Source organism: Schistocerca nitens, chromosome 8 (assembly GCF_023898315.1).
Source record: "Schistocerca nitens isolate TAMUIC-IGC-003100 chromosome 8, iqSchNite1.1, whole genome shotgun sequence".
NCBI classification, from domain to species: domain Eukaryota; kingdom Metazoa; phylum Arthropoda; class Insecta; order Orthoptera; family Acrididae; genus Schistocerca; species Schistocerca nitens.
This window is the reverse complement of record NC_064621.1, coordinates 461,202,971-461,275,059: the sequence shown is the minus strand read 5'-3', so window position 1 is coordinate 461,275,059 and position 72,089 is coordinate 461,202,971.

Below are 72,089 nucleotides of genomic sequence, written 5' to 3'. Positions count from 1 at the left end.
CGCGTGCTCTGCCACGGCCGATTTCTCCACCTGCCCCAACCTGCAACGTCGGTTATGTTCTGTGATTCTGGTGCTGATTGATCGTCAGGTCGTTCCTATATAACTTTTCCACATACTCATGGTATGCGGTATATTCCTGACACTGCAGGTGGGCCCCTTTCCTCCTTTGCTGATCTCAGATACTCTTTGATCTTCTTTGTCGGTTTTTAAATAGTCTTTACGCCGTGTTTGCGCAATATACGGCAGATTCTGTCCATCACTCTGGCAATGTATGGCATTTCTTTTTCCGCTGTGTCACTTCGCTGCGTGTTTGACTGTTACACTTCTGATATAACTGGTCGAGTACCCATTGCTCCTCAGAACACTTTCCACGTGTCGCATTTCGCGTCTCAGATGCTGCGGCTCACATGCTTGTCTTGCTAGCGTTACGAGTGTACTAATCATGCCTAGAAATGGTAATTGTTTGTCCTTTTCTGCTTACAAGGTAAATATTACAGTATTTTGGTATGGAGGCTGTCAAAGTGTCACAAGCTGTTGCTCACCATGGCTCCACACAACGAAGGTATCATCGACGTATCTATACCACACATTACGTTTATGAGGTGCCACGTCCAGAGCCTGCGCTTCGAAGTGTTCCATGAAGAAGTTGGCCACACTGGACTAAGATGACTGCCCATGACGATGCCTTCCAGCTGTTCGTAGAAATTGCCATTCCACATGATATAGTTCGTGGACAGACATGCGTGAAAGAGCTTGATCATGTCTTGCGGGGAAATGGAACCGATGTGCTGCAGAAAGTCACAGAATGGCACTTTAGTAAGCAAAGAAGCCGGCCGGGGTGGCCGAGCGGTTCTAGGCGCTACAGTCTGGGACCGCGCGACCGCTACGGTCGCAGGTTCGAATCCTGCCTCGGGCATGGATGCGTGTGATGTCCTTAGGTTAGTTAGGTTTAAGTAGTTTCAAGTTCTAGGGGACTGATGACCTCAGAAATTAAGTCCCATACTGCTCAGAGCCATTTGAACCATTTTAAGCAAAGAAACAACATGAAAGCTGACCAAGATGTCGTTTGGTACAAGTATCAGTTTCTTCAGCTTCTCAATGAAATGTCACGAGTCTTTTATGCATGTGTCAGTCATCCCCACATGCGGCTGTAGCAGAAAGGACAAGTCTTTTGGCAGTTTATACGTCGGTGAGCCAGGAGTGCTAACAAGCGGTCTTAGTGGAACTTTATTCTTATGAATGTTTGCTAATCCATACAGCCAAGGTGTCAGAAAGTCTTTTCTGAAAGTATTTGTATGGAGTGTAGCCATGCGTGGAAGTAAAACATGGACGATAAACAGTTTAGAAAAGAAGAGTATAGAGGATTTTTAAATGTGATGCTACAGAAGAACGCTGAAGATGAAGTGGGAAGATCACATAACTAATGAGAACGTAAGGAACAGAATTGGCGAGAAAAGAAATTTGTGGTACAATCTAACTAGAAGAAGGAATTGCTTGACTGGATACATTTTGTGACATCAAAGGATCACCAATTTAGTACTGGAGGTTCAAAATGGTTCAAATGGCTCTGAGCACTATTGGACTTAACATCTATGGTCATCAGTCCCCTAGAACTTAGAACTACTTAAACCTAACTAACCTAAGGACATCACACAACACCCAGCCATCACGCGTACTGGAGGGAAGTGATGGGAATAAAAATTGTAGGGGGAGACCAAGAGATGAAAACAGTAAGCATATTCAGAAGGATGTAGACTGCTTTAGTTATTTGGTGATGAACAGGCTTGCACAGAATAGAGTAGCATGGAGAGCTGCATCAAACCAGTCTTCAGACTGAAGAATACAGCAAAAGTGACAACAAAAACAACAACAATACTCCTTCCCGTTGTACGGATGTGAGATCTGGACCATAAGAAAGGCTGAACGGATTAGAATAAACTCCTTTGAATTATGGTGTTGGAGCAAAATCCATAGAGTTCCATGGATCGCAAAGAGAACGAACAGGTCAGTATTAAAGCAAGTAAAACTAGACTTTTCCCTTGAAGGGTCTGATACTGAAACAAAAGTTAGCGTATGAGAGAGACGTTAGAAGACATGGTTCGCTAGAAAAGATTTTAATGCTGGGAAAGATCGAAGGCGTAAGGAGAAGAAGGCGGCAGTAGGATGAGATGGATCGGTGGCATTACAGAATTAATAGATTTCAACCAAGAAAGCCTTGGGAAGGTAGTGCAGGGCAGAAGAAATTGGCGTGATTTAGTTGATGGTCATGGAAAACGGAATCAACTAAACGATCAGAGGGAGAGAGATCTTTTCAAAAATTCTAAAAAGCGACTGGCTGTATAATATACCGAAATAAATCGACGATTTAAATCACAATTGCGGTTCGCAGCCCTCAACCGATACGTATAGTGCATTTCCAGTTGTTTGTTCCATTTAAGGCGAGACGTAGGCGAAAATACATCCAGCCATTTAAACATCGGTATCTCCTACAATACTACTATCAAAGTGTTAAAACCTGAGATTGTTATGCCGGCCGCTGGTGGCCGAGCGGTTCTGGCGCTACAGTCTGGAACCGCGCGACCGCTACGGTCGCAGGTTCGAATCCTGCCTCGGGCATGGATGTGTGTGTTGTCCTTAGGTTAGTTAGGTTTAAGTAGTTCTAAGTTCTAGGGGACTTATGACCTCAGCAGTTGAGTCCCATAGTGTTCAGAGCCATTTGAACCATTTGAACCATTTGAGATTGTTATGTAGAACAGAGTGCATGATATTCTGTACAGTTTTTGTTTGACAATCTTAATGGACTTCTATTTAATAAGGATTTGATTTTTTTAATTACCAGTGTTCATGTAATGCACCTCTTCTCATAAACTAATTTAGCATTAATACTGAAACTTCATAGCTTACATTGCGTAAAAGGCTGGTAAAATGTATGCAGCAGATTTTTGTTTAAGCTAATAGTTGTTTTCAAATTAGGTTTTCAGTTTTATGTTATGCGAGACTGCTCTAATTTTCTCATACAGTGAAGGAGAACTTTCCTTAGACAGAAGATAGAGAAAAGATGCTGCACTGGATTGTTCAGTAAGTGATTTTTATGAATCGTGCCACATTTCAGGGTGTTTGCTGTTACAGCTCCTGAGGAAAGGTACATTATATATATAAAAAAAATCTTCGGCAAACCTAATTTAAAGTTTTTATTTCAATTTTTAGCAATATTTCCACACCTCTAGTCACAAATGCTGTCAATATCCATAATCTTTAAGCTCTTCCTTGCTCTTAGGAGTATTCTCTTCCCCTGACACCTTTGCCAAGCATACTTTTGCGTATTTTCGTCTCCTGCCTGCGATTTGTCAGGTCGTTGCTTCTGGGTGTCTTCAGTGAGAATGCGCCTACATGGAAGCCTAATCTCTGCAGCCACGTACTTAACATTTCTACTATTAAACGCTACATGCAGTTATCTTCACATTTGGGGACACATATACTGTATTTCGACAACGCATCCATGTAAAGTGATTGTAGCTCTCATTCATTTTTTTCCCCCTGTACACACTTTTTAGCAGTTCAAGATTAGCTAGGTATCTGCAGGTCGGTTTTATAACATTTACAACAGCAAGCGGTAAGCCATGCCTGAAGATTTTTTAAAACATATATGTGGGCAGGTTTCGATTATGAAACTTTGAGATGACTTTGTTAAAGGACCAGTTTAATAAATTAAACAATGAAAAGTCTATTTTTTTCCCTACTTTGCCCTACATCTGCCTTAAAGATGCTTTTGGAGGCCTCCTATGAGCAGGTGGTGGAAGTGGTGCAGATAAGCCTTACTGCTCAGTTTTTCTCGGAACGTATTGGAAAGCGTGTGCAGCAATGAACCACGTGTATTGAAATGGTGAGTGATTATGTTGAAGAAACACATCATTGTAATTTTCCTTAGTATTGTTAGAAAAAGGTTGTGCAGGTCCTTTTTACTTAGCCTCATAAAAACGTCTGACCTCGAATAAGGATTGCTTTAGCCACATCCCCTACTTGTATACAGCTTGGGGATAGCAGTCAGCAAATGTTAAATGCATTATGGTCTCCATTTTAAGGTTCACGGTCTACAGTTGCGTGATCTCCTTCCAGCCGCCACGGCAGCATTATACGTCGTTCAGTATCCAGCACGCCGCGGCAAGACATGCGGCGCCAAGTTCTGAGCTGCAAATCCGCCGCCAACTCCTCCGCTGCTGCGGTGCGCGCTTGCTTACCACATTCGATCCCTGCTACAATAGTTCCCGCAGAGTGCTCATGATGCCCGACAAAGCGTGAAGCCAAGTGCTCCAGCGGCTTCTCGGGAGGCGGGAAGCACAAAAGAAAATCGACTGAAGGAAATGCCGCGCATTCTGCACAATCCCCTGCCTATTCTCTTCGCTATAGTTCTCCGAAGAAGCGCCACGAGACGCAACGGTTTCTGTTTCCCCCGTTCCTCGCAGAGCAGCGCGCATAGCGCCAGAGTTAGCTGCAGTTGCCGATAGATGGCGGGCAGAGTCACAGCGGGTGCTACGAATCTCGTCTCTTGCTAGCTTGGAGGAGGAAGGCAAATGTTTCTCAATCCATCGTGCTGCCAAGTTTGTCCCATTTGTTGTCGTGACTCTGCCATATGGCCGGATCTTTCTACGTGGAAAAAATTTATCTGCAGTGGTGAGAGACGACAGTGAAATTCTATTCTGTGCAGTCTTGTCAGCTTCACTCTCAGCATTTTTCTCGACCAAGCGCCCTGAAGTCGTCTGTTCTGTTAGTTCAGTTCTTTCATCACACGAAAAACATTTACTAAAAAGAAGGAGGGCACTTACATTCAATTGCTCCAGATGTATGTGAAACGAGTGTAAATAATTATTACGAAGCCTTCGGTGCACCAATGAACTATACTGGTAAAATACACTATTCAAAAGAATTAGGGAAACACGTGCATCAATGTCCGGAATGTTAAATCTATTTTGATACAGGCGCTACCTTTGGTCTTATTGGATGGCTTGAGATCTTCGCTTTCAATGTCGGCAACAATTAAAATCATTCGTTGTCTATTGGCTGTGTTATGCATTACACTATCAGGTTGACCCCTCAGAAGGAAGTGATTACTATTGTCGCCATGTTTTCTAATGAGATATACAGATGGCAGTTGTCATTTTTGGACGTTGTATTCAACCAGGCACATGCAGTGCACCATCGCCCAAGTTGCAACAGCAGTCCGATCCAAAAAGGATGGACTTCGGTCTTGTTACAGCGGATGCCAATACCTCTACATGTCATCCAGAGCTTGAGGACAGGTTACAGTCAGACAGATCAGTTCACAAGGCGTTTTGAACAAGGTCGTCGAAACATTACAATCCTATGTGAAGACTGATATCTCGCCCTCTCTGCATTGCGGCGTCATCCGGATACCGCCAGAGCACTGAAAGACGGTCTCAGGAAGACCACTGCATCTGCTGTGTTCGACCACACTAGTGAATAGATTACGAGAAAGGACGTTACAACCTCGACATCCAGTTTGAGTACCCCGAGTAACACGACAATATCTTGCAGCTCGCCTTCATGTCTGCCGTTCCCATGTCAACCGACAACTTTGTCACTGGTGAAGTCCAGAGATAGACGAGTCCAGATGTCCTCTGATTCAAGGTGATGGCCATGATCGTGTGCGGAGACCCGTGGCATAATAAACAATAGGAAATGGGGTTCTGCCTATATCTACGAAATGATATGTGGATTAAATATTACAATGAGATTTATTATACATCAGAACATAAATGCACATGATTGTCGACACACACAGTAAGTTAAAGGGTAGGGTATACTGAAATATTATGAGAATAAGAGTTGGCTCGAGAACAAGGGGCTCCTACTCTCTGTGATGCAATAGATTGACGATAATGACTGGAGGTCCTAATGAATCAAATATTAATCTCCCGACTGTATAGCAGTATCGCAATTAGTAGTGAGAGCTCAAATGGGATCACGTGGAGAAACAAGCAAGATGGACTTGCAGCAAAGTGAGCACGCATGCTGCTAAGGGATTCAGTATTAAACTGATAAGGTCTTACAATACCGGAGCTGCAAAATACTGTAACAGTACTGGAATCTGCAGCATGTCGTCAGTAGGCAACGCCCTGATGATGTAGGCGCCGACTTCTGCCGTGCAGCAACTCTGTGTCAACTCCTGGCTGCGAAGGCTGTCCGAGAATTCTAAGTTTTTCCGAAAACGAGCGACCAAGTCGCAAGACCGTCCAACTCCGGGGAAGATCAGATCCTGAATTCCACGTCCACGCAACGCAAGAGCGAAGCCAACATTGATCTACTCCCAACTCTCCTCGAAAATCTGCGAATCAGCATTCAGTGCTGATTCCAAAATTCCCCCACACTGTCTCAGAACATCATTCGCGCCAATAGCGACCGTTCCCTCCAATTTAGAGCAGGGTTTTATGACGTCAACTAGCCTCAGTTTAAGTTGACCAATCATGCCTCTGCTATTCAGCTGAGGGCACTGAACTTGCCGTTTGACTGGCTACGAAAACAACCTGCCTAGACCACTGGCCATCCGGCGCCAGACAGTCGCACCCAGCAGGGCACAGTCCACAAGTATTCTCAGAATCATGAGGACAATGCAGTCAGTGGGTGCCAGGAATCTTCGTTCCGGACGCACCTGAACGGTAAACACATAAACTGCGGCGACACTCAGATGTCTCGCAGGTCGTTTCACCCTGCACACAATAGGCGAAACTCGACCCACGCCAGTCGTTCCGCCAGGCGCTTAAGCCCATTGTACGAACCCTCAGAATTCGGGAAAGTGCAGCCCCCAACCAGAAAGGCAGTGTGCCGCGTCCTCCGATGCTCGCCTCGCACAGGCCACACAGGGAAGTACCCCAACATGTTTAGGAATCAAGTGAAAAGTATTTTTTGAGCTCTCAGTACAAATACTCTCATTACAATAACCTTATTTGGTCTGTTACTACCGCGCAATGACATAGAACATTAATAAAATTGATGCGAATGAGAGGCGACATGCAAAAGATGGCATGGAACCTCTCAACCTTACTGCTAGGCAGTACATCCAACAGATAGATCCTTTTGGACTACGTGGTGGCTGCTGCATACGGTGGTTGCCCTGAATTCCTTCTATTGCCAGGGCATATGGGCAGGTGTCAGCTGGGATGTCTTGCGAAGCGTGGATGTTGAAGTTAAGGAAAGGCCGACTGTGAGTCCTGACCTGAACCCCACTGTGCATGAATGGGGCATACTTGACAGACATGTTTGTGGTCGTCCTGTCTCCACTACAGAGTCTCTGAGAACTCTTATGGCCTCTCATTCAAGAATGGTACGGATGCAATAGGGTGACCTCTGCAGGCATATTTAGAACATGCCATATAAGGTGTCAGGCAACGATGAAAGCTCGAGAGGTTATATTACCGAAATTCTCAAAGTCTACTGGAAAGAACCCAGGACGTCGGGATGAACGACTGTTACCACTTCGTTTTAGACACTTGTCGGACATTTCAGTTCTTCTTGTGTAAGTTATCGAGGAAGTAATGATGTTTTGTTGCATGTTTCATTGATTAAAGGTTGTTGTTGTTGTGGTCTTCAGTCCTGAGACTGGTTTGATGCAGCTCTCCATGCTACTCTATCCTGTGCAAGCTTCTTCATCTCCCAGTACCTACTGCAACCTACATCCTTCTGAATCTGCTTAGTGTATTCATCTCTTGGTCTCCTTCTACGATTTTTACCCCCCACGGTGCCCTCCAATGCTAAATTTGTGACCCCTTGATGCCTCAAAACATATCCTACCAACCGATCCCTTCTTCTAGTCAAGTTGTGCCACAAACTTCTCTTCTCCCCAATCCTATTCAATACCTCCTCATTAGTTACGTGATGTACCCACCTTATCTTCAGCATTCTTCTGTAGCACCACATTTCGAAAGCTTCTATTCTCTTCTTGTCCAAACTAGTTATCGTCCATGTTTCACTTCCATACATGGCTACACTCCATACAAATACTTTCAGAAACGACTTCCTGACACTTAAATCTATACTCGATGTTAACAAATTTCTCTTCTTGAGAAACGCTTTCCTTGCCATTGCCAGTCTACATTTTATATTCTCTCTACTTCGACCATCATCAGTTATTTTCCTAAATAGCAGAACTCCTTTACTACTTTAAGTGTCTCATTTCCTAATCTAATTCCCTCAGCATCACCCGACTTTATTTGACTACATTCCACTATCCTCGTTTTGCTTTTGTTGATGTTCATCTTATATCCTCCTTTCAAGACACTGTCCATTCCGTTCAACTGCTCTTCCAAGTCCTTTGCTGTCTCTGACAGAATTACAATGTCATCGGCGAACCTCAAAGTTTTTACTTCTTCTCCATGAATTTTAATACCTGCTCCGAATTTTTCTTTTGTTTCCTTTACTGCTTGCTCAATATACAGATTGAATAACATCGGGGAGAGGCTACAACCCTGTCTCACTCCTTTCCCAACCACTGCTTCCCTTTCATGCCCCTCGACTCTTATAACTGCCTTCTGGTTTCTGTACAAATTGTAAATAGCGTTTCGCTCCCTGTATTTTACCCCTGCCACCTTCAGAATTTGAAAGAGAGTATTCCAGTTAACATTGTCAAAAGCTTTCTCTAAGTCTACAATTGCTAGAAACGTAGGTTTGCCTTTTCTTAATCATTCTTCTAAGATAAGTCGTAAGGTTAGTATTGCCTCACGTGTTCCAACATTTCTACGGAAAGGTAAAGGTTATAATTTGGTAACATATCTAGTCCTCAGTTATTGCTTAATGGAGTAGGGCAGATGCCTAACGTCATGTTCCCCAGATTCTTTTGAACAGTGTACATATATAAATTTCCTTTGCTATTAGCCACACAAACAACATTCTGCTGATTTCAAAGCTTAAATAATGCTCTTTGGGAAGTAACAGGAAATGAAATGATTTATACTATATTTCAGGAGATCTCTCAGTATTTATTTTATGTCTGCAACCTGTTGTGGCTGTTAATTTACCAGGTGAACGATTTATGACTATAGTAAAATTTGGGAAATCCAAGACCATAGGACGCGAGGGTCTGTTCAAGTTGTACATGGGAAATGAGTGTTGTGGACTGGTGCAGGAATCCCACATTGCCTTCATGAGCAAGTTTCTCTTGGTCATGGATTCCTGTTGCCGTCTCCAACCTATTATCAAGTGCAAAATATGTATCTGTGCAGAGACGGCGTAGCCTCTGTCACCGTCAAGGCTAGATGTGGTGTTACACGGTATTAGCTTCATTTTCCCTAGGGGTGAATAATTTTTGTGCAATTTGGTGTAAGGTGGCAAGATTTTGCCACCATACCTTTAATATTATGTAATTCTTTTCGATTTGTATTTATATTAGAACACTGTTCACAATGCACGATCGTTTTATTAATCATTTCATTGGCAGATACTGGCCAGTACCATGCACTAACAATTTCAGTAATATTGCACGTCTGAGAGTTAATTAGAGCTGAGCGGTGGCAGAAAGGGTAATGTGGGCAAAACATTCCTCAGAAGCCACTATTGGCTAAAGTGCGGCTGGGGAGAGAGTCGTAACGTTCTGCAGGGCGGATATTTGCTACTCTGAGAGAGAGCAGATTGAGTAGTCGATGGTTTACAGCGCTGGAGGCCAGAAGCGAGGACAGTGTGGATGGGGGTTTGCTCTCTGATGGTCTGAAAAAAATTCCAGAATAGCATACCTGACAGCGGAGCATTGGAGAAGGAGAAAGGAGATAATGCATCCTTTCAATGCAAGGGAATGCAGGGGCAAGGGCACCCATACGATAGATTGTAGGAGGCTGGATCTGGGGTATGGCATACTTTTAATATTTTGGAAGATTAAAGACTTTCAGCTCAGCACTCGTCAAAAATCTGTGGAATATTGTCGTTTAAATCGTTTTCTTGAAATAAAAACACATGCGAGCGGGTCCTAGACCTCCCTTGTCCATAAATATGGGCGCCCTTGTGCATGGGGTCGAAAATGATGATTGTGAGTTGACATTTGAGGAATCTTCTCATGGGAAGCGTCGGAGCACGTTTCCCACCGAAAAGCAGAGATGCACGTTTGATTGGCCGGGTGTTAAGGATGTAGGAGAGGAAGTGAAAACTTCCAGAAAATCTTCTAAAAGGAGTATGAGCTCCAGGCAGTTGACTGCCAGATTCATGACCTATGTAGTGGAAGGTAGTAATATATATATATATATATATATATATATATATATATATATATATATATATGTGGTGTTTTGGTCACGGTGGGTGGAAGTGGGTGGTTGTGGGTGGCAAAAATTGTAATTAAGAGTCGGTGAAGCCAACAAATTCTGCGTTGTGTAGTCTCTGTCTAGTTTCCAGTCAGTGATATAACGAGATCTTTGGCGCGTGGTAAACTTTTAACACAATGCAAAATGTTTATATGGGAATGAACAATCACCCATAAGAAACGTCTTGAAGCACTCGACACAATATTGCAGGATCTTCGGAAAAACAGCAGATCAATGGGAGGAGTTTTGTTGCTACTATCAGAAGACTTTTGATAATCATTAGCGGTAATTCCAAAATCAGTACTGGCAGTTGAAATAAACGCAAGTTTAAACAGATTAATATTTTTGGATAAGATTGAAAAGTTATCTTTGAGATAAAATATGCGTGCAATAACGATAGGAGATCCAAAGCTCACATACTTGCCGAAAATTTATTAAAATGGGAAATGACACTTGCCCTCTTGATCTGTATTCTGGTAAGCTTATTTTAACTTAAGAATTATGCAACGTGGTAGAAGCCAAGAAACAACTTATTGATGAAGTGCATCTTTCGACAGAAATGAACTACCTAAAGAAAGACTGATTGTGCGAGCGAAAAATTTTAACACCAAGGAATGACCTAGTGCAACAAATAAATCAGCAATACAGAAGATGATTTCAGGAGCAGAAACAATATACAATTCGATAAACACAATAATGGGTCAAGAAGAAAGTGTGAACTTTCCAACCGAATTTTTAAACTCATTAAATCCGTTCAGTATACCTCTGCAAGCATTGAAACTGAAAGCTGGATTGCCAGTAATTGTATTATGAAATATTAACTCACGCAAATTGTGTAATAGCACACGATTGTGTGTCAAACAACTACTTAATATTATTGAAGCAATAAAATAAACTGGCGAACAAAAAGTAATATCGGTGTCCGTACCAAGGCTCTCATTGGTTTCAACTCGTGTGCCATTTTCTTTTACAAGATTACAATTCCTGCAAAATTAGCTTATAGTATGACAACTAATAAGGCTCAGGGCCAAACATTTCGCTAATGCAGAGTTAATTTGAAAGAATCCTGTTTTTCACATGATCAGCTCTACTTTGTGTTTCACGTGTCGGCCAAGCAGAAAAGTTATAGGTGTGCGCGCTACACATCCAAACATCAAATATAGTACATAAGAATATAATTTAATGTAAAGACTTCATATGTAAAATATTTGTGCGAAAAAAAGAAACGAAAAGGTCTTTCACTGCAGTTTTCTTGTCCATTATTACATTTGTAAAACTGCTGACAGAAAACTGAAGCCCCATAGAAGGGAGTTATTATCACCTATTGTTTTTATAACGGCCACTGGGATTGGTCGCCTGAGCACAAACGTAGACGCTGCATGCCCAGTGGGGCTCGATCGAAGACACTTCCGTCCGGGATCGACCTAGAGACTTCGCTGGCGAGAGCCACAGTGTAGAATCTTGCGCTTAGATTCTGAGAAGTTCCTGGTTAGTGAGCGAACAAAAAATCATGACTTGTGGTGTGTCTTGTACTGAGGTAATTTCAGCCCTAAGAGTTTGCGGGCGGCATATTGCGTTCACTGTGTAGGCGGAGAATTACAAGTATGCCACATACATCCTCTGCACAGTAGCCAACGCCCCAACGAGCAGATCATTGGTGCAGTATAACTGCTGTCCATACTTCAGTTGGGGTATGCGCACTTCAGTTAGGTGGTTAGGGAAACACTCGTAGTAAATGTGTTGAGTTCCGTTTGCTTGTCCACTGAGCCTTTCCTGAAAGTGCCAGTGAGGGTACAGATATTCTGTTTCTCACGGCTAATCTGTATCAGTCAATTCTGTGTCCATCTATTAAAGGGGTGAGCGGTCTAAAGAAAGTCAAACATATATTCTGCCAATCTCGAAATTACGTGGAGGGTAGAATCCGGTATTGTGTAATTCATATTTATACAACTTTTTGCACTCAGTAGAATAAATCATTTGCGGTATACAAATTATGACTCATTCTAGTAGCATCCCGATAGGAATATCTGGTTTGACTTCCTAGACTGAAGTGAAGTAAAGCAACATCCCGACACTTCGTTTCATTGAAATGACTAGGTGTAAGCTGTCAATGGCAGGGTCGTTCCACTCGTTTGCAGGCGTGAGAATTCCATTACGGAGACAATATTAGGCAACCATACATACAAATGCTGTATGTTACAGGCACCACGGGGGTTTACTTAAAAATGGTTATCAAGGCCATATTTTAACTTCCAATATTTCAGATTAATGCGCTTCGACTTGCTGGGACAACTCTCAGTTTTCTGTTGTATCGCCTAGAGCCCTCTAAAACGAGAGAGTATTCTTCGAGAAGCTATATTTATTTCAGAGTGTAGTAATGTTTCAACGCTCGAAACACCTGAGTCATCTGAAGTACGTACAAATGTCTATCTCACCCTAATTAATTCATATAGAGTTATATTATTACTACTGAGCACAAGCCTCACTACATTGTTATTCCCTATTGTATAACGATGAGAAGGTAAGCTTACTATATTGGGTAATATTCCATATTTACCCCTACAAACAATTATCTCGTTATCTCTGATTAATTATTTATTTCCTCCTTTGGTTTTGACACTGTAACAGCTGCAACACTGATCTGTGTGAATTTTGATCCAGTAGATCAGAATCTAGCACCATGATTGTATGCAGAATACAGACTGATATTTTTGGTAAGCAGACAGACATATGACCAAACAATTTTTTTTCTCAGTGCCCCTGTGAAAGTAAAGAAATCACAGTTTACACTTTTCATATGGCTGAAACTCCAAGAATTTTGATTATTTATAGGAATTACAATATAAATCATGAATTACTCATTTTTGAGTAGTGGATGGCTCTGAGCACTATGGGACTTATCATCTGAGGTCATCAGTCCCCTAGAACTTAGAACTACTTAAACCTAACTAACCTAAGGACATCACACACATCCATGCCCGAGGCAGGATTCGAACCTGCGACCGTAGCGATCTTCATCACTTCGGTTTAGGGACGTACAACTAATGGCGATATTTATTAAATATTGATGTTAAGAATTTAAACATCTATGTTTTAATACCGAAAATGCTGCGCACAAAATTTGAAACAACAATGTTAAAACAAAAAACATCGACCTTCGATGTTGGTTGAAAGTATACCACTTGTCGCTATGGTCATCCTATCGATGGCACCACCACAGACGTCTTCTTACCAACCACACAAATGCCATCATACATACATATAGAAAAACGGCAGCTTAAGCTACATTTCATTTCCGCGCATGGGAACGCACTTGCAAACAAATTTGCAGCTTTCCTTACTGGCAAAAAACTCATAGATCAATAAGGATCACTCACTCACGACTTGATACATCAACTCTCTCGAAAAATCTCCTACACCTACTATGACCACGAGGCCCGCACACCGTCTATTCGATTTCACTAGCTTCCAGCCTCTCCACCAAATTACTTCAACATCCTGCCTTTCACTCAATGAACCTCTAGAGCAGAATGCAGGTACACTATCTGATTAAAAGTATCCGAACAGCCCCACGTAATGCGGAACTGATCACTAAATGCTATTAGAGGCGGGCTTGGCAATGTAAAAGAGGGCGGGGAATATTGTGTTGTCAGCAGAGCAGCAGTAACAACAAAATGGGTCGGGCAGGAGACCTAAGTGACGTCGAATGTGGACTAATCATTGCATGTAACCTGAGCAACAGATGCGTCAGGGACATTTCAACCCTTATAAATCTGCCCAAATCGACTGTTGGTAATGACATTACCAAGTGGAAGCACGAAGGAACAAGTACAGCTAAACCAATACCAGCTAGACCTCATTTACTAATAGAAAGAGACTGTGGAGCATTGCAGAAGGTGGTTGTGACAAAACGAAAGAAATTATCGGAAGGAATCACTCGTAAATTTCAAAGCGCTACCATTACGGAATGCGCGGAGTAACTCACAATTGGTTCACCCCTTCCTTTAGCAACAGACAGCAAAAGGTCATTATTCACAGTGTTGAGAATGACGGTGATGTGGGGTCTGAATGGGGTACGGTCAAAGGGGGCGGGGGTGCCGAGGGATCGGTGCTGGGGTCACTCCTGATCCTTATTTATATAAATAGTATGCCCTCTAGTATTACGGGTAACTCTAAAATATTTCTGCTTGCTGATGACACTAGCTTGATGGAAAAGGATGTTCCGTGCAACGTTGGCTCGGTTTCAAATAGTGTAGTTCATGACGTACGCTACTGGCCATTAAAATTGCTACACCATTGGACAAATATATTGTACTAGAACTGACATGTGAATACATTTTCACGCAATTTGGGTGCATACATCCTGAGAAATCAGTACCCAGAACAACCACCTCTGGCCGTAATAATGGCCTTGATCCGCCTGGGCATTGAGTCAAACAGAGCTTGGATGGCGTGTACAGGTACAGCTGCCCATACAGCTTCAACACGATTCCACAGCTCATCAAGAGTAGTGACTGGCGTATTGTGACGAGCCAGTTGGTCTGCCGCCATTGACCAGACGTTTTCAATTGGTGAGAGATCTGGAGAATGTGCTGGCCAGGGCAGGAATCGAACATTTTCTGTATCCAGAAAGGCCCGTACAGGACCTGCAACATGCGGTCGTGCATTATCCTGCTGAAATGTAGGGTTTCGCAGGGATCGAATGAGGGGTAGAGCCACGGGTCGTAACACATCTGAAATGTAACGTCCTCTGTTCAAAGTGCCGTCAATGCGAACAAGAGGTGACCGAGACGTGTAACCAATGACACCCCATACCATCACGCCGGGTAATACGCCCGTATAGCGATGACGAATAAACGCTTCCAACGTGCGTTCACCGCGATGTCGCCAAACACGGATGCGACCATCATGATACTGTAAACAGAACCTGGATTCATCCGAAAAAATGACGTTTTGCCATTTGTGCACCCACGTTCGTCGTTGAGCACACCATCGCAGGCGCTCCTGTCTGTGATGCAGAATCAAGGGTAATCGCAGCCATGATCTCCGAGCTGATAGACCATGCTGCTGCAAACGTCGTCGAACTGTTCGTGCAGATGGTTGTTGTCTTGCAAACATCCCCATCTGTTGACTCAGGTATCGAGACGTGGCTGCATGATCCGTTACAGCCATGCGTATAAGATGCCTGTCATCTCGACAGCTAGTGATACGAGGCCGTTGGGATCCAGCACGACGTTCCGTATTACCCTCCTGAACCCACCGATTCCATACTCTGCTAACAGTCATTGGATCTCGACCAACGCGAGCACCAATGTCGCGATACGATAAAGCGCAATCGCGATAGGCTACAATCCAATCTTTATCAAAATCGGAAACATTATTGCACGCATTTCTCCTCCTGACACGAGGCATCACAACAACGTTTCACCAGGAAACGCCGGTGAACTGCTGTTTGTGTATGAGAAATCGGTTGGAAACTTTCCTCATGTCAGCACGTTGTAGGTGTCGCCACCGGCGCCAACCTTGTGTGAATGCTCTGTAAAGTTAATCATTTGCATATCACAGCATCTTCTTCCTGTCGGTTAAATTTCGCGTCTGTAGCACGTCATCATCGTGGTGTAGCAATTTTAATGGCCAGTAGTGTAAGTTCATGGCTAGTAGAAAATAAACTAAAGCTTAATCACAGTAAGACTCAATTTTTACAGTTTCTAAAACACAATTCAACAAAACCTGACGTTTCAATTTCACAGAATGGGCATATGATTGGTGAAACTGAACATTTCACATTTCTGAGTGTTCAGATAGATAGTAAACTGTCGTGGAATGCCCACGTTCAGGATCTTGTTCAAAGATTTAATGCTGCCATTTTTACTATTCGAACGGTTTCCGAAGTAAGTGGTCGTTCGACACGAAAGTTAATGTATTTTGTTTATTTTCATTCGTTTATGTCGTATGGTATTATATTTTGGGGTAGCTCTTCCCATACTAAAATATATTTTTGGCTCAGGAATGGACGGTTCGGGCAATAAGAGGTGTAAGTTCGCGAATTTCTTGTCGACCCCTATTCACTAGTCTGGGTATTTTGACGTTGGCCTCTCAATACATATATTCTTTATTGTCGTTTCTCGTTAATAATATCAGCTTATTCCCAAGAACAGGAAAGTTCCACTCAGTTAATAAAATGGTTCAAATGGCTCTAAGCACTATGGGACTTAACATCTGAGGTCATCAATCCCATAGACTTAGAACTACTTAAACCAAACTAACCTAAGGACGTCCTACACAGCCATGCCCGAGGCAGGATTCGAACCTGCGACCGTAGCAGCTGCGCGGTTCCAGACTGAAGCGCCTAGAACCACACGGCCACAGCGGCCGGCACTCACTTAATACTCGGCGGAAATCCAGCTTGCATTTGGATCGGACTTCCTTAACTCTGGTGCCGTATACTGCTGCATCCGTTTTGAATAAACCACCACAATAATTCAAAAATCTTAGCATTGATCCACGCGCTTTCAAATCGAAACTGAAGAGTTTCCTCATGGGTCACTCCTTCTATTCTGTTGAGGAGTTCCTTGAAAAATTAAGCTGATTCTTATGTTATAATTGTGATTGCGTTTATTTAAACTTATGGCATGGCTTTTTTGGGTTCATAAACATTTTATTTTTATCTGTTATTGCTGTTATGTTATTGCATGACCTTGGAGATTTGTTCCTCGATTTGGTCCTCTGGAACTTGACGTGTAAATAAAAATAAAATAAAAAAAGTAGTACACCTACCACCATCATTGTGCGCGTGTAGTTAATAGCAATGGGGTACAGTGGTATGGCAGCTCCTCATAATCCACACGTTCCTGTACATCTACATCTACATCATCTACATGGATACTCTGCAAATCACATTTAAGTGCCTGGCAGAGGGTTCATCGAACCACCTTCACAATTCTCTATTATTCCCGTATCGCTTAGCGCGCGGGAAGAATGAACACCTATATCTTTCCGTACGAGCTCTGATTTCCCTTATTTTATCTTGGTTATCGCTCCTCCTTATGATGGTCGGTGTCAACAAAACATTTTCGCATTCGTAGGAGAAAGTTGGTGATTGGAATTTCGTGAGAAGATTCCGTCGCAACGAAAAACGCCTTTCTTTTAATGATGTCCAACCCAAATCCTGTATCATTTCTGTGACACTCTCTCCCATATTTCGCGATAAAACAAAACGTGCTGCAGTTATTTGAACTTTTTCGATACACTCCGTCAGTCCTATCTGGTAAGGATCCCACACCGCGCGACAGTATTCTAAAAGAGGACGGACAAGCGTAGTGTAGGCAGTCTATTTAGTAGACATGTTACATTTTTTAAGTGTCCTGCCAATAAAACGCAGTCTTTGGCTAGCCTTCCCCACAACATTTTCTATGTGTTCCTTCCAATTCAAGTTGTTCGTAATTGAAATACCTAGGTATTTAGTTGAATTTACGGCTTTTAGATTAGACTGATTTACCGTGTAACGGAAGTTTAACGAGTTCCTGTTAGCACTCATGTGGATGACCTCATACTTTTCGTTATTCAGGGTCAACTGCCACTTTTCGCACCATTTAGATATTTTTTCTAAATCGTTTTGCAGTTTGTCTTGACCTTCTGATGACTTTATTAGTCGATAAACGACAGCGTCATCTGCAAACAACCGAGGACGGCTGCTCAGATTGTCTCCCAAATCGTTTATATAGATAAGGAACAGCAAAGGGCCTATAACACTACCTTGGGAAACGCCAGAAATCACTTCTGTTTTACTCGATAACTTTCCGTCAGTTACTACGAACTGTGACCTGTCTGACAGGAAATCACATATCCAGTCACATAACTGAGACGATATTCCATAAGCACCCAATTTCACTACGAGCCGCTTGTGTGGTACAGTGTCAAAAGCCTTCCGGAAATCCAGGAATACGGAATCGATCTGAAATCCCTTGTCAATAGCAGTCAACACTTCATGTGAATAAAGAAATAGTTGTGTTTCACAGGAACGATGTTTTCTAAACCCAAGTTGACTGTGTGTCAATAGACCGTTTTCTTCGAGGTAATTCATAATGTTCGAACACAATATATGTTCTAAAATCCTGCTGCATATCGACGTTAACGATATGGGCCTGTAATTTAGTGGATTATTCCTACTACCTTTCTTGAATATTGGTGCGACCTGTGCAACTTTCCAGTCTTTAGGTACGGATCTTTCGTCGAGCGAACGGTTGTATATGATTGTTAAGGACTCAGTGCTAAGTGACGCTTGAGGTGGTATTAGCACGCGACGCGACAGGACAGTGGATGACTGGAAACGAATGATTTGGAATAATGAATCACGCTGTACCCTGTGGCAATTGAATGGAAGGGTGTGGGTTTGGCGGATGCCTGAAGAACATTACCTACCGTAGTGTGTAGTGACAACTGTGACGTTTTACGGCATGAGGATGTTTTCGTGATTAGGATGTGGTCCCCCTATCACTCTTAAGATAAGGCCAAATGCGGAAGGATATGACACATTTTACAAGAATGAGTACTGTGTACAGTAGACGAACAGTTCAAATACGATGAAAGTATAGCACCGGGTGATCAAAAAGTCAGTATAAATTTGAAAACTGAATAAATCACGGAATAATGTAGATAGAGAGGTACAAATTGACACACATGCTTGTAATGACATGGGGTTGCATTAGAAACAAAAAAAAAAAAATAAAAAAAAAATACAAAATTTCAAAAAATGTCCTACAGATGGCGCTTCATCTGATCAGAATAGCAATAATTATCATAACAAAGTAAGACAAAGCAAAGATGACGTTCTTTACAGGAAATGCTCAATATGTCCACCATCATTCCTCAACAATAGCTGTAGTCGAGGAATAATGTTGTGAACAGCACTGTAAAGCATGTCTGGAGTTATGGTGAGGCATTGGCGTCGGATGTTGTCTTTCAGCATCCCTAGAGATGTCGGTCGATCACGATACACTTGCGACTTCAGGTAACCCTAAAGCCAATAATCGCACGGACTGAGGTCTGGGGACCTGGGAGGCCAAGCATGACGAAAGTGGCGGCTGAGCACACGATCATCACCAAACGACGCGCGCAAGAGATCTTTCACGCGTCTAGCAATATGGGGTGGAGCGCCATCCTGCATAAACATCGTACGTTCCAGCAGGTGTTTATCAGCCAGGCTGGGGATGATGCGATTCTGTAACATATCGGCGTACCTCCCACCCGTAACGGTAGCAGTTTTGCTGTCCAGCGCCATCTGTCGGACATTTTGTGAACTTTGTTTTTTTTTGGTTCTAATGAAACCCCATGTTATTCCAAGCATGTGTGTCAATTTTTACCTCTCTATCTACATTATTCCGTTTATTAAGTTTTCAAATTTATACTGACTTTTTGATCAGCCGGTATTAGCATGACAGTGCACCCTGTCATAAAGTAGTATCTGTGTGGCAATAGTTTGCGGTCAGTAACATTCTTGAAATGGACTGGCCTGCTTAGACTGCCGACCTGAACAGAATGGAACATCTCTGGGCTCAGAATATAGAGTTCGCTCCAGGCCGCTGCGTCCAATATCACTATCTTGTCTGATTTCGGCTCTGGAGGAAGAATGGGCTGCATTCCTCCACAGACGTTCAGGCACTTCATTGAAAGTGTCTCCAGGAGAGTTCAAGCAATCACAAAGGTAAAGAGCGGACACACCTCTTATTAAAGGCCACTAATAAGTGTCTGGACATTTTTGATCAGACAGAGTATTTGATGAAGCATTTCCTCCTCCTGTTAGTAGCATTCATGTGTAAAATTTAACTTCCTGGCAAAAAATTGGAAAAGTTTATTTCCAACAAGTGTAGAAAAGCAAAGGTCACTAGCCTATTAGCAACCATATTAGGATCCAAACGTAACTCATTTAGCAGGATTACGGAAAGGATAGTCCTTCATCTTTAGAACCGAACAAAGCCTCTGCTGTGTGTGGGTCTTCTGCCCTGTCCACCAGCATCCCCTCTCACATCAGCGTCATGAAGTGGCCTACCCAGCCGGCCGAAGTGGCCGAGCGTTTCTAGGCGCTACAGTCTGGAACTGTGCGACCGCTACGGTCGCAGGTTCGAATCCTGCGTCGGGCATGGATGTGTGCGATCTCCTTAGGTTAGTTAGGTTTAAGTAGTTCTAAGTTCTAGGGGACTGATGACCTCAGCAGTTAAGTCCCATAGTGCTCAGAGCCATTTGAACCATGTTGGCCTACCCAGCTAAGCCACAGGGACCACACGTGCAGACGGAAACCCTCATGCGCTCACCATTCCGACAATTGGCAGCCACAGTGTCACCAGAGACCACTCACTCTGCGGACCTGCTTGGTTCTACGGGGTCACGTGGCCATAAATAGATTCAACTGTATCCTGGCGCTGGCAGGGTATTTTGCGCCGAAGTTAGGGTACGCTAGTACAGTTCTTTCCTTCGAGTCCTCTGTGCCAATCTCTGATCACAGCAGTGGTCCACCAATCAGAGCTTTCGGTAAGAAACCACTGGAATTTCCGACCCCGTGCAACCGCCAATCACCACTGCACATGAAGCTGCCAGCGACTATGCCATGCATCACCTGGAAGTGGCTTCTACGCTGAGGACTGCAATGGAGTGTGGTATAACCACCGTCGTTGCTTTGTGTTTTAACAGTGCAACTCCAGAGTGAAATCAGACTTTGACTTTGTCTGTTACTAGGGACAACTGCCAAATTTACTAACTTTTGTAAAATCAGTGATCACCACACTCTACAACAAACAGTTTTTGCAGATAACTTACTCCAAGAAGAAGCTCTTGTTTTATGTGTTCCATTATAAAATTGTTCTACACTGTTTACCTGGGCTGTGTTCTCATCGTGTCTCCACAGGCACACGACATTTCAACTGGCCTCTCCCAGTATCAGACTGCCTCGTGATGGCTGGGTGTTGTGTGCTGTCCTTAGGTTAGTTAGGTTTACGTAGTTCTAAGTTCTAGGGGACTTATGACCACAGCAGTTGAGTCCCATAGTGCTCAGAGCCATTTGAACCATTTGAACCCAGTATCAGAAACCGGTTCTGGCATGCACAGTAGTTAAAGGTCCAACACATGGACATCGTCAGAAATAATGAGTTACAAGGGTGGAACACCCCGTACACAATTTCGATGCCACTATATTTGGCGAAGGAAAATGAGCTTAATTTCCATTCACCTAAGAGAATTTGGGAATGCCTTTACAGAACACGTTAGTACGCGTCGAATTTGTTGGTTAACGTTTAAATGAACTGAATGTAACGGTTTCTTGATCTGCATGACGGCAGAGCATTTACTGGTGCGCAAGAGCCGCATGAGGAAATTTTTGACGTATAGCAAAGAGAAAGAACATGGAGTATTTTTAGTACCATCCATTAGTACCGTTCATCAGCCGGCTTTGTGAATCGACCGCGCTTGGCAGCCGGTCCGCCACCAGCCTTGGAGACAGCGGAGAGGCCGAAACAATTGCTGCTTCTGTCTGCAGCTGGCCCAATCGTCGCCCGGAAGGCCCTTTGTTTCGCGACGTCGGGGTCACCTCGGCGCTTCCCCCGCGTCTGCCGTCCCAGCAGAGCAGGCTGCCAATATTTCGCTATTGTGCAAAAGTTTCGCGCTTCATTAGTACGCATTCTCTCAAGCGGAGCGCCTTGCGGAGCTCGCAGCTGTCCCCGTGGAGCTGGACACGGGAAACAATTTTTACTCCTCCGACGCTTGAGAGACAGACCGGCTTTCAGAGCTGCTGAATAAATGCAATTAATCGCGAACTGCAGAGGACTCAGAACGAGAACGGGGTATCGATCGATCGACCCTGGCAGCTTACTCTGTATCATTTATTCAAAACGATATAGGAAACAGGTCCGCCTCCGTAGCTGAGTTGTCGGCGAGGCTAACTGCCACGCAGAGGACCCGGGTTCGGATCCCGATACAGCCAGGGATTTTCCCATGGTGGTAGGACTGGAAGAGGTTGCACTCAGCCCCTTGAAGCCAACTGCGGAACTACTTAACCGGGTAGTAGCGGCCGCAGCTCACGAAAACTGACAACGGTCGGGAGAGCGGTGTGCTGACCTCACGCACCGCCATATCGCATTCGATGATGCCACTGGCACACGATGACACGGTGATCCGTCGGCAACGAACATCTCGTCAGAGCCTATGGACGGAGTTTACGTAGAAAACAGATCGAAACAGAGGGAAATGCAAATAGCAAACTGCAGCAAGCTGGATGATTTATTATTTACAATAAGACGTTTTCTGCAAAGACCGTTACTGTTTAATCAATCCCTACTATGTATCGGCCTGACAAAGACTAACTGCAGTGGCATTTCTTCGAAAATGTTGTATACATCTTAAAGAAATAGTGCATTTAACTAAATTCACTGAGTACTGTTCTCTCAGTTTTCGGCATACAGCTCCAGTCCGCATACATTTCAGCACATCAACAAATACACTACTGGCCATTAAAATTGCTACACCAAGAAGAAATGCAGATGATAAACGGGTATACGTTGGATAAAGATGTTATACTAGAACTAACATGTGATTACATTTTCACGCTATTTGGGTGCATAGATCCTGAGAAATCAGTACCCAGAACAACCACCTCTGGCCGTCAAAACGACCTTGATACGCCTGGGCATTGAGTCATACAGAGCTTGGATGGCGTGTACAGGTACAGCTACCCATGCAGCTTCAACACGATACCACAGTTCATCAAGACTAGTGACTGGCGTATTGTGACGAGACAGTTGCTCGGCCTCCATTGACCAGACATTCTAGTTGGTGAGAGATCTGGAGAATGTGCTCGCCAGGACAGCAGTCAAACATTTTCTGTATCCAGAAACGCCCGTACAGGACCTGGAGCTTGCGGTCGTGCATTATCCCGCTGAAATGTAGGGTTTCGCAGGGATCGAATGAAGGGTAGAGGCACGGGTCGTAACACATTTGAAATGTAACGTCCACTGTTCAAAGTGCCGTCAATGCGAACAAGAGGTGAGTCAGACGTGTAACCAATGGCACCCCATACCATCACGCCGGCTGATACCCCAGGATGGCGATGACGAATACAAGCTTCCAATGTGCGTTCACCGCGATGCCGGCAAACACGGATGCGGCCATCATGATGCTGTAAACAGAACATGCATTCATCCGAAAAAATGACGTTTTACCATTCGTGCACCCAGGTTCGTCGTGGAGTACACCATCGCAGGCGCTACTGTTTGTGATGCAGCGTCAACGGTAACCGCAGCCATGGTTTCCGAGCTGATAGTCCATACTGCTGCAAACGTTGTCGAACTGTTCGTGCAGATGGTTGTTGTCTTGCAAACGTCCCCATCTGTTGACTCAGGGATCGAGACGTGACTGCACGATCCGTTACAGCTATGCGGATAAGATGCCTGTCATCTCGACTGCTAGTGATACGAGGCCGTTGGGATCCAGCACGGCGTTCCGTATTACCCTCCTGAACCCACCGATTCCATACTCTGCTAACAGTCATTGGATCTCGACCAACGCGAGCACCAATGTCGCGATACGATAAACCGCAATCGCGATAGGCTACAATCCGACCTTTATCAAAGTCGGAAACGTGATGGTACGCATTTCTCCTCCTTACACGAGGCATCACAACAACGTTTCACCAGGCAACGCCGGTCAACTGCTGCTTATGCAAGAGAAATCGATGGAAACTTTGCTCATGTCTGCACGTTGTAGGTGTCGCCACCGGCGCCAACCTTGTGTGAATGCTCTGGAAAGCTAATCATTTGCACATCACAACATCTTCTTCCTGTCGGTTAAATTTCGCGTCTGTAGCACGTCATCTTCGTGGTGTAGCAATTTCAATGACCAGCATTGTACAATTTGGGTAGTTTGGTATATCTTTCCGAGGTATACGAATAGTAAGATCGGGGCAAATTGTCTGTTACATACTGTCTTCGAAGGAAGAAAAACATTGCGTAACTATCGCTTTACGATTACCCATTGCCAAATTTCGTAATTTTTCTGTACTGAGTACAACTGAAGAATAATTTTGCTGATCAGTGCATTGTAATACTGTATACGCAACACGCTGTAATTAAATGACTTCTTGAAGAACTTTAGTTAGTTCTGTCGTTGAATAACTTGCATAGAGAAATAACTGATCAGTTACTGTTCTAATCCCATCGGAATCACTACAGATAAATTACCAATGAGATATAAATTGTCATAATATTCTCTTCCCATTGGTAATTTACCCGTGGTGGTTTCGATAAGGTCATAACAGTCCCTGATTAATTATTCCTTGATGTCTCAGGATGTTTCCCATGAGTCAATGGCCTTTCCGAGGTCGATACACCGCTTCCTCATACCACTGAAGTTAAGCACCACCGGGCGTGGCCAGTACTCGGGTGGGCGACCGTCCAGGTAGGCCGCACACTGTTGACAATTTTCTTATGCCTTTACGGCAAGGGAGACAGGAGGGCTGGTGGCTTAAGGCCCCTGATCATCAATCATTGCGCCAATGTCATGGATTAAATTCCAGGCCTCTCCACAGTGTCTCATGGTGTAATGGTGTGAGGGCTTGCGATGATGTTGGTGGCGATCCATCTGTCGGATGGGGACCCTAAGCTCGACGCCCCCTTCGTGCGCTTCAAGGGAAATAGGCTATGTGGCAGCACCGGATTTCACAGTCTCCTCTCATCATCTCCAGCACCAACGTGACTCTACGCTACACATTCATAGAGCTCTCATACTTTACGAAGGAAAGGTCCCTGTGGACGCAAAATAATAGGGGAAACCTTTCTAATTAGGTGGCTGAACTTGTCTTTCGGGGTCTCCCGGCCATTCATATCACACGACTTTATTTTATGTTACCAATCAACATATCTCATCTTTTCGTCAAAATATGTCATAAAACTCTTCTTTCACCGTTTGGAGTCAGTACCCATATAATCACCACCATGCTTCAAATGCTTCTATGCTGTTCTTGTCTGTTTTGATGAGTGTCCATGTTTCGCTTATATTAAGATTCCACCCGGGACACACATATATATCGTCATTTTAGCCCGTCGAGGCGTGGTTACTTAATTAATGGTTAAAATGTCTGTGTTTATACAGTGTCTGTATCATCAGAATACAATGTTCTTCAGACATGTGTGCGTGTCTCAAGAAACAGACGCTTTCACTGACAATTGCAGCTTGGCAAACATTGTGAAACAGATTCACATTCTGCTGTAATCGTCAGCGGCAGTGACTGTTGCCCGCCGTCCAACACAGGTGGTGTTGCGGCCGGCCGCTGTGACCGAGCGGTTCTAGGCGATTCAGTCCGGAACCACGCTGCTGCTATGGTCGCAGGTTCGAATCCTGCCTCGGGCATGGATATGTGTGATGTCCTTAGGTTAGGTTTAAGTAGTTCTAAGTCTAGGGGATAGATGACCTCAGATGTTATCTCCCATAGTGCTTAGAGCCATTTTTGAACAGGTGTTGCGAGTGTAGCTGTACGAATTTATGGAGAACGCTTTTCACAACGAAGACTTCCTGCACGATCGAAGTTTTTGCTGTTCACCAAAGCTTTGTAACTTCGTAATTCTCTACTTTTACTCAGTTATTCTGCATTTCATTCGTAAGGAAGTATAGTACTTATCTTTACCTTTTTACGTTGGATTCTGTATGCGAAACGTTTTGTCTGCTTTGATATGATTTCATTTTATTATTAAATAAATCATGACAGAATACAACTTACAAGTTTGTATTTAGTTTGCCTAGATTGAGAGATACTGATTATTTACTGCCCCATGCACAAGGCAGATTTCCACAACGCGAAGAACGTACTCTGGAAGCTGAGGAACAAATTCTGGACCGCCTCTACGAAGCATCGCCTACCAGGTGGGTGTGTGGCACATTGTTGTTCAACACACTTAGAAAGAGGAGCGTCTGCGGCCTAACGGCTTTCAACGTGTACAAGCGTTGGAAGAGCAAGATTTCACTCCCCGACGAGAATTCTTATAGTGGTTGTTACAAAGTGCGCAACATGATTTTACAAACAAAATACTCGTCATAGAAGAAGCGTGTTTCACTCGTGACGGAATAACTAATCTCCATAGCATATATACGTGGAGTGTACACAATTCGCGCCAAGTGGTAGGAACACATTTTCAGTGCGACTCTTCTGTGATTGTTTGGGCTGGTATAATCGATGATTACATTATTGGGCATTATGTTTTACCTGCACGATTGACTGGTAACAACTATCGAACCTTTCTCAAGGAGACATTGCTACCAATTTTATTAGAAGATATTCTATTAGCCGTACGTCATAATAAGTGGTTCTTCTACAATGATGCTCCACCTCACATCGGTCGCGAGTATGAAGATTTTTGAAAAGACGATTCCAGTACTTTGGATAGGACAGTTTGTTCCATGACGATGTCTGGCAGACAGTCCTGATTTAAAGCCAGTAGATTTTTACTTTTGGGACGATATGTAGGAACATATTTAAGTCGATTAAGTAAATAATGTGGATGAACTTATTCAGAGGATTTTCGATGCTGTCAGTACCATAAAGGCAAATGTGCACGTGTGTGAACGAGTGCGACGAAACTGGTTTCGCCATAATGAAGCATGGATCGAATCGAATGGTGGGCGTTTTGAGCATTTATTGCAGTATTGGTGTAATAGGAAAAAAGTAAAGTGGGTTTCATTTTCGTTACGGTACTGTTGCCTAAAAGGAAAATAATCTGAATTTAATTTTCGTTATGGTATTGTTGTAAAAGAGGAAGAAGCAGTTGATTTAATTAGTGCACTATGAATTACGTGGTAATTGGTTGATTTTTTACTAAGGGAGATACATTTTATTTGACATTAGCCTTTCTTTACTACCACGATCTTCGTTGAGGTAATATTGTAAAAGATAAAACGTCTGGTTGTGCGTAATTCATTGTTTACGTAAAACGAATTATATGTCGTTGACACCCCAATGTCTGTTTACATTGCTTGTTTCGATAGTACCCGAACACCGCACCGCGTCGTTTAACACGTTTAGCGTTTACGTTGCTCTGTTTCGCCCATTACCATTCTCTGACCAGCGCGTAGATGTCGATAATACACAAGCAAGGTCGTGTGCCGTTAGTTGACAATGTAAACTGTCAGTCTCACAAATATCCGTCTTTGAGGAATACAAAAGTAAAGAGCATGGTACAACGATATCTCATTAGGCCTTTTTTGTCAAGCACACCGAGTTGTACCATCTGTATAGTTTTGGCAGCATATAGCGTTTAGAGCCTGTAATATATGTCTCCCTGTGTGGGAGCATAAGGGTTGTGATTACGAGGCATGTGGAAGTCTGAATCTGTCCTGAGCGCGTGCTCGGATAGGCGAAATTATGCCAGCATGGTAGCTCAGCGTGTTCGGTCAGAGGGTTAGCTCCTCTCTGTAATAAATAAACGGAGTAAATGTATCAGTGATGAACTTGAACGGGTGTCATGGGACATCCGCAACGAACAATAACGAACAAAATGAGATAATAGAAAAAAGGAAGTTTTTAAGGCGACCGCTCGCGATAAGCAAGAAATTCGAGTTCGGGGCCCGGTCCGGAATAAATTTTCATGTGTCGCAAAGAGCTGACGTCAGCGCATTCAGTCTATTTAGTAATATTTCTCTTTATCACCAAAATTTTTCTAGCTATTGCCAGTCTGCTTTTCCGATCCTCTTTGCTTCTGTCGTATGGTGCTATTTTGCTGTCCATACACCAATAGCCGTCTACTACTTTTAGTGTCTCATTTCCTAAATTAATTCGCCCCGAATCATCACACTTCATTCCACTATACGCCGTTAACGCCTTTCTCTTTTATTGATGTTCATCTTGTAAGTTCTTTGTGTTCTGACGCTTTTGCCGCTCTAATTTTACAAAATTTTACCATGTTATAGTTTTGGGTGGAGATTTTAATTTACCAGATATAGACTGGGAGACTCAGACGTTTATAACGGGAAGCAGGGACAAATAATCCAGTGAGTCTTTTTAAGTGCCTTATCTGAAAACTACCTTGAGCAGTTAAATAGAGAACCGACTCGTGGCGATAACATATTTGACCTTCTGGTGACAAACAGACCCGAACTATTTGAAACAGTTAACGCAGAACAGGAAGTCAGCGATCATAAAGCGGTTACAGCATCGATGATTTCAGCCATAAATAGAAATACTAAAAAAGGCAAAAGTGACAAAAAGCAGATTTCAGAGTACTTGACGGCTCAACACAAATGTTTTATCTCAAGTACAGATAGTGTTGAGGATTAGTGGACAAAGTTCAAAACCATCGTCCAATATACATTAGATGAGTATGTGCCAAGCAAGACCGTAAGAGATGGAAAAGAGCCACCGTGGTACAACAACCAAGTTAGAAAACTGCTACGGAAGCAAAGGGAACTTCACAGCAAACACGAACATAGCCAAAGCCTTGCAGACAAACAAAAATTACACGAAGCGAAATGTAGTGTGAGGAGGGCTATGCGAGAGGCGTCCAACGAATTCGAAAGTAAAGTTCTATGTACTGACTTGGCAGAAAATCCTACGAAATTTTGGTCTTATGTAGATAGGTGGATCAAAACAAAATGTCCAGACACTCTGTGACCTAAATGGTACTGAAACAGAGGATGACAGACTAAAGGCCGAAATCCTAAATGTCTTTTTCCAAAGCTGTTTCACAGAAGAAGACTGCACTTTAGTTCCCCCTCTAGATTGTCGCACAGATGAAAAATGGCAGATATCTAAATAGATGACAGAGGTATAGAAAAACATTTAAAATCGCTCAAAAGAGGAAAGGCCGTTGGACCTGATGAGACACCAGTTCGATCTTACACGGGGTACAAGAAGGAACTTGCCCCCTTCTTGCAGCGGTGCACCGTAGGTCTCTAGAAAAGCGTAGCGTTCCAAAAGATTGGAAAAGGACACAGGTGATCCCCGTTTTCAAGAAGGGACGTCGAACAGATGTGCAGAACTAATAGGTCTATATCTCTAACGTCGATCAGTTGTAGAATTTTGGAACACGTATTATGTTCGAGTATAATGACTTTTCTGCAGTCTAGAAATCTACTCTGTTGGAATCAGCATGGGTTTCGAAAAAGACGATCCTGTGAAACGCAGCTCGCGCTATTCGTCCACGAGACTCGGAGGGCCATAGTCACGGGTTCCCAGTTAGATGCCGTGTTTCTTGACTCCCGCAAGGCGTTTGATACACTTCCCCACAGTCGTTTAATGAACAAAGTAAGAGCATACGGACTCTCAGACCAATTGTGTGATTGGTTTGAAGAGTTCCTAGATAAAAGAACGCAGCATGTCATTCTCAATGGAGAGCTATTCACAATATATATAAATGACCTTGTGGATAACATCGGAAGTTCACTGAGGCTTTTTGCGGATGATGCTGTAGTATATCGAGAGGTTGTAACGATGGAAACTTGTACTGAAATGCAGGAGAATCTGCAACGAATTGACGCATGGTGCAGGGAATGGCAATTGAATCTCAATGTAGACAAGTATAATGTGCTGCGAATACATAGAAAGAAAGATCCTTTATCATTTAGCTACAATATAGCAGGTCAGGGAATGCCCATATAAAATTAATCGTCGGTAGAGCAGATGCCAGACTGAGATTCATTGGAAGAATCCTAAGGAAATGCCGTCCGAAAACAAAGCAACTAGGTTACAGTACACTTGTTCGCCCACTGATTGAATACTGCTCACCAGTGTGGTATCCGTACCAGATAGGGCTGATAGAAGAGATAGAGAAGATCCAACGGAGAGCAGCGCGCTTCGTTACAGGATCATTTAGTAAGCGCGAAAGCGTTACGGAGATGATAGATAAACTCCAGTGTAAGAGTCTGCAGGAGAGACGCTCAGTAGCTCGGTACGGGCTTCTGTTGAAGTTTCGAGAACATACCTTCACCGAGGAGTCAAGCAGTATATTGCTCCCTCCTACATATATCTCGCGAAGATACCATGAGGATAAAATCAGAGAAATTAGAGCCCACACAGAGGCATACCGACAATCTTTCTTTCCACGAACAATACGAGACTGGAATAGAAGGGACAACCGATAGAGGTACTCCGCCACACACCGTCAGGTGGCTTGCGGAGTATGGATATAGATGTAGAATTATTGGCAAAACTTAAAGTTTTCGTTACTTCTCTGGGAACTTTAAATCCTTTTTCGAAATTTCTCTTTAGTTTCTTTTGCTGCTTGCTCTATGTACAGACTGAACAACGTGGTGGGGAGGGTACAGCAGTTTTTACTTTACTGCATTCACTGCCGTCCTCAGCTCATTGTTCTTGGCTTGGCTGTCGCCGGCAGAGGATGGTAACGACAGTCGTGTCTGCAGTTACCTAACGGCAAACCAAAAGAGACAGAGCGAGTAGGAGGGAAATGTCGTAGAAGCCGATGTAAAATATGCTCATTGGTTTGATGCCATTTTTCCTAACAGTCAAATTCTTGCAATGTATTTGGACTTTAAAGCGTGGTACCCCAACGTAGACCATCTCAGTGTGCTGTCAGCTGCACAATGCTCACTGAAAAGAGAGATCACACCATCTTAATTTGAAAAGAGAGAGTTTTGACATCTCTGTCAGATAATTGCTGCCATGAGGATTTACTTGAAAATTTTATTAGGATAAGGTGTAGGAGATACTAGTAATGTTTAGAGTGGGCCCACATAGTGAAAAGGGGACAGTCAATGCATCTTTCACATAATTTTCCTTTATCATAATTTTGTGGATTTACCAAGCTATGTTGAGTGTCTTCTCTCTGCCTGTATTGTGTCATATTTTGTCATGCCAGGGATCACTCTGGAACCCAAAATTTAATTTCGTTTTGATTACATTAGACGTTCAGCACACCATCTGTCCTAAACGTGGATGATCGTTGGATGAATGAACATCCGTATAATTACAAACCTTTGCAGGTGGGCAGGTTCAGGTGGATATTCTTGGTTTATACGTGGACATGCCCGGAAGAACAGACATCACTGATGATCCTTCAGCTGTATAAAGGGCGTTTCCGTAAGAGTGTGCAAAAATATAACAGGACATAGAGAATGCTGCACTGAACAATTTGAGGTAAGGAACCTGGGGTCGGAGAAGCCAGCTTGAAGAGACAGGGAAATAAACTTGTCTACCGCTTTGACTAGCATTAATGTTTTCCACCTTATTTACGACAAACGTCCATACAAGTTTACACGTACTGTGCTGTTTATTTACATGTACATTCTTTATTTCCTGCAAGGAAACAATGAGGACGAGCCTGATTACCAGAAGACATCATGCAGGTTTTGTTTACCTTACTTGTCCATAAGGTGTCTCTGTTGTATCGCATTTACAGTATCCCGTGACGGAACGTGCTATGAATCAACGACAGACCCATTCATTACTCAATACTATTCAGAGACTTACTTTCAATACGATGGAGCAGTACCGGTACAGCATTTCGTGGTCGCTGGATTGGAAGGGGAGGTCCTATTCCATGGCCTGCGAGGTCACCTGACCTGAATCCTCTTCATTATTTCCTATGGGGATATCTACACTCACTTGTGTATGAGACCGCAGTGTATATGGATATGGAATTAGTTGCCAGAATTGTAGCTGCATTTGATGTGATTCGAAACACACGGCTGATATTTGCCAGGGTGTATCAGAATATTGTTCGCCGATGTCATGCTTCCATTGAGGTTGATGGCCGTCAGTTTCAGCACATTTTGAAAGCTACAGTGTAAATGGCACGTTCATTGTGTCAGTTATGGTATTTGCAGTTAACTCATGTAAATAAAACAGTACGCAGTTATGTGATTTTATTCATATTATCTCCTTAAGCTGGCTTCTTCGACTCCAGGTTCCCTACTTCAAATTGTTCAGTGTAGCACTCTTTGGCCAGTTCAATTTTTGCACGCTCTAACGGAAACATCCTGTATATACATGACGAAAGAGAATTGCGACATCAGCTGCAGTTGGGCACTGAAATAAATCCAATGGTGCCACGATAAAATTTGTCCCCTACCGGGAATCGAACCCAGATTTCCCGCTTATCGCAAGTGGTCGCCTTAACAGATTCGGCTATCCGAGCACGATTCCCGTCCAATCCAAATCCCCACAAGTTGCACACATACATACGTAGTGTCACTTGTCCATTATCCTCATTGCTCACAGCCTCACCTGATCCCCGCAAGAAGTGGAAACGAAGAGTGCATCTGCACTGAAGGTATCGTTATTTGCCGTCAAGGCTCACGTATTTTATATGTGTAGTGTCTGTTCTCTCGGACAGGTGTTGTTGACTGGTCAGTTCGCCCCTTCCATGTTTCCCGGGCTCTGTGCTCGGAGGTGAGGCAGGCTGGTTTAGAACAGAAGTTACTGGGTTGCTGACGAATCGAGTCGCATCCGTGCCGCTGTGCCGGCGGTGAGTAGCTTGTGTTGTGTTGCTTCTGCGCACACGTAGACTGCGATTTTCGACAGGAGCTACCTAGCTCAGGCTTTTCGAGTAAGGAACTCTCTTTGACCTTAAAGTCATTCGTTAGGAGCGCTATCGGTTCTCAAGAGCGTTGATTTTGTTATCATTTCACTGAATTCAGACGAGGACGAAATTGTTCGCTACCCGGTGATGATGCACCTCATGCATCGTGATTTTGATTCTGTTCGTGCCTCCTTTCCGCTTCGGGGCACGAGCCCGTTTCGACGATTCAACTTCGGCTAGAAAACTGTGAATATTATCTTCGGTAATTTTGTGAATAGCACAGACTTTGAGTGTGAGCAAATGCGCGTTCATGTTGTGTTCCTGACCCAGCATAATCCCCGCTGAATAATTATGATCAATACAGTTTGTACTTATGGAACCATAGTGTCAGAATTTTTATGTGTGTTCCATGTTTAAGTTCAGGAGTACGCTCCATTTTGTAAATAAATGTGCTCTATTCATCAATTTTGTTGGTTAAACTTCTACAAATGTGCATACCAGCACACCACTTTCTTCCTGTGATCACTAACTTCATGCACTCTATAAGAAAAAGTTAAAGGAAAGAGTTAATAAAGTTCAATCCTTGAACGGTCCATCTGAAGTTCGGTTGTTAGATTTCCGGGGTGCATTTTTCTTTGTGGCAGAAACTATGGTTAAATTAAATTAATACGAGGGGCGTTCATCGACTATTGCAACACATTTTTTCTGTCAGTTTCGGTTGAAAAAATGTGGAATTTGTTATGGGACAGCGTGGAATATGTCAACTCCGGCGCATATACACTCATGGTCATAAATGAAGCATAATTGCAGAATGTGGTGCCACACAACATGGCACTACACAAAACTGGCGCTAATACCTTAGGCATATAAGGAACACACACGACACAGATCTGTAAGTCCACGGTATTGGCGATAAGCTGAGAAAACCGCCCCGAAACACACGTGCTACAAAACGCCCCTGTTTCCTGCGCACGTACCCCGACATCAATATGGGATATGATCACCATGCACAAGTACACAGGCCGCACAACGGGTTGGCATACTCTGGATCACGTGGTCGAACAGCTGCTGGGGTACAGCCTCCCATTCTTGCACCAGTGCCCATCGGTGTCGGGAGAAAATCCAGGCCACTCCATTCGCCTGATATCTTCTGTTTCAGGTTACTCCTCCATGGCAGCTCGGTGGGACCGTGCGCTATTATCCATCAGGAGGAAGGTGGGACCCACTGCACCCCTGAAAAGGCGGACATACTGGTGCAAAATGACGTCCCGATACACCTGACCTGTTACAGTTCAAAAATGGCTCTGAGCACTATGGGACTCAACTGCTGAGGTCATAAGTCCCCTAGAACTTAGAACTACTTAAACCTAACTAACCTAAGGACAACACACACATCCATGCCCGAGGCAGGATTCGAACCTGCGACCGTAGCGGTTGCGCGGTTCCAGACTGTAGCGCCAGAACCGCTCGGCCACCAGCGGCCGGCTGTTACAGTTCCTCTGTCAAAGACATGCAGGGGTGTACGTGCACCAATCATAATCCAACCCCACACCATCAAACCATGACCTCCATACTGGTCCCTTTCAAGGACATTAAGGGGTGTACATCTGGTTCCTGGTTCACGCCAAATGAAAACCCAGCGACAATCACTGTGTAAGTAGGCTGTGTAGGTTTTTTTTTATTGGTAACGCCACGTAGCGCTCTGTATGAAAATCAATGGCTGTGCTGTGTGCAGTCTGTGGCTGGTTTGCATTATTGTTGGCTATTGTAGTGTTGGGCAGCTGGATGTTAACAGCGCGTAGCGTTGCTCAGTTGGAGGTGAGCCGCCAACAGTGGTGGACGTGGAGAGTGAGATGGCGGAGTTTTCACAGCGGATGTTCTGGACAGAGACAGTAAATTTGTAATATTGGATATCATGGACTGACATAGATATTATGACTTTTGAACACTATTAAGGTAAATACATTGTTTGTTCTCTATCAAAATCTTTCATTTGCTAACTATGCCTAGCAGTAGTTAGTGCCTTAAGTAGTTTGAATCTTTTATTTAGCTGGCAGTAGTGGCGCTCGCTGTATTGCAGTAGTTTGAGTAACGAAGATTTTTGTGAGGTAAGTGATTTGTGAAAGGTATAGATTAATGTTAGTCAGGGCCATTCTTTTGTAGGGATTATTGAAAGTCAGATTGTGTTGCGCTAAAAAATATTGTGTGTCAGTTTAAGCACAGTCATGTATAATTTTTCTAAGGGGACGTTTCATATGTCGACCCTTAGCCGAGGATACCTGACTGGAATCTTCTGATTTTTTCTTGTAGTTTGTGTAATTAGTGTAGCTTTTATTTATTGCTAGCGCGTAATTGTAGAGAGAATCTCCTTTGTAGTAGTAGTCTTTCATTGTTGTACAGTAAAACAGTTCTGGCATGCATGTAGATTTGCACCAAGTATTTTGCAGCTGCGCTTGCAATTATCTAGATATTATTTTCAGTGCTATGTTAATGTGTTCTCTTATTTTTGCTCTTCAAATTGTGCTTTTCTGTGTTATCGTGTGAAATATTGTGACAATAATGGCGTGTGAAAAACGTAACACTAGGCTCAAAAGTAAACTGAGAAATAATAGTGACGACGAGCGTAGCTTATCAGCACAACTGTGTAATGAATTAACAGACATTCGAAGTAGTAATTTGGTAATTGTGCATAGGGAAATGGAGGGGGCGGCAAATAATGGTGTAGACAGTGAAACAAATAGTGAACAGGGAAGCATTATCGATCGATCGGTCGGCAACAGCTCCCCTCGGGAATCCGAAATGACAGAACACAATATTGCAAATACTGTAGACTCAGGTTTTGGGTCCTCACCGTTTTCTCAGATGAGTCAAGACACATTTTCTGCTTATCAAAATGTGAATGTTGCCGGTGAAAATGCACTGCCAAAAAGCAAAAACTGATTCCAGACACTAATATATTATTATTGCAATTAATGCAACAAATGGAACAAAATCAGAGACAAACAAAACAAAAGCTTCAAAAGTTAGACACAATGGAACAAAATCTTCAAAAGTTAGACACAATGGAACAACACCAGAGACAAACACAGCAACAGTTAGACGCAATGGAACAAAATCTTCAAAAGTTAGACACCACACTTGAACAAACACGTGAAGATTTAACTACTGAGTTACATAAAATCGAATCGAAATGTCAAAAAGTCTGCAATGACATAAAAACACAAATTTGTGAGCATTTCCAACCTATTTTTTCGCGGCATGAAAATGCATTACAGAATCATGAAGCAGCCATAAAAGAACTGCAAACTATTGTTCATGAAAATCATGAGACCTTGCGAGCTAAAATTGACTCAGTTGCATCTACCGATTCGGTTACGCAACTTGTAAAAACTCAGGAAAACTTAAAGGACACAGTAGATACTCTGAAAATTGGTTCAGAAAGACACATGGAGGAAATTAGTTCATTATCAGACAAAGTAGTTGAACTTTCGGATCAGCTAAATAATTTATCTACGAAGGTAGATGATAATCTGAATGACACAAAACCGGTAGTCTTTAATGACACAGAAGAGTGCGAACAAATTAGGAAATTCAAATAAAATCAGAATCAAATTAGTACGCAACACCAAAGAGAAATCTAGGAAGTACAAGATCAGCTGACACAGGTAATACAATAATTACGTATTTCAGAGGACACTCGCGCTCCAATACGGAAAGAGGGACATAGAAACACGGAACAGCCACAAAATAATAACACGGCGTACTTCGGAAATTATGATAGAAATTGGCAAGGTACACCGAATTTTGAGATGGAACCGCCGAAACGAAGTAACAATGACCGATATGCGACTCGCCAACATGATGATTTTGACTATAAGCTGTTTATTACTACACGTAAATTCAAAACATTTAAGAATTCCGGCAACGACAGACATTCATCCACAAGCGTGGCTTCATCAATTCTATCATTGTTTTCCTCCCAACTGGTCATTAGAGCACAGATTAGAATTTATGTGTGGCTATTTAGAGAATGAACCAGCTGTAAGAATGCGATCGGTCATTCACGATTGCCACAGTGAAGGAGAATTTTATCATGTCTTCCTCTCAGCATATTGGTCTCAAGCTACACAAGACCGAGTAAAACATAGCATCATAATGATGAAACATTTCGAACAATCTGAATTTTCCAGTCTTGTGAAATATTTTGAAGACATTTTGCACAAGAATCAGTACCTGTCAAACCCATACAGCCCCTCAGATCTCATCCGCATTTGCTTAATCAAATTACCTGAACATTTACGACATATTATTTTGGCGGGGCGTTGCAAAGACGACATTGAAGCTTTTCAGGGACTGTTACAAGAACTGGAAATTGACACTGACAATCGCGGAACGCGAAAACAGAAACACAACGCTTACAGGTCACATCCGTCACAATTCCGTGATGAAAGAAATAATAACTGGACACGACAAGGCTATTCTTACAACGCAAATCGTGACCAAAACAGACACCACCCATATGACAACCGTTGGCAGAATAATAGTTACAGAGAAAGATCGCATTTCCGTAGTAATGACTATCACAGAGACAACCAGAGAAACACACAATATGGGAACCAAAATAATTATTATCAAGGAAGACAGAATAACTTCGGACGCAACAGTTCAGCGCGCAGTTACGATTCCGGGAGTAATTCTCCACCACATGACCGACAAACAAGAAACTATGTAAACTACTGACAAAACGACACACCTGAATTCCATCAGAACTGGCGGGATTCAAACAGGGCTGGGCCCTCTCGACATGGTGAATTTGTAGCAGTTAGGTCTCCCAATCCCAATAACGACGCACGCCAACAAAGAGATAGCAGACAATGACTCGCACCGCAGGCAGCCACATGCGCCGGCTGGCTCAGAGAAAAATAACATAGACGCTAACCTTGAGAAAAATTTGAGCATTCTTTACCGATGTACCAGATACCACATGATAATTCCGTTGAAGCTGCAGCTCTGCATAGTAGGAAGAGTAAAGGTTTACACCACATTTCATATGTAAAACCGTTTATTGAAAGATAATCTGCAATGTTTGGAGTTAAATATCCAGTCAAGAACCAAGAGAACTTATTTAAACAGAAATTATGAATGCATTGTTATAGTGAACAGACGACACAGTGTTGTTATTTGTACACTCTTGCTTGTTAGTTGAACGATCACGTAATGACTATAAGGCTCACATACTTAGAACATATACCGGCACTGCTAATGAGATTTTCATGCAACATTTTGGTTTACTTGAAAAGACATTCTTTATTTGAAGTACTTTCTGTGGGGTTAAAGATGACGTAGCATTTGGTTTATTTGACAGCTACACGACTATATCACGAAAAGTAAAACATGTTTTAGTAGTAACTTTGTGGTATAGCTACAATAAGACAGCCTTTTCCATAACACAACAATACGTTATAGTACAGTACTTCCTTCATCACAGCAATAAGCATAATAACTACAATATCTATACGTAAAGCATTTCACTTTTGTTTATGATGAGGTGAGTAAATTGACTTCAGCAGAACTTTGCTTACAGAGGACGATAACTACGACAGTTTCACAGAATTATCTTACAGCAAGACGCACATTTAGCGCTACAGGACACGCATTTCAGTGTTTAATTTTGTACTTAAACCATTTATTTTTCAAGATTTTTGAATTACAAAGAAAGTTTTCCCTGATACATTTCATTCCATTGCTGTAATCTGTAACACCTGAGGGTATAATTACATTAATCCTCAGGGGGGTACACGCTTACTTTGTGTACCATGTGTTTGGCAAGCACAAGGAGCCCTAGCTAATATGGTATTTGCTTATACAACTTTACACATCGGTACCATATTTCCCCAACACAGAATTACACAGCTACCTGATTATTTGAAAGAGAAACAAACACCTTTTTACTACATCAGTGACACATATTTACACAATTACACAGTTGGATAACTTCACACTTATGAAACTGTATTTTGTCTGTACTTTGTGAACTCTTCATATTTTTTCAGAGCCATTGTGATACTATGAGAGCTTTGAATAATGTATTTGGTATGAGCTCATGATTTTTAAAGTACATTTGAGGTAGATGACACTATTGAAATGAGCAGAGAATATTTTTTAGGTTTTGAAATTATTGCAGAAAGCTACAACGTTTTTGAGACTTGACTGAGGTGTTATGATATTATTACGACGACGATGTGTATTATGCTGTTGAGGAATGTTTATTATGATGAAATACTGAAGAAGTGTCGACGAATATGTATATGTGTAATAAGGTAAGGAATAATGAGTAGTGGTTAGCGACTCTGGTTTGTGAAAAAGAATGTTGGAAACCAAGAATCGTACTTTAAGAGTTATGAAATGTGTGTATATGCGTAATGTATCACAATGCTGTCGAAAATTTTTTTGACTCTGTTATATTTATAGGATTTTGTTTCTACACGTTTGTAACGCAAATTTTCGACCTGTGAAAATCTTTATATGAGACTGTCACAGTAGCAGAAACTGCTGTCGTAAATATTTCAGTAAGAAAGGTAAGTGACCTTGACGTAATGCGTTTTGGGCGCCCAGCTGAGAGATAGTCGTCTGACACAAAAAAGCCATTAGTGTGTGCCTTTCAGAGGCACAGGTGGAGAAAAAAGGAGACCATTAACCTCGCTATTGACATTCCTTTGTAGAAACATCGCAAATACGACACGCTCATTACTTGGAAACATATTGTACTTTGTGCTCCTTACTGAAATGCTTATGAATTGATGGGAAATATTCTTACATCTGCACGCCAGATTATGACAAGTGTCTTTCTACGAGAATTGAGAGAATTTCTACTAACTTATGAAATGCCACATGACTATTGAATGACATTTTTATGATTTGTACATAGTTGCTTATTTCATTTGATATCTGGTTTCCAGCTGTGTTGCAGCATTGGTTTTATAAAATAACATTAAATGCATTTGCTAATGTGAACACTTTCTGTCAACAGATCTATTAAATAATAATTTTATGATCCACGTTCTTCGAAAAAGGAGCACTTGGAAAGGAAAGAACAATAAGTTACTGCATACATAATTTTCTTTTCAACTACTTGGTAATTTTTTTGGTAGAATAACTTCTTGTGGTGCACCACTTTAATGACATAGATATTAAGATGTGAATAAACATTTCCCTTTTCTGTATTGTTGTCTTTAGTGTAATATTTTTTGTGCTTGAGCTTTGTCATGTTTAGGTATAAGTTATAGCATTTGCTGCTGCTGTTTTCCAGGCATAGTGTTACTGAATTTGACTTTGTATTACTCTGTAAAGCCAGTTTTACTACTGATTTATTTTTCTTGTTTGCTGCACATTGACTTATATTAGTTGTAATATTGCAATTGCTTTGCTAATTTAGATTTCCTGCTGCTTGCTTTGCCAATTTGCATTTTTTTGTCATTGCTGTTTGTGTTGATTGTTTTGTGCTGCTGCATTGCCTCGTCCCTTAGTTTATGCATCTGAGCTCAGTAGATTTAAGTTAGCTTAAGAAAGGGTAGGATATATAAGAGAACGAGTTGTGATGAATTGGAAGAAATGCATTGAGAAGCTATAAGAAAATGGTTTGGCCAAAAAAGTATTTTGAAAGAGGATATGAACAAAAAGTAGGGTTTAGGGACAACAGGTTTAGGTAGGATTTTCTTGGAAATAAATGATGAGGTAAGATAATGGAAAATAAATAATGAGGTAAGAAATATGTGAACATATAAATACAGAAAGCATGCTTGGATAGGTTTTTTTTTGGTGGAAACAAATGTTGAAATAAGACGAAAGATCTATGGAATGAAGTTTTGGGTTGGACTGCAGTACCAAATGTTACACTGAAAACAAACCCTGTCCTTTCCTCCTGTGTTATTCTGCTATGTGTTTGCGTACTCTTGTGTATTTGTGTTTTTCCTGTCTTTATGTGTTTAGCTAATGAGATTTATGTTGTAGAACTTTTACAGTACTAAGCTACATTCACTATGATGAGGACTACTGTTATCCTCAAATATAATTTGCATTAATAATACGTTATTTACTTTGTAAAGATGTTTAGACATTATTTATTCTGTTTTGTTTTAATGCTCATGTGTGAAGTTGATGTTTCAGAAGTTATTCTGATCTTTTATGCATGCACTTATGTCATAATTCTTGTAACACTGATGTACATGTTTATTTCTATTCTTTTTTACTGTTTTATTACAAATGTTATCTGTATTGTTATTTTCTTTAATGATGTATTTTGTACCTTTGTTATTGTATTCTCATGTTATAAAATTGTAATAGACACCAGTTCATCAAATTAAGTTACATTTCACTGCACACGTTTCTGTTGGTCATAGTATATGGACAATATGTGAGAAGTAGGGACTGATAGTGTTTGCACGTGTGTTAATAATTCAGCAAGGGACTGGTTAATAGCATTGCTGGTTATAAGGATAATTCCAAAAACTTTGTGAGTGCACAAGTGGTGCTTTATGGACTTGCTATATTCTCCGCAAGACTCTTCGATGGTGATTGTGCACCTGCATAGTCGCAACAGATGGCTGCTTGCCGTCTGTACAAGGACTACAGTGGGTCTGCATCTTTGATGGCCCACCAATACCATTATTTCTACAAGGACTGCAGTGGGTCTACACCTTTGATGACTCACCAATACCATACTCTCTACCAGGACTACAGTGGTCTGCTCTGTGATGACCTACCTACCAATATTCTTCAACTTCGACTGACTCTGCTGTGGGTTTGCTCTATTGTGGCCCATTACCTGTCTGCATGTCAAGAGTCAGCACTGTCTTTCCGTTGGAAGGACAACACTACTTCTTCAAGACTGCATGGAAATCCACTACTTCCGTGTGCATTTTCTTTTACTGCTCAGACTTTGAGAAAAAAAAAACACTGCAATGTTACTGTGATGAATGATCAGGACTGTCTTTATGGACTGTGAGAAAATTTTAGCTTTTGACCAACATTGTATCAATAAGTGTGTGAATTTGATTTCCTTGTTATTGTAATTGTGAAAAAATTTTAACAAATATGTATTGGCCAGTGCCCAAAACAATTTGTAAAATTTTTTGTGGGGAGCATGGGGGCTATGTAAGTAGGCTGTGTAGGTTTTTTTATTGGTAACGCCACGTAGCGCTCTGTATGAAAATCACTGGCTGTGCTGTGTGCAGTCTGTGGCTGGTTTGCATTGTTGTTGGCTATTGTGTTGGGCAGCTGGATGTTAACAGCGCATAGCGTTGCGCAGTTGGAGGTGAGCCGCCAACAGTGGTGGCCGTGGGGAGTGAGATGGCGGAGTTTTCACAGCGGATGTTCTGGTCAGAGACAGTAAATTTGTAATATTGGATATCATGGACTGATATAGATATTATGACTTTTGAACACTATTAAGGTAAATACATTGTTTGTTCTCTATCAAAATCTTTCAATTGCTAACTATGCCTATCAGTAGTTAGTGCATTCAGTAGTTTGAATCTTTTATTTAGCTGGCAGTAGTGGCGCTCGCTGTACTGCAGTAGTTTGAGTAACGAAGATTTTTGTGAGGTAAGTGATTTGTGAAAGGTATAGGTTAACGTTAGTCAGGGCCATTCTTTTGTAGGGATTATTGAAAGTCAGATTGCGTTGCGCTAAAAAATATTGTGTGTCAGTTTAAGCACAGTCATCTATAATTTTTCTAAGGGGACGTTTCAACTGTTCAGACTATACCTGGACTCGTCTGTGAACATAACCTGGGATCACTGTTCCAATGACCATGTACTGTGTTCTTGACACCAGGCTGTACAGGGTCTCCTGTGACGAGAGGCTAGGGGAATGCACCTTGCAGGTCTCCGGGCGAATAAACCACGTCTGTTCAGTCGTCTGTAGACTGTGAGTCTGGAGAGAACTGTTCCAGTGGTTTCGGTAACTGTTCCAGTGGTTTCGGTAAGGTACCGAGCGAGGTTACCTGCAGTACTCCATTGCCATCTGTGGGCACTGGTGGTGAGATATCGGTTTTCATGTGGTGTTGTACGCTGTGGACGTCCCCTGCTGTAACGCCTGGACACGTTTCCTGTCTGCTGGAATCGTTGTCATAATCTTGAGATAAAACTTTGTGGCACACGGAGGGCCCGTGCTATGACCTGCTGTGTTTCACCAGTCTCCAGTCGCCCTTGTATTCTACCCCTCATAACGTCTTCAATGTGTGTTCTTTCAACCATTTTCAACACACAGTCACCATTAGCACGTCTGAAAACGTCTGCACCGTGCTCTGACATGCAACACACTTCTGCGTATGTGGACTGCTGCCAGCGTCACCGTACGACGACCGCAGGTCAAATGCACTGCATGGTAATACCCGAGGTGATTTAAACTCGCAAACCGCCCACCAGAGCGTTGTTTCACCATGTATCAGCATTATGCTTAATTTATGAGCATGAGTGTATTTTCATGAAGTTCCGAAAGGTGTCAGCGCTGTACGTATCCTTCAAAATGGCGCCTGTAACAGAGCTGCATCCCAAGAAAGAGAGCTGTCACTGAGTTGCTTTTGGCGGCAAACCAGAACATCACATACACTCCTGGAAATTGAAATAAGAACACCGTGAATGCATTGTCCCAGGAAGGGGAAACTTTATTGACACATTCCTGGGGTCAGATACATCACATGATCACACTGACAGACCCACAGGCACATAGACACAGGCAACAGAGCATGCACAATGTCGGCACTAGTACAGTGTATATCCACCTTTCGCAGCAACGCAGGCTGCTATTCTCCCATGGAGACGATCGTAGAGATGCTGGATGTAGTCCTGTGGAACGGCTTGCCATGCCATTTCCACCTGGCGCCTCAGTTGGACCAGCGTTCGTGCTGGACGTGCAGACCGCGTGAGACGACGCTTCATCCAGTCCCAAACATGCTCAATGGGGGACAGATCCGGAGATCTTGCTGGCCAGGGTAGTTGACTTACACCTTCTAGAGCACGTTGGGTGGCACGGGATACATGCGGACGTGCATTGTCCTGTTGGAACAGCAAGTTCCCTTGCCGGTCTAGGAATGGTAGAACGATGGGTTCGATGACGGTTTGGATGTACCGTGCACTATTCAGTGTCCCCTCGACGATCACCAGTGGTGTACGGCCAGTGTAGGAGATCGCTCCCCACACCATGATGCCGGGTGTTGGCCCTGTGTGCCTCGGTCGTATGCAGTCCTGATTGTGGCGCTCACCTGCACGGCGCCAAACACGCACACGACCATCATTGGCACCAAGGCAGAAGCGACTCTCATCGCTGAAGACGACACGTCTCCATTCGTCCCTCCATTCACGCCTGTCGCGACACCACTGGAGGCGGGCTGCACGATGTTGGGGCGTGAGCGGAAGACGGCCTAGCGGTGTGCGGGACCGTAGCCCAGCTTCATGGAGACGGTTGCGAATGGTCCTCGCCGATACCCCAGGAGCAACAGTGTCCCTAATTTGCTGGGAAGTGGCGGTGCGGTCCCCTACGGCACTGCGTACGATCCTACGGTCTTGGCGTGCATCCGTGCGTCGCTGCGGTCCAGTCCCAGGTCGACGGGCACGTGCACCTTCCGCCGACCACTGGCGACAACATCGATGTACTGTGGAGACCTCACGCCCCACGTGTTGAGCAATTCGGCGGTACGTCCACCCGGCCTCCCGCATGCCCACTATACGCCCTCGCTCAAAGTCCGTCAACTGCACATACGGTTCACGTCCACGCTGTCGCGGCATGCTACCAGTGTTAAAGACTGCGATGGAGCTCCGTATGCCACGGCAAACTGGCTGACACTGACGGCGGCGGTGCACAAATGCTGCGCAGCTAGCGCCATTCGACGGCCAACACCGCGGTTCCTGGTGTGTCCGCTGTGCCGTGCGTGTGATCATTGCTTGTACAGCCCTCTCGCAGTGTCCGGAGCAAGTATGGTGGGTCTGACACACCGGTGTCAATGTGTTCTTTTTTCCATTTCCAGGAGTATATATTCACAGGCGCTTGCAGAACTTCTATGGAGATATGGCAGTGAACGAAAGCACGGTGAGTCGTTGGGCGATGCGCCTGTCATCATAATAATGAGTCTCGCAAACGTATCCGATCTCCCGCGTGCCGGCTGGCCGTATACAGCTGTGCCTACTGCAGTGTTGGAACGTTCGGACGCTCTTATTCTAGGCGATCGACGTCACACAAACACCTCGCTGCACAATGGATGTGCCTGTTGGTAATGCTAACACACTTATCCACCATTTGGGGTACACAAAGGTGTGTGCCCTCTGGGTTCCTCGTCACCTAACAGAAGACCATAAAGAGCAACGAAGGAACGTTAGTGCGGAATTGCTTGCGCGTTAAGAGATTGATCATGACAAAAAGTTCACAAAACTTCTCAGGATTGTTCTTCCTCATCCACCCTACAGCTCGGATTTCGCACCTTTCGACTTCCATCCGTTTGGCCCAATGAAGGATGCACTCCACGGGAAGCATATGTAGATGATGGGGAGGTTATTGATGCCGCAAGACGTTCGCTCCATTGTCGGCAAGTAGAGGGATACCATGCAGATATAAAGGCATTTCCAGTAAGGTGGCTTAAGGCCATCACAATGCACGGAGATCATGTTGAAAAATGGGGCTTTGTAGCCAAAAGAGTGGGGAATAATATTGTGTATTGGAATCCTGAATAAAACCAACCTGCTTTTAGAAAAAAAAAAGTATTGCATTACCTACTAAACGCCTGTCGTACACTCCTGGAAATGGAAAAAAGAACACATTGACACCGGTGTGTCAGACCCACCATACTTGCTCCGGACACTGCGAGAGGGCTGTATAAGCAATGATCACACGCACGGCACAGCGGACACACCAGGAACCGCGGTGTTGGCCGTCGAATGGCGCTAGCTGCGCAGCATTTGTGCACCGCCGCCGTCAGTGTCAGCCAGTTTGCCGTGGCATACGGAGCTCCATCGCAGTCTTTAACACTGGTAGCATGCCGCGACAGCGTGGACGTGAACCGTATGTGCAGTTGACGGACTTTGAGCGAGGGCGTATAGTGGGCATGCGGGAGGCCGGGTGGACGTACCGCCGAATTGCTCAACACGTGGGGCGTGAGGTCTCCACAGTACATCGATGTTGTCGCCAGTGGTCGGCGGAAGGTGCACGTGCCCGTCGACCTGGGACTGGACCGCAGCGACGCACGGATGCACGCCAAGACCGTAGGATCCTACGAAGTGCCGTAGGGGACCGCACCGCCACTTCCCAGCAAATTAGGGACACTGTTGCTCCTGGGGTATCGGCGAGGACCATTCGCAACCGTCTCCATGAAGCTGGGCGACGGTCCCGCACACCGTTAGACCGTCTTGCGCTCACGCCCCAACATCGTGCAGCCCGCCTCCAGTGGTGTCGCGACAGGCGTGAATGGAGGGACGAATGGAGACGTGTCGTCTTCAGCGATGAGAGTCGCTTCTGCCTTGGTGCCAATGATGGTCGTATGCGTGTTTGGCGCCGTGCAGGTGAGCGCCACAATCAGGACTGCATACGACCGAGGCACACAGGGCCAACACCCGGCATCATGGTGTGGGGAGCGATCTCCTACACTGGCCGTACACCACTGGTGATCGTCGAGGGGACACTGAATAGTGCACGGTACATCCAAACCGTCATCGAACCTATCGTTCTACCATTCCTAGACCGGCAAGGGAACTTGCTGTTCCAACAGGACAATGCACGTCCGCATGTATCCCGTGCCACCCAACGTGCTCTAGAAGGTGTTAGTGAACTACCCTGGCCAGCAAGATCTCCGGATCTGTCTCCCATTGAGCATGTTTGGGACTGGATGAAGCGTCGTCTCACGCGGTCTGCACGTCCAGCACGAACGCTGGTCCAACTGAGGCGCCAGGTGGAAATGGCATGGCAAGCTGTTCCACAGGACTACATCCAGCATCTCTACGATCGTCTCCATGGGAGAATAGCAGCCTGCATTGCTGCGAAAGGTGGATATACACTGTACTAGTGCCGACATTGTGCATGCTCTGTTGCTTGTGTCTATGTGCCTGTGGTTCTGTCAGTGTGATCATGTGATGTATCTGACCCCAGGAATGTGTCAATAAAGTTTCCCCTTCCTGGGACAATGAATTCACGGTGTTCTTATTTCAATTTCCAGGAGTGTATTTGTGGGACTTCAGACGACTTTGCACTCAGATGAAGGCAAAGATTGTTAAGCACAGTATTTCTTCAATAGGAAGGTAGCAGCTACGAAAAGTCCCTGTTATAGGGCGGAAGGTTATCCCATCAAATACCAATATTTAGACGTTTTGTAAAGACAGTAATAATTTAAAAAAAGCACTCCGCCTTCAGGCCACAAGTGGCTCATCGGGACCATTCAACCGCCCTGTCATCCTCAGCTGAGGATGCAGATAGGTGGGGCGTGTGGTCAGCACACCACTCTCCCAGTCGTTATGATGGTTTTCTGTGACCAGAGCCGCTACTATTCCGTGGAGTGGCTCCTCAATTGGCATCACGAGGCTGAGTGCTCCCCGAAAAATGGCAACAGCGCATGACGGCCCAGATGGTCACCCATCCAACTGCCGGCCACGCCCAACAGGGCTTAACTTCGGTGATCTGACGGGAACCAGTGTATCCACTATGGCAAGGCTGTTCTCCTCACCGTAATGATAGGCGTCCTTTTAATAGAGAGTCAATTCAGTATCTTTAATCATAGCGACTTGGCTCGGAAGAACTAGAGATAGCATTATCTGATGAAGAACAGACGAAAAAGGAATTACTCACCTGTTCGTAGTGTCGCATTCGGGAGGACGACGGTTCAATCCCGATTTAGGTTTTCCGTGATTTCCCTAAATCGCTCCAGTCAAATGCTGGGATGGTTCCTTTGAAAGGGCACAGCCGACATCCTTCCCCATCCTTCCATAATCCGATGAGACCGATGACCTCGATGTCTGGTCTCCTCTCCCAAACAACCCAACCTGCTCGTAGTGAGCAGCAACGACAGATTCCATTTGTGTTCTGCTCTCTCCCCCCAACTGAAGGTGGAGGCCCAAGGATCACCGACAACGGAGGCACGACAAAGGTAACTAATTTCGTTTTTTTATCTACACTGCCTGACAAAAGAAAATGTAGCACCGAGAAAGCGAGAAGGAAACGAAATGAAACTCTACGGACTGAGAGGGTATGTGACGTCATTTCAGTTGCAGAAAAATCGAGTTAAATTTACAAGATCTAGGCAGTATCTGCCCATTTGTCAGAATGGCGTTGCACCATCTCTGGCCTGGATGCATGCACTGGTTTGGTTGGGAAGGGGTCAAAAGCTGTCTTCTCTGAGACAAGGTGGCCCACAACTGTTGTAACTCGTCCTTAATATCCTCGATCCTGACACTGGGATGAAGTTGACGTCCGAGCTGGTCACACACGCTCTATCGAAGACAGATCTGGGGATGTTGCTGGCCACAGAAGTACTCAACACTTCCAGACAGCTCTTGGAGCGACGTGCCGTGTGTGGACGAGCATTGTCCTCTTGAAAAATGGCACCACGATAATATCGCACGGCAGGTAACACACGAGGATACAGGATGACCATCATGTGCCGTTGTGCCGTCGGAGTTCCCTCGATCACTGTCAGTCGTGATCTGAAGCCGTTCCCATGGCTCTCCATACCCTGGCACTAGGAGTAGCACCGCTGTGCCTCCTTGACAGAGTGGAAGAATGGGTCCTCTCGCTAGGCCGCCTCCATACTCGCTGACAATGGTCAGCCGGCGTAGTGCAGAACTGCGATTCTTCGCTGAGCCGAGTGCAACCCCATTCATTAGCAGCTCATGCCTTCTGGTCACGGCACTAATCCAAACACAGCCGTTTTTGTTGAGGCGGTAACTCTGATCAATGACATATCGGCAGGCGGTGTGCACTTGTACAAAATGATATTGACGTCCGACCACATGTACTGGGGGCTTCACTTTCTTGTCAAGCCGTTTACATCTATATGACTACTCTGCTATTCACATTTAACTGGTGTCTACTTAGTAATTTATACAGGGTGATTCCACGATTATGTTACAAGCTCTCAGGGATGATGGAGAAGGGTAACTCTATCAATCTAGGTAAGAGACTCTGGTTCGGAAACGACCGAATCGAAAGAAGAAGCGAAAATCTTTCTGACTCCTCCGACAGTGGAATACATATGCCGGTACTGTTGTTGCTAAAGGTGTAGCGTGGAAAAATTTCTGAGTTGGAAGTATCGACCAAAAAAAGAAAAAAAGTTTAGTAAACAGGGGCTCTAAAATGTGTATCTTAAGAGATATGAGCACTTGTTGATCTTCGATACAGTGAAACATTTCTTCTACTGCAAGCTCCTTGGTGTCCGTATTTTTGAAGGAGGTAGTATGGAACAAAACAAGAAATGTAATATGATCGAGGAATCATCCTATGTAGCCTCCTTGTCTTACAGTCGCGTTTACATTCTTTTCCGGTCTGTATTTTCTAACACTGACAATGTGTCTGAAATCAGCCTCTAGTGGAGGCCAGCTTTTGCAGCCGAATCAGTATTTCATTTTCCAAGTCGAGAAATATATCCTGATTGTGGGTACAAGGTGGCTTCTTCCTTCCCAGTTGATTTTCTGTTTTTAGAGCTTATTTTCCATCGCCTGGCGGATCAAAGATAGTTCCAGAACTCCAAAGATCGAGTCCGACTTGCCATTTTGACCCTTGTTAACATGGCGTGTTCTGGTAAGCGGGACAATGAAAGCAGTCTCCACCTTCCGCACTGAAACGGCTATCATCCTGAGTACATGTTGCCAAGGTTTTTTCGACTGCGCTGAATAAGTTTCGCTACGAAACTCTTACACATCCTGCTATGTCTGCGTAAGCAGAAGAAACTAACGATCAATTTCCGAAAACAATTTGTTGGACTGTTCAATTAACCAAAACAAATTCTCCAAGTATAACACCAACGCAAAATAGAGATCCGTCTTCGAATCACAACTACATACAAGAATAATATAGAAAACAAAAAAAATAATTTCCTACTAATCTCCGCCAGAGACTTCTCCGATATACCAAGCGTAATCCAGAGATCAGCGAGAAGATCCAAGCCGGGCTGCCGGGGCGGCAGCTATCCACGTCTGCTGCCGGTCGATGAACTGCCGATGTGCGGCCGAGCACCGGCCTTTATAGCGCTTCGGCGGATGAGTACCTCGGAACTATTTTCCATCACGTGGTTTGACGTGTGAAGATAGTTCCGAGATCTGCAGCGATGTTGTTGTTGTTGTTGTTGTGGCCGTTCATCAATATTGTCTGTCGGTTGTGTAGTGCTTCGGTGTGCCTACGAGCGGGCAACCCGCGGCTGCAGGCTGTCAGTTTGGTTGCTGATACTCTAGGCGCCGTGATGCCTGGTGGCTAAGGCCACAGCACATCCTCCATACAGTCCCAATCTCTCTCCATGTGATTTCCATGTTTTTGGAGACGTGCACGTCTTTCGTCCAACCAAAATTTCCAACGTGTCGCTTACAACTTACGTAGCGTGCCCTGTCCACCATATTCACTGCTCGCAGTCTCACGTGGATTACCGCAAGAGTTCGGGAGAGAGAGAGTGCATTCGCAAGGAAATGATATTGACGTATCGTTTACATGTGGCGCTATGTAGACGATAGGTTGAGAAATTCGGCTGGACAGGAGACATGCACGGATGGTCGAAGCGGTTAAGGCGATTGCTAGCGTAATGCACGAAATCCGGGTTCAATTCCCAGTCCTCAATGAATTTTCACTTGTGGCCAATGAATTCATTTCAGTCCCCAGTTGGGGCCTGTGTTAGAATTTCTAATTCATCATAGTTATTTGTGGCTGTTTATTTGATTTTGACGAAAGGTGCACGCCTGGGTACAGTCATGGTTCCATAGGCAACCACGAACATTTTCCACGAAGGCAGTGACAGTCTTATCTCATAATGGCAGTTACCTTTGAAACAATAAACAATTAACTCATTTTTTCTATCTGTCTCGTTTTCATTTGATGCTCCTTATATACGTATAATACTAAATGACTGACACTCTGAAACTTCCCCGTTGTATGTAAAAAATGACAATGCCAGTAAACTTCTACGTTATTTGATACAGAAACAGCTGAGTAAAACTGAACGTACTCAGACAGTTTTCTGTTTACTTATTCTAATCATTTCTAAACTGACACAGAATAATTTAGCGCAACGGAATCTGACTTTCAATAATCCCTACGAAAGAATAGCCCTGACACACAATAACCTATACCCTTCATGAATCACTTACCTCACAAAAAATCTTCGTTACCTCGAACTACTGCAATACAGCGAGCGCCAATACTGCCAGCTAAATAAAAGATTCTAACAACTGAAGGCATTAACCACTGATAGGCAAAATTAGCAAATGAAAGATTTTTATAGAGAACAAACAATGTATTTACCTTAATAGTGTTCAAAAGTCATTATGTATATATTTGTGACATCCAGTTAAACAAATTTCCTTTTTCTGATGGATACACGTCCAGATGGTCCGCTCATAGTAACCTCTCAAAAGTCTGGCATCTTCCTCCCCACATCCACCATTGCTGGCGGCTCACCTCCAACTGCCGGTTGGGGTGGCCGAGCGGTTCTAGGCGCTACGGTCTGGAACGGCGCGACCCCTACGGTCGCAGGTTCGAATCCTGCCTCGGGCATGGATGTGTGTGATGTCCTTGGGTTAGTTAAGTTTAAGTAGTTCTAAGTTCTAGGGGACTGATGACCTCAGAAGTTAAGTCCCATAGTGCTCAGAGCCATTTGGACCATTTTTTTCACCTCCAACTGCCCAGCGCTACTCGCTGTTCACATCCAACTGCCCAACACTACACTAGTGAATATTCCAACAATGAGTCCAACCAGCCACAGACTGGACACAGCGCAGTCAGCGATTTTCATACGGTGCTCTACGTGACGTTAGCAACATAAAAACCTAAACGGCCTACTTACAACTCCACATGATGCACGGTACACGGTGCACATTTCCAATTGTAGGTTGCCTTTCTAACGGCTTTCGGAGACAACAAAAATTTCATTTTCAACATTCCATAAAATTATTGAGCGAATTAAAAAATTTAGAATATTGGCATAATCTGCTCATTAAGAGGTATAATCTTAGGTAGCCTGGACTAGTGGATACCATTGCAGACAAATTTATGGATAAAACCCCACCCGATGTCACGCACCACCACGTGTACGCCCGCCACGTTATCCACACCGGTTCAGATCGTGGTGCAGGCTGTTTGATTATGAGTGGAGCAGCGCAAAGAGGACGATGGTACTCACAGGGGAGCAGCGGGTGTTCGTTGTGGAAAGTTACGTGACAAAAAAGTCGTGGAATCGGTGTGATCAGTTGTTTGATGAGAAGTTTAATGGTGTCAAAGTGCCAGCAAGAGCACCACGCAACGCTTAGTCCGAAAACGGCGGCAGACCGGATCTGTTTTGAACAAGCCAAAAAACATTCCGAAACGTGCCCGCACACATACACACACAAAAAGGTGACTGCAGTTCGGCAAAAAATACTTCGGAGTTCAACCAAATTAACCGACGCCTGACCGGCATGCCACGTCGATCATGCGGACGAATACTACAACTAGACCTGCGCATGCGTCCCTAACGAGAGTCTGTTGCTTATGCACTAAAACCAGCAGAAGCTCCTCGGTGCCTCCAGTTTCGTAAGTGACTGTTCACTGAGGTAACAATGAATGGCTTGGACATTGATCTGTTCTTTATGCCTGGTGAAGCCTGCTACGCCTGAACGATTATATCAGCTCACAGAATCATAGGTTCTGGTCAGCGGAGAATCCGCATAACTTCCTCGAAACAGCATTGAATTGTAAGAAGGTTGGGGTTTGGTTTGCAGTGTGTGCATGCCGCATTATTGGTCCCATCTTCTCTCATCAGACGCTGACTTCGACATTGCCAACATTTTGATACCATTTGTGGCAGCATTAACGGAGGAGGAAGAAACCTAGAAGTACCTCCAACAGGATGAAGCAACTGCCCATACAGCAGGCCTAACCTTGGAGCACATTTTCGCAATCGTTAGCCTGACAGAGTTGTTAGGCGGAGGTTAGTCTAGTCGTGGCCACGCAGGTCACCTGATCTCTTACTGTGCAATCATTTTGCGTGGGCAGCCCTGAGGTCTAAGCTGTATCGCAACAATCCTCATAGTCTTCACGGACTGCAGCAGGACATTTCTGATGAGGCTGTAGCAATCCAGCAGTCCAGCTTCGATCCACCTTCAGTGACTTCCTGAGGAGGGCCCAAAACTGCCATGAGATGAAAAGTTGTCCCTTCACTTTCAACATCTGCTGCAGTCAGGTTAGTACTGTATTTTCTTTCCTCAGCTATGTTTATTTGTACCCTCCAATTCTGTTTTCAGGGCCACTTTTATATGCTCCACCCCGTATTACAGGTAGAAATTCCGTCTATGTCTTCAGGCAGCGTTAACACACGGCGTGCTAATTACTCAGACTCTGCTCATCCAGTATTTGAGAATGAGAGAACGTACCCATTTCCAATAAACTTTATACCTAATTTCAAACATTCTCGAAACATTTTTTCGCTAACTGCAGCAACCCCCGCCCACACAATAATGAAAAGATAGAAGTTTATCAGCATCGGACATGACGTTTTAATTTATTACTTGTTTGCTACTAACTCTGTTGGCAACGCATGTTTCAGACCCTATCCAAATATACCACAGACTGTATCAGCAAATTATAGTATTCTAGGACACATAGTTCGGGAAATACGACGTCATAAACGTTGATATCGTTAGGGTTGCCCCAGAGAAGTGTGACAGGACCTCTCTTATTCTCTATATACATAAGTGATCTCATGGACAGGGTGAGCAGCAGTTTAGTACTGTTTGTTGACGAGGCTGTGGTGTACGGGAAGACGCTGTCGCTGAGCGACTGTACGAGGATGCAAAGTGACATAAGCACTCCGTCTTCAGGCCACAAATGGCCCATCGCGACCATCTGACCGCAGTGTCATCCTCAGGTGTGGATGTGGATAGGAGGTGCGTATGGTCAGCACACCGCTCTTCCGGTCGTTATGATGGTTTTCTTTGACCGGTGCCGCTACTATTCGGTCGAGTAGCTCCTCAACTGGCATCACTAGGCTGAGTGCACCCCGAAAAATGGCAACAGCGCATGGCGGCCCGGATGGTCACCCGTCCAAGTTCCGTCCACGCCCGACATCATCATTTCATCATCATTGACCCGCAAGTTGCCGAAGTGGCGTCAGCTAAAAAGGACTTGCAATTTCGGCGGCCGAACACCCCGCATGGGGTCTCCCGGCCAACAATACCGTACGATCATTTCATTTCAGCGCTATGGCGGCCCGGCTGGTCACCCGTACAAGTTCCGTCCACGCCCGATATCATCATTTCGTCATCATTGACCCGCAAGTCGCCGAAGTGGCGTCAGCTAAAAAGGACTTGCAATTTCGGCGGCCGAACACCCCGCATGGGGTCTCCCGGCCAACAATACCGTACGATCATTTCATTTCAGCGCTTAACTTCGGTCATCTGACGGGAACCGGCGTATCCATTGCTTCAAGGCCGTTGCCCAAAAAGTGACATAAGTAGAATTTATAGCTGGTGTGATCAATTGTAGCAACTGAGGATTAGTAGGAAAAATAATGCTGCAACGTTCGAATATAGCATTAGTAATTTGTCGCTTGACACAGTCGCACTGATTAAATATCTGGACGTAACGTTGCAAGGCGATATGAAATCTAATGAGTACGTCAGGTTGGTAGTAGGGAAGAATGGTCGATTTCGTTTTACTGGGAGAATTTTGGGAAAGTATAGGTATCTATGTCAACGGCCTTGCCGCAGTGGTAACATCGGTTTCCGTCATATCACAGAAGTTAAGCGCTGTCGTGCTGGGCTAGCACTTGGATGGGTGACCGTCCTGTCTGCCGAGCGCTGTTGGCAAGCGGGGTGCACTAAGCCCTTGTGAGGCAAACTGAGGAGCTACTTGACGGAAAAGTAGCGGCTCCGGTCACGAAAACTGACATACGGCTGGGAGAGCGGTGTGCTGACCACATGCCCCTCCGTATCCTTATCCAGTGACGCAATTAGGCTGAGAGGATCACACAGCGGCCGATCGGTACCTTTGGGCCTTCCAAGGCCTGCTAAGACGGAGTTTAGTTTAGTTTTATAGGTATCTATAAAAGAGACGGCATAGTGTGACCCATTCTTGAGATCTACCAGAGTGTTTGGGATCCCTACAAGATCGGGTTAAAGGAAGATGTGGGAGCAGTACAGAAGCGTGTTGCTACATTTGTAACTGGTAGATTCCATTAGCACGCAAGTATTACGGAGATGCTTTAGGAACTCAAATGGGAATCTGGAGGGAAGACGACGCTCTTTTCGCGAAATGTAGTGAACCAGCATTTCAGGATGACTGCAGATCGATTCTACTGCCGTCAACGTACATTTCGTGTAAGGACCATAAAGATAAGATGAGAAAAATTTGGGCACGTAATGAGGCTATAGTTGTTTTCTTCTTGCTCTGTCTGCGAGTGGAACAGGAAATGAAATGAGTACTAGTGGTACGCGTTACCACAGTGTAACATACACAGTCAAGACACTCGCAGCTGTGAAAGTTGTTACTGCCAGACACTTCGGACAACACAAGCGCCTCTAGCAACGCAAAAGCCAGCCGTAAGATTAATGTTTGTTTTCAATTATGTTTTGTGCTTAATTAACAAAGTAGTTAATATATTTTAGCGCTCCAAGCATTTGCAAATTATCGACAGATACGAACGATCATGAAATACATATAAAAATAACTGTAACTCACTGATTCAGTGACAAGCTACAAATTATTCATGAAGACATACTTTCGACTAGATATATAATTTCAGCTTACTCTGTTGAAAGCAAGATAATACGAATACATATTTCATGCATGAGAAGCATACATTTCTGTTGTTGCTTGTTCTTATTATCAAAGTGTTGATATTTGGTGAACAAAATATTTGTTGTGGTGGCTGTGAATTGCCGTGCATAGATCTCCTTTCTTGTTATACGTATTCTTACATATCTATGCTAGATGTTCTGTGCTACATGCCTTCTTGTAGTAGGTCTTTGTATAATGCTGGGAACATATTAAGAAAACTAAAATATATATTCCTAAATGGTGTTTCTCCGTCAACATTATTTTGATGTGGAAATATATAATCCAGCAGGTTGCGGGACCAGGAAGATTGACATGAACAGGTAGGACTAGTGAATGGCGGAAAACTTAATAATGTTTGAGAACAATTTATAATGTACAGTATTTATGTTGTAACTGCGCAAATGGCTTCTGCCCAGATACCATAGGTTGAGAAGCTTATGGATCGAGAGAATTGTGCAACTTGGAAGTTTGCAGTAGAAGCTTATCTAGAGTTGGACGACCTTTGAGATGTCATTGATGGGACCTGAAAGTCCACGGATTCAGATTTCCAGAACAAAGATCTTAGGGAGCAATCCAAATTAATTCTTCTAGTTGATCCTCTATGTTGCTGTTGTTGTCTTTAGTCCTGAGACTGGTTTGATGCAGCTCTCCATTCCACTCTATCCTGTGCATGCTTCTTCATCTCCCAGTACTTGCTGCAACCTACATCCCTCTGAATCTGCTTAGTGTCTTCATCTCTTGGTCTCCGTCTACGATTTTTACCCTCCACACAGCCCTACAATACTAAATTTGTGATCCCTTGATGCCTCAGAACATGTCCTACCAACCGGTCCCTTCTTCTTGTCAAGTTGTGCCACAAACTCCTCTTCTCCCCAAATTCTATTCAATACCTCCTCATTAGTTATGTGATCTACCTATCTAATCTTCAGCATTCTTCTGTAGCACCACATTTCGAAAGCTTCTATTCTCTTCTTGTCCAAACTATTTATCGTCCATGTTTCACTTCCATACGCGGCTACACTCCATACACATACTTTCAGAAACGACTTCCTGAGACTTAAATCTACACTCGATGTTCACAAATTTCTCTTCTTCAGAAACGCTTTCTTTGCCATTGCCAGTCTACATTTTATATCTTCTCTACTTTGACCATCATCGGTTATTTTGCTCCCCAAATAGCAAAACTCCTTTACTACTTTAAGTGTCTCATTTCCTAATCTAATGCCCTCAGCATCACCCGACTTAATTCGAATACATTCCATTATCCTTGTTTTGCTTTTGTTGATGTTCATCTTATATCCTCCTTTCAAGACACTGTCCATTCCGTTCAACTGCTCTACCAAGTCCTTTGCTGTCTCTGACAATTACAATGTCATCATCGAACCTTAAGGTTTTTATTTCTTCTCCATGGATTTTAATACCTACTCCGAATTTCTCTTTTGTTTCCTTTACTGCTTGCTCAATATACAGATTGAATAATATCGGGGAGAGGCTACAACCCTCACTCCCTTCCCAACCACTGCTTCCCTTTCATGCCCCTCGACTCTTATAACTGCCATCTGATTTCTGTACAAATTGTAAATAGCCTTTCGCTCCCTGTATTTTACCCCTGAAAGAGAGTATTCCAGTCAACATTGTCAAAAGCTTTCTATAAGTCTACAAATGCTAGAAACGTAGGTTTGCCTTTCCTTAATCTATTTTCTAAGATAAGTCGTAGGGTCAGTATTGCCTCACATGTTCCAACATTCCTATGGAATCCAAAATGATCTACATCGAGGTCAGCTTCTACCAGTTTTTCCATTCGTCTGTAAAGAATCCGCGTTAGTATTTTGCAGCTGTGACTTATTAAACTGATAGTTCGGTAATTTTCACATCTGTCAACACCTGCTTTCTTTGGGATTGGAATTATTATATTCTTCTTGAAGTCTGACGGTATTTCGCCTGTCTCATACATCTTGCTCACCAGATGGTAGAGTTTTGTCAGGACTGGCTCTCCCAAGGCCGTCAGTAGTTCCAATGGAATGTTGTCTACTCCCGGGGCCTTGTTTCGACTCAGGTCTTTCAGTGCTCTGTCAAACTCTTCACGCAATATCGTATCTCCCATTTCATCTTCTTCTACATCCTCTTCCATTTCCATAATATTGTCCTCAAGTACGTCGCCCTTGTATAGACCCTCTATATACTCCTTCCACCTTTCTGTTTTCCCTTCTTTGCTTAAAACTGGGTTTCCATCTGATCTCTTGATATTCATACAATGTTAATTGTATTTCATACAATGTTAATTATGTTAATTTAGAAAATGCCAGTATACTAAAGTATGGGACGATGTAAGAAGAGTTTTTGAAGACGGAGGTTTAACTAGGAAAATGGGCTTGGTTAGAGAACTTATCATCACACATTTAGCTGAATGTAAAAATAATGATGACTATGTAGACAAAATCACATCCACTTCTAATCGTGTAAGAAATAAAGATCCGAAATTGTTGAAGAATCGATTGGTACGTTGTTATTAGCTGGACTACCTGTTGAGTACTCCCCAATGATAATGGGCTTAGAGAGTTCAGCGATACCAGTTACAGGTGACAGTGTTAAAGTCAATATCTTACAAGATGTTGAGAATGTTCAGGAGGATCCTACCTAGGACAAGGAAAGGCTTTATAACAAAAATACAACAAGAAAAAACGTGTTAGTTGTTGTAAACGACGAGAAGTAAAACATTTTGCATCGCAGTGCACGGAACAAAATAAGTAAACAAGAAAAAAGTCAAGTTTTAAAAGGTCCAGAAAGGAAGACAAAGAATCCAAACAATAAAGGTAAGGCACTTACTGTATAATATTCTTATGGTAAAGTCCAAGAACATGCAACGGCACCAGTAAATTTAGAAACTAAAGAATCTCAAGAAGTTGTTCAGGAACAATCAGGTACCTTTATTGAAGACAAAATGGCTAATGAGATCAAGGAAACTCCAGCAGAAGAGGAGGTAAATTTACGACGTTCATCACGTGCAATAAGACATAAGTTGTAATCAGGATATGAGATGTATATGGCTGCCCTTGGCCACCCCGAATTGATACTTATGAATCGGTTGATGAGCCACAAGGAAAGAAACCGTTATAAGCGAGATGGGTCTTTAGTATTAAAAAACCCAGGAGATGCAAAACCAAATTTTAAATCTCTTTTCGTACTTAGAGCCTGCTCTCAGATAGAGCGCATTCTCAACTGCAGTGAAATATGCATCTTTGCCTGTCCCCTGCTGTAAAATCCACCACATGGATGTGAAGACTGCATACAGCAGTGGAGAAATGCAGGAAAAAATTTTTGTGATTACACCAGAGAAAGCCAAGAAAATTCCTCAAGAAGAGAATAAAATCTGGTGTCCAAAGAGGAGTATGCATCGTCTTAAACACAGTGGATACTGTTGAAGTCAGTGGTTGTATAAAGCGTTAAATATGGTGAGTATGAGTCAGTCAGCAACTGATCCTGCTATATATCACAAAAGAAATGAAGAAGAAACTATAATTTTGTCGATATGGGTTGACGATATTTTGATTTTGGCAAAAGGTAAAAGTTCAGTGAATAGTTTCAAGACACAGCTTCAGTCTGAATTTGATATGCATAATTTAGGTGAAGAGAAACGATACCTTGGTATGAAGATCATGAGAAGTGACGATGGAGAAGAATTGTCAATTGACCAATCATTGCATACAAAGAGAATACTAGAAAAATTTGGCATGAATAATTGTAAGCCAGTTTCCCACCTATGGAGCAGGGTATGAGTTTATTAGTAGCAGAAGAGAGTGAATTGCGTAAAAAGGAAGTACCTTATTTCGAGGCAGTGGGAAGTTTTTTATTTGTAGCTCAAATGTCGAGGCCAGATATTGCCTTTATTAATAATACCATGAGCAAATTTTGCAATGACCCTAGAATTAAAGATTGGGCTCCAGTTAAAAGAAAATTGAGATATTGAAAAGGAACTGTAGATAACAATTTAAGATACTGTCTGACAGGAAACTGGAATCTGGAATGTTATAGTGATGTAGACTGGAGAAATGAGCTGCATAACAGATATTCTATGTGGTAGCTGTTTTAAGTTAGTGGGGGATTAATATCCTGATCTTGCAAGAAACAAAGAGCAGTGTCTTTGAGTACTGTTGATGACCAATGTATTTTGAGACAACATGGGAGCAATTAAGTTTGACAGAGGACAAGTTACTCTCTCACCTATTTTTCGTATACAGAAAATTATTAAAGATTTTGTTACAACCTGATGCACCTTGAGTGAGACTAGAAAGTTAATAGCCTGAGCAGATGTTGATAGAGCCTGGTAGGGCGCTAAAAGCATGAGGTATTTTTATGGTTCTTAGCTCACAGAAACGGCATGTTGGGAGTTGGAAGGAATTGGTGGCGAACCCATCTCTCAGTAAATCTTGCTGGACAGGTCCACAGCTGTACAGAGCAGACAGGACAGCCCTCGTTAAGACAGGTATACAGCAGAACAATGCAGAGGTACCTGCCGGGCGCCAGTGAAAGGCAGGGCGGGGGGCGATGGACTGAAGGAATGCGTCTACACAGTGGAGTCGTAAACTGGGTATTGTGTGCAAAGCCACACATAGTAAAAATTCACTTGTTTTCATGTTTGCCGACACTGCAAATGAGCCTGTGAACCACTTCCATCGCCCGCCTTGCTTGTATAAGAAACTCTGGCACCTGAGAAACGTTTAGAGATAGAATCTTTATTACACCTCATATCTAGGATTAACAAGCTCCAAGGAACAGGCAGTTTAGATAAAGATATTTAAGATTGTATCTGTTTGCTTGTTGCCATGGGAAGTGAGACGACTTTAGAGAAAATTATCTTCCCCCTCCACAAAAATTAAAAAAGGCCAGTAACTGGCGGTTTCTTTTTTTTTTCCAGAGATGCAGGTTTCTTAACTCTTGCCATGGTTCGACATGAGTTTGTGCTGTCCTGTGGGAGGGGAGATTTAGTGCCTCCAGAGCCCTGTGATTGGGTCAAGACAGGGTGAAGGCGATGTTATTCGTGCACTATGTGGGAAAACGGATTTTTTTTTTTCTGGAGAGGTGCGAAACTCTCAGGTGCTGGACTTTGGTCTGGTAAGGACACTTCTGGTCGATGCTCTGGCATGTATGGTTGGTACTTGGGAGCTGTCCTGAGACTGACATCACTTAGGAGTGGTTTAGACTGGGGAGCCTGTGGTGAAGTTCATACTGTACCGACAGTGTGACTTCAAACGTCTTGGACTACTCGTTAGCCAAGGGCACACTTATTCGTTTTTGGTTTACCAGTCTTGACGTTTGGTATCCTTGTGCGCTCTGTTGTATATGTGAGCCAAATTGGTCCTTGGTACGACCAGTGAACGGGTGTGTCACACACTGAAATCTACTGTGATGTCAAGGTTGTGGAAGAGAGTAAATTGCGAAGTGTCTGCCTGATCGCTAAACCGTGAGATTTTTGCATTTCTTTCGTGGCCGCAACCGACTCACAGATGCCGCCTCGCGTCTCGCCTCCACCAAACCGTCTCGGCAGCTGCAAGTTACGTTGCACCTATGTAGTGAAACAACTGTAGATTTCATTAATCAAAGTCTGCTTAGCGTCAGATCAATTCAGATTGCGTTATCCACATTATTAGGGCCAGAGCACTTGACTCACTTCTGCCACCCAGGATTCTTGCCCATTGTAGTCTTAAGCCACTTGTTCGTTGTTTATCGTATTCAATAAATAACTCGGTTAGCATAATTTATCTCTGGTTTATTAAAATAAATGTTGTTAGTAAATTTTACTTCATTCTCAATCGTTTATATAGTCCCCAAAGGGTTAACTTTCAAGTTAGCTCAGAACCAAATAACAAGTGTGCAATCCAAGTATATTAATGTTAGACGCCATCTTATTAGGTACCACCTAAAACAGAATGATTTTATTATGAACTATCTATGGGCAGTAGAAGCGCTTGCTGATTTATTGACCAAGCCTCTCAGTAAAGGCAAGTTCCAGAATTGGTAAAACGGTATGGTTTAACAATATAATGCCCAAACATAGTACTTTGATGTGGTGTAGTGTTCGAGGTTATTGTGAACACATAGAAATATTTGTTCAAGGGGATGTGATAGGATTTAGTGAACAAAGTATTTGTTATGGTGGCAGTGAGTTTACGTGTACAGATCTCTTTGCTTATTATATATATTATTAGATATCTACGCTAGATGTTCCGTGGTATTTGCCTTTTTAGTATGCCTTTGTATTGTTCTGGGAACACATTAAATACAGTAAAATGTATTTCCTAAACAGTGTTTCTCCGTCAACAGTATTTTGCTGAGAAGATATATAATCCGATATAAATGAACTTTGCTTGTCACGTAACAGTTTTGTATGGAATCTAATAGGTCGCTGGATAGATTTAGGGAAATCACGGGAAACCTAAATGCGGATGTCCGTACGCGGGTTTGAACCGTCGTCCTCCCGAATGCGAGTCCAGTGTGCTAACCACTGAGCCACCTAGCTCGGTAAAAATAAGACGACATTCTTCATTAAATATGTGTAAGTTACAAGAGAATCCTAAATAAATTGCCCTTTAATGTACCGTTTCGTACCTCCCAGGGTCTTTACGAAACTGAAGAAAGGCAAATGTGGTGTTTTTTTTTAATTATTGCCGATTTTTATGGCAGTTCATAGACTCACTATCGTAAAAATTATATTAGAAATTAATATAAATGGTTCAAATGGCTCTAAGCGCTATGGTTCTTAACATCGGAGGTCATCAATCCCCTGGACTTAGAGACTACTTAAACCTTACTAACCTAAGGACATCACACACTTCCATGCCCGAGGCAGGATTCGAACCTGCGACCGTAGCAGCAGCGCGGTTCCGGACTGAAGCGCCTAGAACTGCTCGGCCACGGCGGCCGGCATAAATTAATACAAAGGAAACTATATGCACTCATCCTATGTCGTATTCAGAAGTGTAACTTAGCATCCGCTTGGAAGCGCTGATGCCGCGGTGTATAACAAAAATAAGGATTATTATCCTGACTGTTTGTGTTAGCTGTGGTGGTAACCTCCATCGTGCATCGTAAGGTGGTTTGCGGACTATGTCTGTAGATTCCACCTAGCTAGAGAACTTAGCGACTTTCAGCACAATTTCAAGCATTTTCCAAACTTTTTCATTAGTCTAAGAGTGAATAACCCGAAACTAATAAAACCAACAAAATCAGGGTTTTGCAACTTCATCCATTAAGATTTTACATGCTAAACTTAAAATATTTAACATATTAATGTACGTGTAAGGTAATCTGAACTTTGTAGTGGTTTTATACGTGTAAGTTCACTTTTTTAAATAGTCGGGGGGGGGGGGGGTGGAATTACTGACAGACACTAAATAGGCAAATACGTCTGGGTGGAATGGATGCAATTTTCCTGTGAATGAGAGAGAGATGAATACGGAGAGCGGAAGCAACCAATGAAAATCAGCGGTAAAGAAGGAGAAGAGAACTGAGCCCGCGGTCAAGCACATTACCTAGCTGGGCACAATACTTGATGCCTGCAAACAGGTCACTCCACATCGTGAAGCCACGGGCCTTTGACAAAGTCGACGCAGAGGGTTATGGGACCCTCCGCCTCGTCTGTCAGCTTGTAGTCTGGTGCCTATTGTGCCGCTCCGTCGGACAGCTGTCTGAGGTACACGGGACCGCGATGCGCCCCACATAAACTGGCTGTTGTAATTGGGGAACCCGGGCTGGAGCGAGATAGTTACCGCAAATGGAGGGATCAGGCGTGCAGGACGCGCAACCAGCCACTACGGGCGTCAGAGGGTGACCTCATCCCTCGCGTTGCGGTGGCGCTGGTTCGAAGGGCAAAGACTTTCTGTGGGTGCACGGTTTGGGAAATGGGCGTGCCTGGCAGTATTTAGAAAGAAGTGTCGTTTTGGGATTCGGAATGAAAACTTTACCAACTGGGGGAATGCTCTTCCGAGATTAAATGACACAAGTGACAGAGCAGTGGTTCCAGAAGTTTAAGAGACTATAACTTCCGAACAAGGTCAGACAGCAACCAATAACTTAAAAAAGTTGAATACCTAACAAAACTTTCCCCTGAAAAAAAATCCAATCATATTTCTAAAACGATAAACTTACATAGTTAACGTTATAAATAATGAAACTCTAAAGTATTTTAGTACATTTATTACAGAAAGAAAAAATGAAAGAAAAAAACTGTGGTATTGCTTATTTCTAGCAGTATGTTTTATATTTGGGACGGACTCTGCTGACGGACTGCTTAAGATATGTCACGAGTAAATTCGGTTCCAGACTTCTTTGTTGCTTGCTACCATAGTTGGAAAGGGATCTCCAAATATATGAATTGAAATTATTATGTTTAAATACTGAAAAGGAAAACACTTCCTAATATTCTGCAAAATTATATTCGTTTGGTCACAAACCGGCTTTTGGCTTCATAGATCATCTCCAGGTGACAACTGAATGTCACAAAAACAGACAAGCAAGATGTGCGACTTACACACATATTATTTGTGCAGGAGATACAAAAATTACATTGACTGTTTACACGGGAAAAAATTACATTTTTTTGACACATAGAAATAAAAACACTAAATAGAAAAAAGGGAGAAACAAAGTTTTCATATGGAGATATAGTTAACATCTATGAGAACTAAGAGAAATTTGCAGTGTGAATCTGCTATTTATAACGAAAACTTAATTAAACAAAGGGGAAAAAGGAAATTAAGTTTGCTCACTTAATATTAAGCTGGCATTCTGTGCCATGTGTTTGTTGATTTCCAGTATTTCCAGTAGGTTCACCTTCCTGATTTTATTAACAGAACGTAAAATTCACATTTTACATCATATGAATGGTTCTCTGTTAAAACAGGATCAGCGAAAGTTTGTATCTTTCTTAATCTCCAACTTCTCTCATGTTGAGATAGCTTAAGTGCCATAGCTCTGCCAGACTGACCAATAAGCACTTTTACACTGGTTGTACGTGGTTTTATCCACACCACTCTGTTCCAAGAGTTGCAGTTCGGCTATTGAACAAAAATTTTGATATGATGTTGGTATTATAAAATGCGGGACTGTGGTTCGCAGGCCTTAACTTTTTTGCTAGGTTGTCTGAAATGTTGTCAGTGTATGAGATTCTGCATCATGCTTTGAAGTTACTGACTCCTATTGGCTACCGTGCAGAAGTGATTATCTACACCCTAACACACACACTAACAACGCACTACCAAGAAATTATACGAATGGCACGGAAATCGGTAGATGTGACGTACATGTAGAGACAAGCAAATGATTACCACTTGCCCGTCTGCGGCAAACCTTAAAATCAGCAGTAGCAGAACATTGCATTTTCATGGGACATTCAATGGAACACAATAACACAAAAATTTTAGCACCGGTTTCCAGCTTCTGGGACTCTGCAATTAAAGAATCCGTGGAAATACGTCTTGCCGATAATTTAATGGATCGTGATAAAGGCTTTCACCTAGATAAAAACTAGAATCCGATTATTAAAATTATGCAGGCACAGCGGAATCGACATGCTCAGTCGATACTCAGTGATTAGACTATTCTTACTTCACCACTGAGGGCAGCACACACAACTTTGCTGCCTCGTGCATGACGCCTCCTGACGCATACGCCGCAAAACGCCAGTACGATTCGCATGCGCGGAATTCGCTATAAATACCATGACTGCATCAGGTCTCTTCTTGCTACCCTGTACAATGTCCTCCTCTCCAATGGATTTTACCCCGACCTGTGGAAGACTTGCCAGGTCCTGATGTTCCCTAAACCCAACAAACCCCCCTCTCATACTCTTCCTATCGTCCCATCTGCTTCACCTCCGTGTTCAGTAAGGTCTTCGAGACCATCCTCTCTCACCGTATTCACCGCCACCTTACCCAGCACCACCTCCTTCCCCTTACCCAGTGTGACTTCGGGCCTTCCTTCTCAGCCGACGACAAGCTCCTTAACCTTACCAATCTTCCTTCCCTCCAACTTATCTCCCGTCGCTCTGCTATCTCTGTTTCCCTGGACCTCCAGAACGCCTACAACTATGTCTGGCATCCCGTGCTCCTCTCCAAACTCCAGACCTATGCTCTCCCCATCAACTTCGTCCATCTCGTTGCTTCCTTCCTCTCCCGTCGTCCTTCCTATGTGACTATCCACAATTCCAACTCCAGTACTTTCTATCCCTCTGCCGGCGTGCCCCAAGGCTCCACCCTTTCACCTCTCCTCTATCTCCTGTTGCATGGGGGCTTCATTAAAAGCATAAGATGCAATAATTTTAGTAGCTGTCTGACCGGTTACGAAGTCTCGTAACCGGTTGGCCCTGACTAGTATTAGCACGAAATCATAATGTATAAAATAAAAATAAAGAATGACAAGGAATTTCCATTAACACATTTGATTAATTAAGTCCCCTGCAACTATAAAAGCTACGAAACAACAAAGCACAAGTGTAACTGTTCTGTGTGTGGTAGTGTGACTCAACGTACATGTATCTGGCTCGGTTCTTTCTCAAAACGACGAAATATTTTAAATACCATTTACAATACTATAATTGCACATAGAAACCAGAATTACAAGTCTAATACATGAACATGAGCCAGATGCTTTGTTGACTGTACCTGTGACCAAGAGGCATTGTCATTAAAGAAATCTGTAATACCTTTTTACCTCATTATATATTGACGAAAATTTTTCATTACACCAGCATCACAAATCAAAGCCCATCTCCTTTCTCAAATACACTGTGATAATTACAAAATCTTCCATCTATGCATTACACCAACCAAACAGCATCTACTCTCTCGCCCAACAGAACAACAACTGCACTCGACATCCTCTGAACTACTACTGCACCAGTGGAGGCGGCGGAATAATAATCTTTGGCGCAATCTCTGGCGCTGTGACTCAGTGTAACCACCTTTCACTGTACACTGCTGATATGCCAAAACCTCCCCCATATGTTCATCTTCTCCAATTACTGATGACACCGCCTTCCTAGCCCTATATCATACCCTTCAACAGTCCCAACATACCCTCCAAACTCACCTTGACCAATTCACCACTTGGTACAACCAGTGGTTCCTCCGTATCAACCCCTCCAAGACCAAGGCGATCATCACGGGGTGCACCACACACTCTTTCCGTCTCCATGATTTCTACCTCACCATTTATGGCTGTCCTACCCACGTGACTCCTACCCTCAAATACCTTGGCCTCACCCTCGACCACAACCTCACCTGGACTCCCCATCTCCTTACCATCCAACACAAAGCTCACAACAGACTCCACCTCCTAAAACTCCTGTCCAGCCAGACATGGGGTCTGCATCCTTCCACCATCCTTCACACATACAAATCCTTGATCCACCCCATCCTCTGTTATTCCACCCCTCCCAGGTTCTATAAATCACTCCAAATCCTCTATCGCCATGCACTCTGCCTTGCCTTCTGCATCCCCCTTCTGTCCCCCACGTGCATCCTCTACATCCCCTTCCCCCACCGTCTCCTTTTTGTTGAACACATCCGCACACTATATATTTTCCACTGCCTTGATCCCCTCACTCCTTGGTGTCTCCCTTCCTCTCCACCCCCAGCCCTTTGTCACGCCTTTACCGTTGTATCCCACCCTTTATCCATCTCCACACCCTCCACCTCCTTTCCCTACGCAGCTTCCACCATCTACACCTTACGGATGATGAGCTTCGTCCTCACATCTACCCTTCCTACCAACTCTAACCCCATCTTCCTCCTGCTTCCTCCTCGGGGCTCGCTCCCCTCCCTCTCCCTTCTCCTGAGTGGCTTTCCCTTCCTACTTCCCCGCTCTCTTGTGCTCCCCTTCAGTGTCTTTGCCCTCCCTTCTGCCTTCTCTTCCCGCTTCCTCTCCTGCCCCACCTGTCTCCTGCCTCTTGGTGCACCTGCTGATGCCCCCTACTCTTTTCATCCAGTCCCCTCCCCTGCTGCACCTTGCTCTCCCCTCCTTTTCCACCCTCTCAGGCCTCTCCCTCGGCAGGTTCCACCTGGCAGTTTTATTCTTCATGATGTGTGCTCCAAATGGGTTTTAAGTGTGTTGTTCTGGAGTGTTTTTAATACTGTGGCCAACTTTTAACCTGTGCGTGTGACTTCAATGTCTTTCTTTGTGTTCTACAAATCGCCAACTGTGTTTTTTTAACTTTATGCCGATTTTTTAACTGTCCCCCCATGGACGTCTCCGTGTCAGTGTATTTTTATCTCCATTATCTCCCCTTACTCTGTTTTATGTCCCCCTTTTTTATTGCCCTATGTAACATTTTATTCTTGTATTAGTTGTCATATCACTCGGCTGAAGAGCGGCGGATTGTGCCACTGACAGCCCTCCCCTGCCAATATGGAGCAGGGAAATGAAATCACAATAAAGAAAAAAACAGGTCTCTTCAGTACTTCGCCTACTCATCTGACGTCTCTGGGGCGGTATGATGGGAATAACAAGATTTCCAATGTGAATAAAAGGCACACCAGTTGCGTTAAAAAACAGTTCTTTTTAACGCATGTAGTGTGCTATTTCTTCACATTGGCATTCTTCAAAAACAGTTTCTGCTGAAAATGATGAACTGAAATCTTAAAAAGATTGGTCTGTGTGGTGTGCAAAGACGTATGAGGGAAGTGCTGACGTAATCGGCGCTCGGCGCTACAAACAGAACGTGCAACGTTTAATTTCACCACAGTTTTCACACTACAAGTTTTAGGTCGTTGGCATAGGCAGAAATGAAAAACAGGGAAGTCGACATAAAGTTTTCGGGAGAAATCCAGTATGTGACGAACGACGGACCCTTCGGACACCTTTTATTGTACCACTTACATGCAGTTACCATAGTTAGCAATGTGATTATCGCTAAATGTGAACGTGCATCGTTTTCCTTTCAGTTCTAAGTCTGAGGGGGGTAGGTGGACTGGTAGCTCGTTGACGTACATAATATCTGATAACAAAACAATACTTAAATATACAGCCCTAAAGCCGCCAATATGTTGACAATGTGCAGCCTATATTTTTATAGGCCGGTACGTCGATAGCTTCTCCGTCGATATACCGATATATTTTTCGATATTTCGAGGCAGGATAGTGATATTTTTTAAGTATCTACATTTCTGATTCCCGACATTTTTAAAAATTCAACAGTCTTACTGTGAACTGCCAACGTGACTAACTTTACTGAAACAGTTTGCGTTTACCAATACTGAATTGTACGTAGCGCATGACAATGCATCAAAACAAAATACGAGGTATGTGAAATGTAACGCTAAGAGAAATATGCTGCAGTATTGGTCCTGAGTGAACAATAATAAGCCGGCCGAAGTGACCGCGCGGTTCTGGCGCTGCAGTCTGGAACCGCGAGACCGCTACGGTCGCAGGTTCGAATCCTGCCTCGGGCATGGATGTGTGTGATGTCCTTAGGTTAGTTAGGTTTAACTAGTTCTAAGTTTTAGGGGACTAATGACCTCAGCAGTTGAGTCCCATAGTGCTCAGAGCCATTTGAACCATTTGAACAATAATAAATAACTAATCTTCGTGAGTTTCCTCCGCAACGTGTAACATCTGTATTAAACTCTGTGTCTAGCGCCACATTAGAATGATTTCATGAACACTAACTCCGAAGATGCGCAAAATAGCAGTACCGGGACACCGTACGAGACAACGGCAGACGAACAGCAGCAGCCTATCTATTGTCCGTGGAGGATATGGAGTTCGACCTTCTTTTCTGACCCGCTATTAAGCTACATCTTGACGGAGAACCTACGACCCAGCGTCATACCTTCAATCTCGTCGGAGATGACTCAAACGACGCAGAAGATCGACGCAGAGAAACAACTTGCATTGTATAATTTTGATTTAATCTGTACGGAGAAACTTTTTTAGATACACTACTGGACATTAAAATTGCTACACCACGAAGATGACGTGCTACAGACGCGAAATTTAACCGACAGGAAGAAGATGCTGTGATATGCTAATGATTAGCTTTTCAGAGCATTCACACAAGATTGGCGCCGGTGGCGACACCTACAACGTGCTGACATGAGGAAAGTTTCCAACCGATTTCTCATACACAAACAGCAGTTAACTGGCGTTGCCTGTTGAAATGTTGTTGTGATGCCTCGTGTAAGAAAGAGAAATGCGAACCAAGACGTTTCCGACTTTGATAAACATCGGATTGTAGCCTATCGCGACTGCGGTTTATCGTATCGCGACATTGCTGCTCGCGTTGGTCGAGATCCAATGACTGTTAGCAGAATATGGAATCGGTGGGTTCAGGAGGGTAAGAGGGTAATACGGAACGCCGTACTGGATCCCAACGGCCTCGTATCACTAGCAGTCGAGATGACAGGCAGTTTATCCGCATGGCTGTAACGGATCGTGCAGCCACGTCTCGATTCCTGAGTCAACAGATGGGGACGTTTGCAAGACAACAACCATGTGCACGAACAGTTCGACGACGTTTACAGCAGCACGGACTATCAGCTCGGAGACCGTGGCTGTGGTTACCCTTGACGCTGCATGACAGACAGGAGCGCCTGCGAAGGTGTACTCAACGACGAACCTGGGTGCATGAATGGCAAAACGTCATTTTTTTCGGATGAATCCAGGTTCTGTTTACAGCATCATGATGGTCGCATCCGTGTTTGGCGATATCGCGGTGAGCGCACATTGGAAGCGTGTATTCGTCATCGCCAAACTGGCGTATCATCCGGTGTGATGGTATGGAGTGCCATTGGTTTGCACGTCTCGGTCACTTCCTGTTCGCATTGTCGGCACTTTGAACAGTGGACGTTACATTTCAGATGTGTTACGACCCGTGCCTCTACCCTTCATTCGATCCCTGCGAAACCCTACATTTCAGCGGGATAATGCACGACCGCATGTTCGACTGCTGCCGTGGCCAGCACATTCTCCAGATCTCTCGGCAATTGAAAACGTCTGGTCAATGGTGGTCGAGCAACTGGCTCGTCACAATACGCCAGTCACTACTCTTGATGAACTGTGGTATCGTGTTGAAGCTGCATGGGCAGCTATGCCTGTACACGCCATCCAAGCTCTGTTTGACGCAATGCCCAGTTGTATCAAGGCAGTTATTACGGCTAGACGTGGTTGTTCTGGGTACTGATTTCTCAGGATCAATGCACCCAAATTGATTGAAAATGTAATCACATGTCAGTTACAGTATAATACATTTGTCCAATGAATACCCATTTATCATCTGCATTTCTTCTCGGTGTAGCAATTTTAATGGCCAGTAGTGTAGTTTTCAAATCAAGACATTCTTACTCGTATGCGATCTAGAGTTCTATATATGTGTAGATATGTATATTCATTTTAAAAGTTGCAATAATCTTGCTCTTAAAGTAATACAATTTTTGAGAACTTAATGAAACAGAGCATTTACCGGGATGAAGATAGGTGCTTTCGAGGATTTTCCTCGTAGGTGGTTTTTCCCTTGAATCGCGCCCGAATGGGAAGACCATAATAGAAACGATCTAAGCTATCGGATCTTCATACCCATGTGTCGGTAGAATGCGTAAGTAACTGAATAGTTAAACAATGTCGAGTAATTACTAATGGTCAAAGAAATCAGGTGCAGGAATTACCGAAAGTAAACCGCAGCAAATGTTGATCACCAATACGAATAAAAAGCCCGAACTTTCATGATAAATGACTTGATTGCAAGAAATGCTGTTAAGCGAAAGAACTGTATAGGAACAGATTGCGCCTTTGATATACATGAGCATGTGTGAATAATCTCAGTGTGAATAAGTGTAGTACATATCAGTAAAAGAACAGGGAAACTGCGTACGAACGCCAGAAGAATGAGCACTACGAACTCAATTCGTGACTTACCATGGTAATAGCATTAATAAGAATTATCATCTGCGATTTTTCTGTATACATAGAGGAGACAATGCACCCTCCTCTTCTCTTGTTCGTTGTCTCTCTTGTTCTGGTCGATGTGGTAACAGCTTACGTAATCATGTCAGGTCTGTAACCGTATATGTAATGAATTAACTGTTAAAATAGACAATTGTTTAAAACTGGTTATTTCACTCCTTTATTCCGTAGATTTGTGTACCCCGTATCAAATATCTGCATTATTTCTGCATTCATAACAGGCCGACGGCAAAACAATCTAACAGCGCCTAAACGATCAGATCGCTGCCATTATGCGGCAAAATTGAATTTAAACCCTTTTCTTTCCAGCAGCGCTCGTATCAGCGTAACAAATACTTTC